General features: G+C 43.9%; 2 protein-coding genes across 2 annotated transcripts; one reads left to right on the top strand and one right to left on the bottom strand.

Moving 5' to 3' along the window:
- The first annotated feature begins 453 nt into the window (after positions 1-453).
- LOC135501305 (serine/threonine-protein phosphatase 6 regulatory ankyrin repeat subunit B-like) lies at positions 454-11,267 on the top strand. Its single transcript, XM_064793351.1, has 4 exons — positions 454-610; positions 3,445-4,522; positions 5,699-5,885; positions 9,095-11,267. Exons 2-4 carry the CDS (start codon positions 3,451-3,453, stop codon positions 9,429-9,431), a joined length of 1,596 nt encoding a protein of 531 aa, XP_064649421.1. The 5' UTR covers positions 454-610; positions 3,445-3,450; the 3' UTR covers positions 9,432-11,267.
- A 15,210-nt stretch (positions 11,268-26,477) lies between these two features.
- Positions 26,478-28,361, bottom strand: LOC135500975 (piggyBac transposable element-derived protein 4-like). The gene has a single exon (XM_064792695.1). It carries the CDS (start codon positions 28,359-28,361, stop codon positions 26,478-26,480), a length of 1,884 nt encoding a protein of 627 aa, XP_064648765.1.
- Positions 28,362-51,808: the final 23,447 nt, after the last annotated feature.

Consider the following 51,808-nt stretch of genomic DNA (forward strand, 5'->3'; position numbering starts at 1 on the left):
GAGCGCTCGAGATATAAGTCGAGCGCTCGAGTTATAAGTCGAGCGCTCGAGTTATAAAAAATAAATTCGGGCATTCTAAAAAAAAGATTTTGCGTGGCCTTTTACAGCCACCGTACATGACAAACGGTTGGACACGGATGTATAGCGGCTTAATAATAGCCCTGCTGTTTGCGAATGCCATTAACAAGTCATAAATACTTGTAAATCCCGTCAGGCAACAACGCAGTATACCAACATGCCATCTATAATTGGTAGGTGTAACCACAACTCTCAAGTGTCTGTGGTCTGATGGTCTGTTTTGATATCGTGGCCCAATTGGCAATATTGCGACGCATATGATTTATTTAAAGAAATAAAATGCCCGATTTAACATCCTGCAGAATCAGGGGAATCGGGCGTTTCCAGTGATATACGACACAAATGGGTTGTCCTCATGCATTCACTTTGGAAACGCATTTTAAAATAGATGTTACGTCATCATCGCGTACATTTGGGAAAAACTCCCTAACGAGACCTAAGGTTGATACGGTACTTCTAACATGGCCGCACCCGTCATTAATTTCGTCTTTGTTTACCTTCTACATTTCATCGAATTACGCAACAAGCAAGGGTAACAGGCTTATGATTTGTTAATTTTATGTTAAAGTGAATAAACATGAACATAACACAGTGTTTATCAGTAGTAAATAGTAATATTCCTAATGAAATTTTGGTAGAAAAATGCCGGCGTGGCATTCGTGGGTAGGCCTATAGGCTACATACATACATATGGCACATGAGATACTCGGAGGCTAGTACACTAAGTATGGCCCTATGCTATTCATGTATCCAGGTAAACCTAGGCCTAGTTGGTAAAACCTTAGTAGTCAAATGAACCATTGACATATATTGGTTGAGACAATCGAATTTACGCCATTTAACGTCGATGTACGGATATCAGCAGAGCAGTACCGCGTAGATGAAAGCACGTGGAAGTGTTGCATATCAAAGAACCTGGAAAAAACTCTACGACTGTGCAAATCTTATAAAAAGTGAACATGTACCTACAGAATCTACCAAATTAATGTATATTCTTTATGTAGCTGTACAGTGTTTATATGTGTTCCGCGCATTTTACCGTTCTGCGCTATCTTAAGATTGCGCTGCGCATTCTTAGGATCCTATAATTGCGCGGCAATCTCGAGATCGCGCAAGGGAGTTGGGGTCTTGTGTGTGTTGCATGAGCCAATGTGAGATGTTGTCCTGCAAATAATATAACTGAGTTTATGTTCTCTCCGAGAATTTGCAACATCAAACTGCATAAATTATGATGAAATATATGAAATATGGGTAGCCATTCCAACAATAATCTTCTGCACGGATCATGGGCTTGAATTCTGAAAAGTAAAATCAACTTCTGCAATGTTTTATTGTATAAGGGACAGAATGAAAGAAAATGAGGACGGGAAACTTGGTGTGAAAGAAAATGGTGTCCCCTACGTATTACAAGTAGTAGAATTCGTTCTACCATATTGTTCAATGATTGTTCAGGGATTTATTGTTGGATTTGAGATGATGGTCAGTAAATATTGGTCAAAGTGTCATAGTGAGATCTGTTCACATTATCAAAGGCATGGCCGCCTTAATTAGCACTGCTAATTAGGCTTCTGAGATGATGGTCAGTGAATATTGGTCAAATTGTGGAGGTGTTCATTTAGCTTGATTCAATTCTTATTCCTGATAATTTCTTATATCTTAGTTATGTAATCTTTATTCATTAAGTAAATCCGGATGCAAGATTACAACCAAATGTACTTGATCAATCAAAAGCATTGCTATCAGGTTGGATGTCCGTCAGCAAGCTGTGGGGGGATAACCCAGGGATAACCTGAAATATAAAACAGTTGACATTATTATCATTCATAATGAGAAGATAACATAAAACCTTACATGTAGGTCTACGTGTCTCCCTTCTCAAACGAATTCCTCTTGCATGTCTTTCAAGTACAAGGTGCAGGGCCTGGCACTTCATCACGATACAACTTTTATGTAAAGTGCTTCGGAGCATGCAATGCATGATCGAAGCACTATAATATCTGGTATTTTATTATTTTATTAACTGAGGAACCAAATACCATTAGACAGTCAACTTTGGCCGGGATTGAATTAATTTACTTTCAGCATCCCATAGACAGTCACATGACAGTAATGTGACTGTTGGTGTAGCAAAAACTTAGGTGAAAAATAAAGCTACCAATGCAAAGCCAAACATCATGAACATGTAAAAGTATCACCATCCTTAAAATGCGCAATCGGCAAAAAGCGCACGCTCACCCTTGCGCGATCTTGAGATTGCCGCGCAATTATAGGATCCTAAGAATGCGCAGCGCAATCTTAAGATAGCGCAGATCGGTAAAATGCGCGGAACACATGCATTAAATTCGAAATCAACTAAGAAATAAGACTGTGGCTATTAATACGGCAGTCTCTAATGCATTTTACATGCGAACAACTGGCTATTCTTACGGCGGTCATTTTCACTTTTGAGCCTTAATCCTACTCCAAACCTAACCTAGACCCTGTCCCTTACTCCTAGCAACACTAACCCCTCCTAACCCATCCCTAACACTAACCTTGTCCCCTAATCTTCAGTTTAATCCCTAAAATCGCTGAAATTTTTATTGTTATGGTACCGTAAGAATAGCCACTTTGAAGAAATAAAGTCATATTTGCACATTATTGACGAGAAAATCGCAAAGCTGGCATCTTCCACCATTGTCACGTGCAGTAATCAATCTCCTCACCAGAGAATAAACCTCTGCTCTGGACTGGATACTTTTCAAGTTTTTCATCCAAAATCGAAAGTTTTTGAAAGCAAAATATCGGCTTTGCAAAAATTGCTATGAAGTTGGCATGAATAGAACAAGGTATTCCCCAGGATGTCGGGAATCCCCTCCGAGCAGTTAAAAAATGCAGATTGGCATTAGAAATGACTGGAAAACCAATGAGGTGAAAAGATCGTCGATCTCGCATTTCTGCGAGACTCGTCCAGAATGGAGGTATTGCGGTGCTCGCTATTTTGCGAGATTGGTCCTGAAAGGGTTAAAAGCAATTCATGTTATGGTTGAAGCGCATGCACTGTGTTTATTTCGTACTCGATACGGATACGTTTTTTCTGAGTAATGGCCGCTGATGAGAGAGTCAAGAGAGTAGCTTCTTTGAAGTATTTTGAACGATTTTGGACTCTGGACACTGGATGGTGGACGCCGGGTTTTACATCATTGGATTGCACTGCCTGCATTCCATCAACCTTGCCTCCAGTTGAAGATGAATTGTTTATCTGGTTTGGTAACCTTCACGTGACCAAAGAATCAACCAAGGTTCATAGCGTTGACCTCAATACTTGCACAGTACATGTCATGATGTGTGTGTCTTTCTAAACTACTTCACTTTTCTAAATTGCAGGGAGCCATGGATTTGATCGAAACACAGGACGAGTTTGAAATTCATTTTTCGCTTATGATCAGGGACCACAACCTTGATGCTGTACGAATATGCGTCTACAAGTATCGCTGTGGCTCATTCCCAGAGACTGACATCAACCATTTCGTGTGCGAGGCCATCCAGACTGGTCACGTGGAAACCGTCAAAATTATCATAATTGCCCCCGGTGTAGATCTTAATTACACTGACTCGACTGGAAAACGCATGTTGCATTACGCATCCGAGATTGGAGTCCCGGATATCGTGTCCTTGATGATCCGCTGTGGGACCGCTGTAAATGCTTCGGACGCCCAAGGATACTCTGCCCTACACCATGCCTGCAAATACGGCCAGACAGAGACTGTGAAGGTTTTAGTCAAAGAGGGTGCGCAGGTGAATCGTGTACACTCGGTGTTGCAGGGAGAATCGGCGCTGCACATAGCTTGTGGTGGTGGTTTCTATGACACCGTTGAAACTCTGATAAGGTTTGGCGCACGGGTGGATATCATATCGGCTGATGACAAGAGACAAACGCCGCTGCATAAAGCCATCAGCGGAAAAAAGTATGATGTGATTCAACTCCTGTGCAAGAACGGTGCCGATCTGTCTGTAACGGATGCCAGAGGTCGATCGCCGCTCCATCTTGCAGCAGAGACGGGAGATATTGGCACGCTCTGTGCCATTCTCCAGCACGGTCATGTTGCTGCTCCATCGGATGCTGAGGGCCGAAAGCCGCTCCATGTTGCTGTCAAGACCAACCAGCAACTGGTCATTGAAGCGCTCATCACTGCCACTCCCGCCGATGTGAATGCTCAGGACAGATTAGGATTGACGCCGCTTCACGTGGCCGTCCTGAACAGCCAGAGGTATACTGTTGAGCTGCTCATCAATGCCAATGCTGATGTGGATCTTCCGACAATTTCAGGTGAAACAGCTCTCATCATTGCAGTCAGCTTCGGCCTGTTGGACATCGTCGAGGTGTTACTTGCTGCTGGTAGTTGTCCTAACATTCCAGACAAAAATGGTGTTACTGCACTTCACAAGGCACAAGTATTGAAAGGTGAGGTTTAAGCCAAGGGATACCCGGTACCCCGTTTGTATTTAATCATAGGTCAGGAAAAAAGATGGGGGATCAGTGGCAGAGTGGTTAGAGCGCTGGCCTTATAACCAGGAGGTCGTAGGTTTAATACTCGGACGGATCGACAGTGTTTTGTCTTTGTGTCCGTGGGCAAGACACTTAACCCTACTTGCTTCAATCCACCCAGGAGTAAATGGGTGGCTTGCCTGGGAAATTACCTGCGATAGATCAGCATCCTATCCAGGGGGAGTAATACTCCTGGTCGCTTAATGCTATGGAAACTGGGATAAGCTCCGGTCAGATGAGCCGTTCACGGTTCAGGCAGTAGCCCAGCTGACTTGACTAGGAAAAAAGAAAAGCAGTTAAATACAAAATGCCATAGTGCAGTCAGCATGCATGCAACTTACTTTGCTGAAACTTGTGGATCATGTGTATAGAGTATTTGTATAGAGTATGTGTATCTAGAGTATTTGTATAGAGTATTTCTATAGAGTACCCGGTATGTGTATCTGTCTACACAACAGTAATGATCTCAGTTCAGTGCATATTTATTCAATTGGAATTTTTGTTATTCAATTGGAATTTTTGTTATTCAATTAAAGATTTCAAATCTTTACCAAACGGTGTATGCGCTGTATAAACTGTCATGGGGGAGGGGGGGGGAGAGCTATGGGATCTAGCTTACGGGTGCCAGGGTAAAAGGGCAGGTGGAGGGGGAGACGGTTGTGAAATAAAACTTGTGCATACTTACGAAATGTGACCCATCACAGCAAAGCTAGGCGCATGTCGCACAGAAGATGAGCCTAAATGACACCAGGAGATAATGGAAGAAATTGATATGCTCATATTTCACAAAAGGCAGACAATAGAGAAATGAATGAACAGTCCATCTCAACCTGCCAAGCTCAGCGACATGGTTTTGCTGTGATGGGTCACAAATGAACAGCTGTAGTGGTTTTTCTGTGAAGCAATGTTAGATCACCATGACCAAAGGTTGAGGACTTAAACCTTCAGGAGGAAACAAGGAAAAATTACCACGATATGATCTATCTTGTGTCTAAACGACAATTGGGTCTAAACACTTCTTAATATTTCCCCTAGGTTCTTTTGGAATTGTCTTGGAAACATTTTTCTGATGCAATTTAACATTCGCTGCAGCCCCAGTCCGTCTTCAGATGATAGAGACTTTGATCAGGAATGGGACGAAGATGAACCAGACAGATATCAATGGCTACACCCCCCTCGATCGATGCGTGTTTCAATCTGTGATATCCAACTTTGACCGGGAAACACTAAAACTGATGATTGTAGCTGGTGCACACTTACAGCCGAGGTTTGCCGAGAGGTAGGTTCAGATACAGATGCAGGTCTCGTTGAAATGCCAGTGGTTTTCAAGAATCTGTTTTAAAAAATGAAACAAGAGATGTAGGTACCTGTAGTTGTTCAGTCATGTTATTCATTGTTTTTATCAGGTGGGGAATAATTTTCCGAGCTGATTATGTAGCCCATGCTTTGGGGCCATTTCCAGTGTTTCAATTCAGTTGAAAACACGATAGTTTCTGATGGTATAACAATTTCTGTTTATTCACATAACACGCTCTCTTGAATCACAGATAACACACAAACATCTTTCCGACCACCTTACAGCATGTGCAGGGTGTTGCATAAGAGAGGGTCACATTTGATTGGTATTTTCTAAATTTCTGGTGACATGAACTTTTTCAAACCCATCCAAAGTTCCAATGCAGACATATTTCTTTGTGGATGAAAAAAAAAAGATAGGATTCTTATATAGCGCTTTATAATGGATATGATTCTTATATAGCGCTTTATAATGGATATGATTCTTATATAGCGCTTTATAATGGATATGATTCTTATATAGCGCTTTATAATGGATATGATTCTTATATAGCGCTTAATAATGGATATGATTTTTATATAGCGCTTTATAATGTACGACATTCTCAGTACAGAGTGCACTTTACATTTATAGCCTTGTATATATATGCTGTATTCTTTCACACCATGCTGAATCAGAATCCTGAACTCCACACATCAGGTGGCAGGTCCAGGTTACGAATCATCTTGTGTTCCTGAATTCCTAGTCTCTCAATCGTGTGTCTCGGAAAACAGCACTCCCTTGCTTTAAGGAAAAATAAACTTCTAATGTTATGTAAAGTGTATCAGTTAGATACTATACCATATTTAGGTATACCACGGGAGCTTCAATTTTCAGGTTTTTTTTAGAAAAGTATCGGGGCAATACAAAATGACTGATAACCTCAATTTGGCCCGCAATGCCTGGAGTTCAGGATCAGCATTCTCAATGGTGTTTCAGTAGAACTCCAAGCTCAATCTACGCCACATCCTGAGGATTACTTACACATTAGTGCAGCTGGGTAAAATTAGGCCAAGTGACCTTCCAAGAGTCTCACGCCAATTACAGTGGGAATCAATGCAGGGACATCGGGATCAGTAGTCAGAGGTCCTTGCCACTACACCATCGCTGCTCAATAATTTGCAGGTGAGCAGAAAAGTGCTCACCTTGATTTTCTCTTGGCTGAAACGCAACGAAAAAAACGTGCCGTCTCTGATTATGTCAACAAAAGCACATGGCATTGGCAAGCTACGGCGCTCTCCGCCAATCACAATAAACTAACTCACGGGTCTCCAGCCATTTTGCATGCGAATAACCTGTTCTATCAACAGAAAACCACACAATCAATAGTAATTTATGCAGCAACATTTAGCGAGGTGTTTTTGTCATCTCTCCCATTGAAGCCCCACCTGTAATCTGCCGTTGGTGAAATTTGGAACTAAATGCTGGACCATGTGCGTAGTATCATTTGGCGTGCGAAAATTGAATGATGTTTATTGCTAGATGCGCATTTTTTTTGCACCCCTCGTTCTGAATTTAGGCGCGTTATGACTTAAAAGACAAGGCCTGCTGCTCCTTAAAGGGGTACGCCGTTCGTAATTACTGGTGGCCCAGTTAAAATAGAAGTCCAATTAACTTATACACAATGCCGTAGTGCAGTTATTATGAATACGAAGTTAAATATGTTGACATTTTGTATTGTATACATATCTGTCTACAGGAAGGCAATGTTGAAATTTGTATTTAAATGTAGTATGCATTTACGCAATTGAAAATTTTCCAAATTCAGTTACAAATTCAAAATTTTTAGCGAACGGTGTAGGCCTTTAAGTGCCACGCAAATGAGTGATTGAAATCGCAGCCACCTAAAATTGTTGCTGTGTGTGACAAAATGATGTTTCGCATTAGCGGGGTTAATCCGATAATCACTGGGTTTGATAGCGACTCGAGTCGCAGGTCGCTGAAACCTGTGATGGACCTTCCATAACCTCAGTAAACCAGCAATTATTGTTGCGTGCAATTTTTTAAATTGCTCTTTTGCGAGGCGCTTCAAGCGAACAATCTTGATGACACGTGCCTTGGTTTGCTGGTGTACCGAGTACACGCTGGTCAACCATCCAATTTATGACTGCGCTCAGTGCTGCTTAACTCTTTCAGTGCCTAGGATTTGGGGCATTTTCACCACCCAAAAACCCACAAAATAATTGAGATACACTCATCAAAATTCTTCAAAACCTTTGTCTTTACCCCTTGTTCAATGAAACAGCAGTAATAAGTGGAGGCATATCAGGATTATTTTCTAATTTTTTTTAAGGGAGTGGTATTTTTGGCCGATTTTCACCATTTTGCACCTAAAATGGGGGGTGGCAGACCACACCCCACCCTCTTAGTCGAAAACATTATTCAGTTTTGACACCTCAGGTCAGAGAAACCATAATTATGAACACGTTAGAGTAGCTGGGGACATCTGGTGTCATCTGAAGGAACTAAAATACCTTAAAATTTAGGGCGTACATGTGCGATCTTGGGCACTGAAATGGTTAACTTGCAGTCTTCCAGCACTGTGGCCAACGGGTCGACCACTAGCCCTTAACCATTAAGTGTTTTGACGGAATATCCCGAGTCATTTGTAAGTGGCGAGGCTGTGCAGTGTAGGCACGGTGCACTACAAAATTGAAATGCACAATGTTTGTAGAGCTTAGACTAATTACCATTGACAGATTACTATAAATTATGCAAATTATTTCTAGTCTAATTATGCTAAATTGGCAATTAGTATGCATCTCATGATTGTACACAATTGAAAGTTAGCATTATTATTTGCAACTGATCCTGATTATACATGTATGCCCTAAAAGTATGAATTAGTCCAAATATTCGCTTCTTGATTTGCACAAATTTTTGGCTCACCGTAGGGGAGACTATACAACACCGCTGTGTCAGTTGTCCGTCATCGTCGTCATCTGTATCCTGTTTCAAAAACAGTAGCACAACGCTAGAGATATAAACTTGAAACTTTGTACACAGGATCCCCCCCCCCCAGGTCAGGAGACCTCTGACAGTGATCTTCGGTCCAATCTAATTCTTGACTTGGTCACCAGGGGGCCAGAAGTGGGCCAGGTAAAAAGAAGTCTCACATTCTAATACATGTATTGTGTCATTCGTTATTACAGCCGTAAACATCGTAACTCGCCGCTGTGTTGGTTGGTGTGGAGAGGCGACTTGGAATCGGCACGTTTCTTGGTTTATGCCGGCTGGGATCTCCGTGGCGAGAACTGGTTGGATCTGCCCGGAAAATACCAGGAACAGATCAAACTGTTGCAGTGGTTACAGAAGTCCGCACGGGAGCCACGGAGTCTCATGCACCACTGTCGCCAGACTGTACGAGAGACATTGCTGTCTGCGAGACACGATGGAGAAATTCTCTCTTCTATAAAGGAGCTGCCTCTACCCGGATTGTTGAAACTCTTCATGGAGTTTGAGGGTGAGAAGGAACTCTTAGAAAAGTAAAACAACATCTGTGCTACTGTTGCCGATACATGTGCTAGGTGAGGAGGGATAAAGTGTCAGGAGGTCCACATGTTGAATTTTGTGGTCCTTGTGCTGCTGTAGGCCTACTGTACTCAAATCATCTTATTTACAAGTGTATTTATGAGGTATTATTTGTTTCATTGCTTTTTAAGACTAAATATTTTCTGTTTTATAGGTTTTAGTTAGAGCAAGTACTTTATTGTAAGTACTATAAACTGTTAACAGTTGTGTTTCAACTATGGTATAAAAATGTTGATTTACTTGTTATAAAATTTCTGGCGTAAAAATGGCAATACGCGAAAGGACACAGTTGAGCAAACTTTGTACACATGTTTTCCCAAGTGACCTCATCTGACCTCAACTGATAACTGAAGTTTGATCTGATCAAATCAAAAAACTTTATATAGATTACTGAATATTTTTGTGTTCATAGCACTGTATAAACCAAGCCCAGCCTTATACAAGCTATGCAAAAAATCTAATGATTAGGGCATAGAGGGATGAAGTTTATCAACTTCATTATCCTCACAATATCGTTCCCATTTTGCCAGTGAAGACTTGTATTGAGCCCTGGTAGAGTCTCTCCACGAAGTGAAGATGACGCTAGCAACCTCCACCTGAGGTCCATCTACCGAGAGGCCCTGCCTGATAAGGCGCAGGCCAATAGTGTCATTTTTCCCCGAGGCGGATGCAACTTCAGCCGCCCTCCGGGCAACCAAAAAAAGACATTGCCCACGTGGTAATATCCTTGGGTTGTCGAATTGTAGTTTGAGTATTGTAGGGAACCAGGATTGCACTGGCCAGTTGGGTACGATTAGAATCATGGTGGCTTCTTCTGACATTGCCTTCTGTAGCACGGTTGGAATCATGCACATAATCTCCTAAGTGACCTATCTGAACTCAACTGAAACTGAAGTTCCATCTGATCCAATTTAAAAACCTTATATAGATTACTAAATATTTTGGAAACCTGTAGCTGTAGCGAAACGCTTTTAAGAATGGGGAGTTTTGAACAGTCCAGTGAAAACCTAAGGCGGGAATAAGCGTCCATTGATAAATATTAGCAGTTTTGAGTTCCCCAGATAGTTGATTATGTGAGCTGGGCATCTGGGTAACATTGCATAACGTTGCATAACATTACTGACACCAGTCAATGAACTGCATAAGAGGTAATCACCAGTTTAGTTGATTAGCTCACCTGTCAGGTGAGCCTATACGATACCGTGGCGTCCGTCGTTCGTCTTCGTCGTCAGATAAGGTCACTGAAGTTCGATCTGATCCAATCTGAATGCCTTATTTTGATTACTGAATTTTTTGCTTAATGATATCATTATATTGGTGCGACTCATGACGATATATCATAACCAATTCTTTTTGCTAGAAACTGAGCATCAGAAAATTTATGCAAAAATCATTAAAAGATATTATATAATTTCAGCTTTCACCTGTAGCTACAATGGAGTAGTGGCACTGTCCCTTCCCCTCTATTTGTTGCCTCAACGTCCATTGGCTCAGCACTCCTCGCTCCTCTAGTTTTGAAGTTCCCTGTCAATACCTCTCTCACTTATGGCTCACCTCTATTTGTTGCCTCAACGTCCATTGGCTGAGCACTCCTCGCTTCTCTAGTTTTGAAGTTCCCTGTCAATACCTCTCTCACTCATGGCTCGCCAATCTTATGTCCACAGGTCACATGTCTCGCCACAGACTAAAGCTCATCCTGCCACTCAAGCAGTAATTGTATTTGCTGAAACTACAATTCTGCGAGAACATAATGTCAGTATGAGGCCCTCGAATAGTTCCGCACTCCAAGCAAGTTTTTCGGCTCTTTCATTGAATGTTATGCCTGTGGGCCAGTTTGTAAGTCATCATGGCAACTGTTGGCAGCTACCAAGGCACCTCCATCCACCTATTATTATTATTATTATTATTAAAACAATTTATATAGCGCTTTTTGTAAGGCACTTCAAGGCGCTTTACATTTAATTTAAAAAAAAAAAAATTCAATGCATACAATAATTTTGCTGTAAAACAATAATAGATATAACTGAGACTATAAGACATTAGGTAAGACAATTAGAGACAGATGACTATAAAACATTCTAGAGTGCATTGTCACCGAAAAAGTGCTTCCTAAAAAGATATGCTTCTAAGTGTGACTTAAAAGTTTTGATGTTAGCTATGGATTTTAAAACATCTGGTAATTGGTTCCAAAGATTTGGCCCCGCCACAGAGGAGCTTGAAGATCCAATCGCCCTGCGAGTGCGGACCTCCCGGCATAGACTTTTATTACTTGATCTGAGAGTGCGGGCCGGAGCATAAGCCGATACACAGTCTGCGAGGTTCTGCAGAGCAGTTCCTGAAAGACATTTAAAGACCATGACGTTGATCTTATACTCCGTGCGCGCCCTCAGAGGCAGCCAGTGGAGGTCACGAAGCACAGGGGTGATATGGTCTCTTCTAGCCACTCTCATGACGAGACGTGCAGCTGAATTTTGTACTATTTGTAGTTTCCTCAAATTTGACTCCGATGCATTGTATAGTATACTATTGCAATAGTCCAAACGTGATAGCACCAAAGTTCTGACTGCACTCACTGTAGCCGACTGACTGATGAAATGTTTTATTTTTCCAAGACGGTAGAGCTGGAAATTGGCTGCTCGACACAAGTTGGTGATATGCTTGCTCATTGTCATTTCATGGTCGAAAGTCACTCCTAGAAGTTTGATAGAGTCACTGAGTACGATTTCTGTATCACAGAAATTCAGTCTCAGATTGGCAAGAAGTTTCTGGTGAGGTTTGGCACTAGCAACAAAGAATTCCGTCTTGTCATTGTTCAGTTTAAGCTTATTGATAGTCATCCAGTTTTGAATCTCAGTGATGCACTTTGAGAGCCTCGCTAAGATAGAGTTCACCTCCGACGGATTTTTTGGGTCAAACGCAACGTAAAGGTTGCTGTCATCGGCATACAGAATGTATGGCAACAAGTAAGATCTTATTATATCTCCTAGAGGACTACTGTACACCGTGAACAGCAGAGGGCCTAGAACAGAGCCCTGCGGCACACCAAAGCGGAGTGGAGAAGCATCTGACACTGCGTCATTGACCGTCACCTCCTGTGTTCGTCCGGACAGGTACGAGTGGAACCAATCCAGGGCAGTACCGTGAATTTCACATCTCCGGTCTAGGCGACTTAAAAGTATCTCGTGATCTATACTGTCAAACGCGGCGGACAGGTCCAGTGCCACTATGAAGACCGCTTTCCCTGTATCCAGTGCACGTGTGATGTCGTTGTGTACTATCAACAGGACCGTATCAGTGCTGTGACGAGGGCAGTAAGCTGACTGCATGGGATCAAACAACTGGTTGGAATCGAGGTGTTCTGAGAGACGTCTTGAGACTACTTTCTCAATGACTTTTGATAGAAATGGAATGTTTGAGACCGGACGATAGTTAGATAGTATTTCCGGATCGAGTGATGGTTTCTTCAGTAATGGGCGTACTCGAGCACACTTGAGGTCGTCCGGAAAAACACCGCTTAACAATGATTCATTAACAACTTGGGTAATAACAGGAAAAAGTTCGGGAAGTGTTTTTTCAGAAGCCATGTGGGCACCGCGTCGAGCTCACATGACTTAGTTGGCATGTTCGACACAGTTTTTCTGATTTCATCGTCTGTTACTGGATTGAAAGTGACAAGTGGTGTACCTTCAAAGGCCTGGTCAACGGGAGTCATTGATGACACATCGTCGAGCTTCGCCCGGATTTTTCTGATTTTATCACTGAAAAAAGCTGAAAAACTGTTTACGACAATAACGGGGTCGCCTGAAGGCATCGGACTACTCAACACTTTGCATTTCTCTGTCTCATCCCCAGTCTTGGGGAGTCTGAAAGGATTGCAGTTATATCCTCAGGTGTTTCTTATTGAGGCTCCTACGCCGAGCTTGAGACGTGGCCTCGCAAATAAAGTTGGAAAACCGCGAATCTTTATGAAATTGAATCAAAAGACCGACACTCATTTTATTCTCAAAGTTCTCCACATAGGTGGTGGCACCTCACGGCAAGGCCCACACAATATAAGGTCAAGTGTTTTCCTTCATCCACACTTGGCCATCTTTGAAGGCCTAATATTCTGAGCAATAGCTGGAAGATCTCCCTTGCCTTGTAGTTATCGTAGTGGAAGGCTTGCCCCTTTCTAGGTCTATGTGGGGTTGAGTGGTATTACGAGATGTAAGAACTAAGATCCACAGCTGAAATTGTGTGTTGATGATGATTCTAATATAATCTCTTTGTCTTATTTCGTGGATGATGGTGGATGTCTTTTCACGGCCAAGCCAGCTCTCTCTCTGTCCCTTTTTCACAACAAGAAAACCCACCCTTGGTAACCAACTATACATCATCCCCTCTTTCCCAGAATACCCAATCAGGACTTGGCTCTGACCAAACATATAATATGGCGTGATACGACCAGACGTACTCCTTTTATAACCCCTGTGGCAAGATGCCACAAACCAAATTTAGTAATACTCCCTTACTTATTTATAAACTGAATGGTCAAATAGGTCCACTACCTAACACGTCCCCCTTTGAATAATTTTCGCTCCCGAAAATATTTCAGTACATCTGATCAGCCATGGGACGCTGAATGAAATGAGGTACAAGCTTTGATGAAACAATTTTTCCTCCTCTTTGTTTTTGTTTTTGTTTTTAAAGTCCACTCATCGTAGCTGTCCTTGGCACGGGGTAATCCAGGTCACCATGAAGGCATTCTGAAGTATATAATATAGTGAAAAGTTAAGCAAATTTCATGAGATTAATGTCTATACGATGCAAGTCAAAATGTGACCAAAAAAGTATCTATAATTCCATGATCTGTGATGACTGTTCCAAGCGGTAACTCCAGACAACTTCCTTTGACATTGGATATAGCTTATGCCAATCGAAGTGATAATGTCATGGACTTGTATAAACTTCCTCCTGAGATAACTGAGATGTGCGATGTGTTCGACTCCAGTGCAGCAGCTGCGCATCACTGCGGTACCAGAGTGTGCACAACGTGCATATCATCATAATAAACGATGTAATGTCAGGACAATCCTGGCCAAGCCATGTGTGCTTACAGCCACAGCATGCCTTTTTGGGATTCTTGAATAATAATTTTTGCGTTAGCGATGCGGAAGGATTGGGATGAAATAATCTGGACTGCAAAGAATTTGTGGTACCAGTATGACTTAACATAAGAGGGGGAGATGTGCAGACTGAATTCAATCGATTGCAATCATGTGGGAGTCTAGTTCCCAAGAAATGTAATATAATAATCCGTGAGCCTGTGAAATAATTCTTTCTAGAATATGATAGTGTCTTCCTTGAAAATATCCTTTAGTCATAATCACTGTTCGCAATCACTGTTGAGCATCAATCGCAATCCTACCTCCGGGCAATGTTTAAGGTACCACCCACTAATGAGAATACATATATTGTTTTTGTTATATAGATTGCCCAATGCTTGAAGGCTATAAGGTGCATAGACTAGGAAAGAAAAATCATCTTAACTGGTAATTCTTCATACACTCTCCACCCCCATTTTTATGGTGAAGATAAATCCAAAACCATACAGCTAGTGCCTTAACAGTGTTAAAGAGGGCACCCCTTGTGCATGTGTGGATGATGATAATTCAGTGGAGAGTTCAGAAAACTACAATCCAAACACTATATACAATATTCATGGTTACAAACCCATTCTCAAATTTGGAAACTATATATGACTAATTTATGTTGAGTAGTTTTGATTCAGATGAGGCATCTAAATCATTTAATAAGTTGTCCGTCCCAACAACGGACAATGATGTCATTAAGCCGCCATAGGCCTTATACATTAATGCTGAATAGGGGGTTTTCGGCATCCTTGTGGTCCTGGCCAGGAGAAGCGGAGACAGTGATACTGTATCAGGAATGCACGCTGCCCACCCCGCAGCATCGTGCCTTACACATAGCCTGGGCCCCTCCAAAGCAATCTTTGGCCATGGAAAATATGCCTTGATGGCAATCTTGTGGAAACGGGGATTGTCCACAAGAAAATATGGCTCTGGGCACCTAGGTAAAGACATGATAATGATATCCAGACAGTCCCTATAATTGAAAAGCCGAAGAATAATTCTCGTTCTGGGCTGTCCTACCAATGCGGGAAAAAACAGGCCGATATGGCGTGAACAACAAATCATGAAGCGATATAAGGTCAGAGCTGCCAACATAATAACCACTATAGTTAACAGGATCATTTCCATAGACAGGGACTCTGATGGGACAATGGTCAACAGGGGTCGCTGTGACCGGCCTGGCAATGGAATAAATACAGATTCATTTGAAGCCAATATGGTACTTGAGACAGTGGGTACGGGGGCATGGGAAGCTGCGGGCAAGATACCAAACAACAATTGGTATGAACAAACATGTAGCGCTCAGAATTATTGCGAGAACGCTCAGTATGCCCGGAATAGATATAAAGGAGGACGGGTCAAAATCAAACGTTAAGATCAGGCAATTTTGATTGAAGAGTATCAACCTTCGAGGCATAGAGTTTCTCATTTTTCTTTGCCTTCTGTATCAATTTCTTAAAATCCATGGTGAGCCTCTTATCCTTACTACTAATACTCTCCCAATTGTCTGAGTTGGGAAAGGTTATATTGGGTAGAACGAGTTTGGGCATGTGTTCATATGTCTGGCGGCCGGGAATATAGATGTTTTCATCCGGGTGCAGGGCATAACGCACCGCCAAATTCATTGGATGTAAATATGTCACATCCTGCTCACCGGAAGTGCACCCGGTAACTTTGTAGCTATTTGGAAGGTGGGGCTTCTCAGCGAACAACCACACCGCAATTTCAGAAGACAAAAGACACAAGTGACGGACGGGTTATCTAAACACGAGATTTCCCAGGTCGTCTGCTTGCCTGAAGCCAGATATAAGTCAGGGGTCAAATCAACAGCACCCTCCAGTAACCCATCATGCCGATACTGGATGTCACAAAATTTCATGATATCTGCTGGGATATCAAAAAAGAGCGCACTAGCACATGAGGGATTGCTCCTTGGCTTCATTGATTTAGTACCGTCACAGATCTTGAATTCTTTGCCATGACAGGCAGCGAGGAATGCAAAATCCAATTCTAGATAGTATTGTTTGTCACGCGATATGCCGATGAAATCAGCCCCTGGTTGAATTGTCGTTTTATCAGTACGAGAGCCATTTAGGGGCACAAGAACAGTAACAATATTGAACATTTCAAAATAGGTCTCCATTGACCGAAGCGGAGTTTTGACTGACACATACAAGTATTTATCGGACACGGTATAAACAATATCTCTATTCTGGTAAACAAAGGCTGCATCCGTGTAAGTCAGTTCAAACCCTGCATACTTGACAGGCAACATAATTTGAATCTGTTGGAGAACTGTCTCCACCTGATCTGGGGATATGAGGGACACCGGCATGTAACCCTCCACAATACTCTGGCTGGCCAACATAAAATTCTGTGAAGGGCGTTCCACCGCCAAGAGATTGTTCAGATCAGACATCAATATCTGGAACAAGGAGGAGAAAAGATTCACTCGGTTAAGCACATCCTCCTCCACTTCATACACCTTGTCATACGTATCCTCCAGGGCATCGACCTCAGTTTCCAAAGCTGTAATGTCTTGGTGGTTGAGCTTCATGTCATCGATGGCGTTGGAAACCTGTTTCCCAGATGTTGTAGTGGGTTACATTGAGGTATAACAGGTTCGTGAGAAACAACTCTTAAACTTTTTTTTTTCTTTTTTTTCTTTATAATTTAAAATTTATTTACACGATATACATTGTACTTGGCTTTACTGGTATTTCGCTATTGAGAGTGGTGGTCATTTATACATTGAATTGTAGATTCCTTTCTTCCTTTGTAACGAACAGGTCGTTCGAGCACCAATATTTGTTGAAGTGAGATAATGAGAGACGTTTGAAATCACATAGAATACGGACCTTGATCCCGTTAACAAAGTACATGAATAATGAATTGGATGTGATTGGCTTATGGTCGAACTTTTTAAAATTTCTATTGACCCAAATCGTTTTAACATAGCTGGAGCAAAGGAACAGGATGAGGGCTTTCGTATACTTGTTTTGATGATGAATGTTTAACAAATAGATTTTATCAAAAGTCAGGCGTGTGTCAAATTTTAACAAATAATTTTCTAATAGGCCCCTTAGTGATCGGACGACCGAACAGTAATAGAAGAGGTGTTCATATCCTTCGTTTGGATGATTACAAAGGGGACACACATTAGCTATTACAGGAATACATTTAAACACATATGTCAGCTTGTACATGACTGGGAGGATCTGCATAATTAGATGGTAACATATATTTCTTGAAGAAGGATCAATGAAGCTGTTGTGCACGTTATTGAAAACAGTTTTAAAATCTAAAGAAGGGAATAATTGTATACATCTTGGTTCGGTTGTTTTAGGCTGCAAGAGAATGGAATATATCGTTTTGACAGTAGCCCCTTCCTGTTTGAAATCGGGGTTTAATTCTTTTACTTTTGAAATAGCGTGCAAAGCCTGTCTATAAAAATGTGATGGTACCGTTGTATGTGGAGCAAGATTTGACCACAGATCGACATTGAATTTTCTTAAACTAAACGCACACCAGAAATTTGCAAAATAAACCCAATATTGATGCGGTTGTGAGATGCAGGAGGCTAACTGTTTTACATGGAGAGCCTGAAGTTTTGCCTCAATATTAGGAACGTTCAGTCCGCCTTTTGCAAATGTTAAAAACTGTACCTTTCGACTCAATGGCTCATAGTTTTCTTTAGGCCACATGAATTTGAAAATCGCTCTCTGAAAGAGGCTTATGTAGTCTTGTGACATGGGATTAAAGGAACCAGCATACCACAGTTTTGAGCATGCAGAAGAATTGATTATAATTGATTTTTGTTTGAGAGTCAAAAAGCGAGTTTTCCAATAGTTTAGAACACGTTGAAATTTTACAAATATTGGGTTCCAAATCTCATCCATATTGACCTGGGGTCCAAAACGGGACCCTAAAAGTTTTACAGCGTCCGGCCATGATATGCCGAAGGGGTGGTCACTTCTTGTACGCCATTTTCCTTGGAAGAACCCGTTAGTTTTACTCATATTGAGAGACGAACCAGAAGCCCGGCAAAAAAGTTTTACAATGAGAACAAAAGTTTTCATACCAAGGTTTGTTGTCAAAACACCTGTATAATCATCTGCATAAATGGTTTGCTTAACTGACCGCGTCTGTCCTGGGATTGACAAACCAAGAATGGATTTTTCCGCCCGGACTTTAACCGCCAATGGCTCGAGACAAAGGACAAATAGAAGTGGAGAAATTGCGCAGCCTTGGCGTACGCCTCTGGACAGGGCAAAAGGTGTCGAAATGTGGTTATTTACTATAATTGAAGACATGGGTTGATTGTATAGAATTTTTATCCAAGCAATGAAGGACGGTTTAAACCCGAAGCAGCTTAAAGTGTTCAACATATATTTGTATGAGATACGGCCGAATGCTTTTAAGAAATCGAGATTGATCCATGAACATGGGATTTGTTTTTTGGTTACATAGTCATAAATATTCCGTAAGAGATGACAGTTCATATACTCTAATCTCCCACTTACCTGTCCCATTTCCAAACCCTATCGCAAGTGACTAAGTCCGAATATTGCTAATTTTGGTTGGGGCAGAGCTCAATTTATGGAACAGCCTGGAGTAGTGACATGACAATGGACACTGTAAGGCTTTACGACAATCTTGCCTAGTCACGTAGTCGTTTACGTGTACTGCGGCTGGGCGACCGGGGCAATTAGGGTCACGGTTTCGTAACAGCTCAAGATCACTGTGGCGATTCGTTCACCATTTAACACACTGTATTTACACAATGGGAGCTACTACAACCGATCAATTGCCCAATGGAATAAGGGTGATTATAGAAGAGTCCTGGCTATTCTGCAGTTAAGCAGTGAAGTGGTCTAGGAACACCCACAAGGAGTCTTTAAACTGTGATCGGGCCTGATTGTTGATTTCATCACCTGTAGTTAAAAAGAGTGGCCTCGTCTTTGACATGGAAGGGTAAAGTCACTAGATTGGAACTGGGACGAAAGAACAGGGTGATCTACTGCCTGATAATGGGCATTAAAGAAAAAATTGAACAGAAGATTAACATTCTGATAAGGTTTTATTCATCATGAAAGTCAACATCAGCGTCATCAGGGTCAAACTCAAGCTCATCATTAACCTCTTCAAGTTCCCCATCTGCTGGATGCGGGATCACTGGGTCGTCATTCCCGTCCGGATGAAGTCCACTTAGTCTCCACCCACTGACTATCACTTGGAATGCCACTGTTTCCCAGGCGAGACTGATCATACGTACTACTTCCTGGCGGGAAATCTGATCACAGTGTCCATCATCTTCGGTATGTCCAATCTTCCAGGCTTTCCACACCAATCTGAGATGACATTTAAAACTGCGATTTACAGTTAAGTCCAAAGGTTGCAAAATTGAAGTGCATCGTCCAGGAATGAACGAATCCTGTCCATTTTGCCGCGGAATTTCCTCCGTAAACAGATGATGTCTATGGGCAGGGTAGCGATCCAAGATGAGGAGAAAGGTTGCTCCGGCAATAAATGGCACAACAATGGCTTGCAACCATTCGATCAATGACTGATGTCTTGCCCAGCCATTCGGAGTACCTGTAACCTAAGATTAAAACGTTTCGTTTAGAAATAAAGAATAAATCGGTGCAATTCATGAAAATGTATGACTCATTCTCCGATTGTATTGTTGCTCAGCCAGCTGATAGCTTTGGGAAATGGTTTCAAAGATCAACGTACTGCAATGATTCTAAAAATAGAACAGGATTCGTAAAAAGACCATTAAACACGAGGAGCAGGCAGATCATAGAGCTAGCTCCATTGGCAGTTGAAGATGATATGGTCATCTAACAGCTAATAAACCAGGATTAGTTAATGAAATAGTTTACTTACTCGCACGTTCTGGGGAGCATGGGCTCGCAGTTCTGCAATAACTTCGCCTTCAGCATCCAAGCCCCTAAAGTTGACCTCAGCTGGTAGTTTTCGTCCATCGCTGGAGACGGCCAAGGTTACCGTGCATCCAATCTTCCCGTTCCCTCTTGAGGATCTGATGTCGATCGAATGTGATCCTGTTGTAGCCATTGTGGTTTTCGGCACCATGTCAAAGTTGACAAATGTTTCATCCATGTTGATGATCACATGGAAATTTCCATTTTGGATGATTTGAGACGTTTCCCTACGATAGACGGCCGCTATTTCCATAGCGTTGTCGGGGAGGGTTCGCGTGTCCTTATTCTTTCTTCGATGGCTTATTCTTTTTCTGAAAGGAAAAGGAGACCACTTTTAGCTTTGAAAAACGTAGCTTACTCCCCCATTACTGTCCATTTCTTGGTCATTGGGCCCATTATTCCATTATGGCAGAACAAAAGTTGTGAGAGAACCCAACCCAAGTGAGATACCAATTTACGAAATTGCTTCGTTGTTTTTACCTTTCTTTGAATCGGGTCAGCCAGTGATCTGACGCTCGGAAATCCTGATTGCGAGGCCTTTGCGCTCTCGTCTGCTGCCTTTGTTCCTCCGTCAGATTAGTCCACCATTGTCTGTATTCTCTGGCTGCTTGTGACTGGAGATCGATCCCGGATACTGGAATTCCATGCTGGCGGCGTTGAATAAACCAGTCGTTGAGCTGATTTTCCATGTCTGCCCAAAACGCTGAAAAGGACAAACGGTAGGCCTATCAAGCAGACGGTGAAGGGATGAATCGGAGGGGGAGAAGAGTAGAGTATGCCTGAAATCTAAGAAGAGTCCCTGAATAATGTCGAACTATGGATAAAACCTCATTTCACAGTGAAAGCCTGAACTCACTGTCGCGCTTTTGCGCCGCGTTTTCATCGAGGCGCGGAAATCAATTGTTATTCATTAGGTGAACAAAGGATTCCCCGCCCGGCGGTAAAAATGCGGCGGAAAATCGCGTCAGTGAGTACAGGCCTTAATCTTATGGGCCTACTTCACTTAAAATTGTACATCTTTCGTAAATTCCTGACAAAAATGCGTTACCTTGTTCATCATTGCCATGCTGCCGAATCCTCCGCCGTCTCCTCTCAATTTGGGTGCACCTGTCGCGGCGTTCCGACATCTCTTCATACTGGTCTAGCCATCTTGAGAATGTCCTTGGATGGATGCGGTGATGTACGGCAAAAGAACGACAAGACCGGGCATGCGCAATGCCCATCGCATGGTGCAGCCTAAAAGTATCCACGTAGTCCAAACGCTGATTCAAGCTGTAGCCATGAAGATGTCTCCTTTCTTGGCCTTCGTTAGCCGCACCATTATTACCTCCGTCGTCACCACCATCACCATGCCCACCATTACCGCCACCATCACCGTCATCACCGTTATCCATCGAATTCACGACCCAAAATCCAATGGCAAAGCAAAAAATCCAAAACAAACGCATCTCGTCGATTAATAAATCGAACCTCTGACAAAAACATCAATGAGTACACAAGAACTGTCCAACTTCTCTTATACTGTTTTGGAGAATACGTAATTGTTATGTCACTGAGGTCATCCGTAACCTCACCCGATTAGGCCTAGTGTAATTCTTTGCCAGGCTCTGGGGTGTGACAAGGAAGTCGACAGAACAATTATAATATTGATCCAGGGCATTCTGTTTCCGACCATACCCCACCCCATTTTATTGGACTTAGGATTTTCTGATGATTTTCCGGGTTCAGGAATGGGACAGGTAAGTGGGAGATTAGAGTAATTTTACAAGTTGAGGTGAGATTAGGTCATAAAATACAAGATAAAATTCTTTGGTCAAACCATCGGACCCAGGGGACTTATTATTTTGCATACTTTTTAGTGCTACTAGAATTTTTTCAGCGGTAATCGGACCTTCACAAAAATTGGCTTCATTGGAAGATAATTCTGGAATGTCAGACAGAAAATCATTCATAAGGTCGTCATCAATTTCTTCTTTTGTAAATAGTTTGGCATAGAAGTTGCGGAAAGCATTAATGATAGAATAATTATCCCGTAAATCTTTGCCATCAGAAACGATATGTTTTATAATTTTTTTTCATTGCGATGCCTTTCTCTGATAGCAAAGAATTTTGAAGGTTTTTCCGAGAAGTCTAATGAATTACATTTTGAACGAATGAAAGCGCCTTTTTGTTGTTGGGCTTGTAATTAAATTTGTGTGCGAATAGAGACAATTTGGTCAATGAAATCAGAAGCCAGAGTCGCAGGCATTTTATGTAGGTTTGAATATTTTTTCGTAAGAGAATTGATGACGTTACGAGTGACGTTTGTCTTCTTCTTACAATAGTTAATGACATAGGTATTAATGTCACTTTTTAAAACATCCCAGTTGTTAAGTGTTAATATAAAGGACGTCATTTTAGACTTTCAAAATTCAGTGAACCTTGTTGTAAAATTGTGATCCTTAAGAATAGAATTATTTAATTTCCAGTAGCCTGGGCCTAACGGGATAGGCTCAGATGGGGATAATGAAAACAATACAAGATCGTGGTCCGTGTCGGACTTGGCTGAGGGGCTGACCGACGTATCTTGAACATTATTGAGCAGTGATTTTGAAATATAAAAACGATCTAATCTACAATGCACTGAGTTATCGCTTGAATGCCAGGTCACACTAACTGAATTTGGGTTAAGGTGACGGAAGGGATCAATGAGATCAAAATCTTTACATAGGGTAGTGCATTCTTTGGACCCAACCGTGCCTTTACTTGGGTTTCCACCGACTTTGTCAACTTTAATATTCATGACACAATTCCAATCCCCTCCTAAAATAATCTGCCTGCTTGTACTTAAATACAAATAATGTAAAAACTCCACCCTGGCTTTAGAATCGCAAGGGGTGTAAACATTAACTAGGCGTAGTTTTTTGCTACCAATTGTAGTATCTAAATATATAAGTCGGCCATCAATGTCCAAATCAAATTTGTCAATTTTAAAAGCACTTGAAAATATTAAAATAGCTGTACCTGTGCTTTTGTGAGAGGAAAACGACCAAAATGCTTTGCAGTGAAATATGTGTTCAATTTTCTTGGCGGCAGACAAGGAATGAATATTAGTTTCTTGTAAAAAAAGGATATCTACACCTTGTTGGAGGGTAAAGTTAGATATAGATATTTGTTTTTGAGTGGAGCTTAAACCACGACAATTTAGGGTGCCAATGATTAGTTCAGACATTATGAAATATAAATTTATAAAGAGAAAGGGAAAAACGTTCAAACTCCCGAAGGAGACAAATGGATACCGTAGTCCATTTTCGTTCCATGTCGTATTCCGTAGATTGTGTACCGCAGTCGTAGTCCATTAGAAAAGATAGTGTTCTAAACAGGGTAATCCATTTTCATAGTCCGTCAATATTCGTTTCACAACTATCGTCTTGGTTCAACATGCCGATCATACACCTCAGGGCGGCGATTTCTTCTTCTGGAACCACACACTCTTGCGGAGAGGCGCACTCGATGGTTTCTGGTATCTGTAGTTCTAGGGAATCGGCCATTTGCATTGGTGTTGCACGCTGCTTCTTGTTTGATATTACGGGGGGGGGGGGGGGTTCCTCTGGAGCATTCCTTTTCTCGTTTTGTGGGCCGTTAAACAGATCTTGCGACGGGTTGTATATTTGTGATGTTATCGTTACGGCTTATTTGGTGACATGTCGATGTCTTCTTCTTCACTATCTTCAATGTCTGGGTCGTATAGTGGGAGAGGGGGTTTCGGTCTTAGGACCTCTCTCACGGCATTCGCGTAGCTCCAATTTTGTCTTTTAAGTTCTGTTTTGCACTCTTGTCTAGTATGTCCGATAGTGTCGCACTTTAAACAAAGGGGTAGTCTACCTTTACATGTGATAAACATTGCATAATCGTCTTCGGTTCTTACTTTATGAGGTATTCTGGCCTTCGAGCGGTCGCTTACTATCATTGTCACAGTGCGGAGACCTGAGCGGATTCTCAAATCCTCAACACATACTTCTTCGTTAAAGACTGATAACACCTTTCCAAAGTCTTCAAATAATTCCCATAAAAAGTCATTGCTAATGAACAAGGGTAGCCAATGAACTCGAAGGTGGGAACCTGGGTGGTTCAATTCTTAGCAAGAGGAAACACATGTATAAATCCACAAATGTGATACCGTATTGGCAAGTATTGGCTAGAAACTATTACTACACACTAGATCATAAATGCATTAAGTTAGTCCACAAGTGACTAAATGATAAACACACTGAAATATATTGCAATCTCAAGCTTTTGAGCATATCATCATGGCGATGTATCTGCTCAGTGGCCAAATGTTCCTACTTTTCACGTCACGTCAGTTTGACGTCACCAGTGGAAGCTGTCCCAAATAAACTTTTGCTAGTTTGCCCGATAAATGAAAATAAATCCCTGCGTTGGCTGATCGCCGGCTTGATCGTAGTAGGTTCAGTGATATTGTTGACTAGCATTGCCTTAAACAATTTGGTATGGTTCGGTACCCGGTAAATAATGTCATGGCGCTGATTATCCAATGACATTAGTAGTTTTGTGAGTCGGGCACATTCCTCATGGTGTCTTTCACACTGTGGGAGAAGGCTAATGATCTCCGAATCAAGCCAAGCGATTGCAAATGAATGCATCCAGTATGAGGCCCCGTTACCCAAGGCTCCGACATGATATAGGCCAGCGCCATAACCAGCTAGGGCGTAATATAGGTGTTCTTCGTGTTAAGCCGCTAACGAATGGTAGAATCAGCACCATGAGGGCAACCAGGAGAAGTTGCCTGACTCCGCCCATCGTCCCAGCCATCTGGAAAGAGAAGAGGACATTGGTATACTAGGCGCAGAGGGAATCTTTGTATTCACCAACCTTTGCCTTATCAAAAATATCATCTGTATTGACCCAAGTACAACAGCTCATTGGATATCCACCTCCACTTTCCTCTACACTGTGTCGCATTCTTATGTTGCCTTTGGCCAACCAATTTCTCTATTTCATGGACTTTGCCTCGTCTGGTCGGCTTCAGAGGAACAGGTTCTGTGGTGGTGGGAGCATCAACTACTGACTTGTCATCACCAGCAACCGAGAGAGGCCTGTCCCCCATGGCAATTTGGTCATTGGGAACAGTGACAACGTCATCTGCTGGTGGCACAGGTGAGTTATCCGGAAGGACATCGCGCACATTAGGCTGGGCAAGGGGATCAGTCCATACTTTAAGGCGATCTGAGTGAACAGGTGCCTTTAAGCCTTTTGCCTTGCATGGTCCGCAATTGGTATGAGCTATTTGTGTTACCCACTAATTTGTCAATCAGGTATGGTCCATGCCATAGATGTTGGAGTTTCCTACTCAAGTGTCGTTTGTGGGCTGGGTGATATAACCAAATTTTGTCATTAATCTTGAACACAGGAACCTTCGCTCGTTTGTCATATTGCTGTTTTTGCTGAGCTTGAGCATTGGTTAGGTTTTCAATTGCCTTTGGTTGGGCTATACGAAGCCTTTCGATCATTCTGTCCAGGTGCTGCTGCGGTTTCTCAATTGCATCCCTAGACTCAAACAATGCAACATCTGAAGGAAGCCTTGACATCCTGCCGTACAAGAGATAGAAGGGGCTTAACCTGTGGAGAGGCATGGAGTTGACCTAGAGGTAAATAGGATTGGGTCAATATACTCATCCCAGGTGAGTTGGTGAGCATCCACATACATGGATATGCCTTGGATCAATGTGCCATTAACCCTTTGAACCCCGGGGCCCAAGCCGCGACCCCCCAGCCACACCCTGGGCCCCCAGCCGAAAAATGCTGTAAAAAGAAAACATTCATTTTTCACTGTAAAAAATGGTTTTATGAGCCATTATACTGTAGAAAATGGTGAATAAACTGTCCTACCTTACTTATCTTGTCTTTTTCTCACTTTACCTCCAGTATTACACCTTTGAGTGCCAGTCTTTCCAACAGTTCTGATTTCCAGTTCCGATGCACAAGAATTTTTCACAGTATGAACACCAAAAGACAGTCTTTCTCCTTGGAGGCAAGTCCTTGTATGCCCTATTTGGACTTTGGAGTCTAGCCCTTCTGTGCTTCTCACTACACACAACACACCTATTATCCTGAGTAGCATGGGCAGGTCTCTCTACCACATGAAGTCCAACGTTTTGAAAACGCCTTTCCTCGTTCCCTCGTGCTGGCCGAACAGGGACGGGACGAACAAAGTCTCCCACAAGAAGGTTGCATAACTTCTCAACAAACTGCAGAAATGTTTGTGTCCTCATGCCATCCCTTTGATGTGGTCTATAGAATCCAATGAGAACATAAGTATTGTAGGTGGCCCACATGAAAAACTTTATCATTAGGCGGCGAGGCCACTTGTAGTGGCGACGGCTTTTATGAAGTCTCGTCATCTGATCATTTTTGTCCGTCCCACCCATATACTTATTGTACATAACAACAGCTTTGGGGCTTGGCACTGCAACTCTCCTATGCTCTCTTGCATCATACCTTTGAACATGCTCAGGAGGGTCACTAATGAACTGTGATGTTAGAAAGTAAATGGGCCTGCTATCCCGCCATGTGATGCAAGCAACCTCACCATTGTTCTTCATGATTGATTCTCCTCGGGCCATTTGATTTTTTTTCTTGATAATATCCTTTGGAAAGCCTGCCCTGTTTGTTTGTATGGTTCCCACATACCCTATCCCACACTGCCTTTTCAAGTATTGAGCAAGTTCTATCCCTGAATAGTACCTGTCACAATAAACCCTGTAGTTCTGGTCAGTGAATGGCCGAAGGAGACGGACAACAAGATTTCCTGTAACCCCCAAATTGTCAATAGCATTTGCATCATCACGGGCTCCAGTGTAGATTTCATCATTACAAATGTATCCATTCTCACTGTCACAGACCAAGAATGACTTTATTCCCCACCTGACTGGCTTATCTTTTATGTACTGTCTAATCGACAAAGAATTCTTGGTGGGAATCATCCCTTCATCCAGCGAAAGATCCTGCTCTGGTTTGTAGTAGTGTTGGAACTTTTCAAGCACTATATTGAAGATAGGCCTTGTCTTATAAATCTTGTCAGTCTTATCTAATTCAGGATCATCCTCATTTACACAGTGAAGGAATGACCAAATTGCAAGAAATCGATCACGTGTGAAGATCCTGTTGAAACCTGGGGTGATTGTTAGATCATTGTCCTTCTGCCGCCAATAATGTTCATACCTTGTCTTATGCACCAACATCTCAATAACAACCCTGCAACCAAAGAAAGCCTTCATTTCTTCCAGGGTGACAGGGTAATATGACTTTGCATAGTAATGGTCAGGCTTTGTTGCCTTCACACGGTTAGCCTGACGATTAGTTTCATCCACCAAAAGTTGCCACAGTTCTGGGGGCCAAAGTAATGAAAACCAGTCCAGAAAAGAACCTTGATCATCAGTGACATTATCAGGAATGTTCTTAGGCCCACAAGCTTCATTTGGACTAAAATCATCATCAACAAACCCTGTATTATCATCAATCCACAAATAACGAGGAGCTGCAGCACGGTTCCCCCTATTGGCAGCACCTCTGGGACGACCCCCACCTCGACGACCTCTGAGACGGCCCCTATTTTGAGCAGGCTGTGGAGGCTGTGCATTATGTACTACAGGATCGTCAGAATCACTACTACCTGCATTGGCAGCTAAATCTGGCTCAGATTCACTTTCAAAGTCACTTTCATGACGATAGTCAGAGTCAATATCGTCCTCATCATCATCTAAATCTATCATGTCCCTTACCTCCTCTGCAGTCAGCCTCCTACGCATCATTTTTGGTCAAATTCCACGGAAAAACTTGCAAAATAATCGGAAGATATCACTTGCCGAAGAGCATATGAAAGCTGATCGCGGATTGGCCGAAATCACCGCTTAAAATAGCTTTGTTTACATGATACACGTGGTGGCCGGGAAACCGGCCTGGCGGGATATAGTAGAATAAAGTCATGGCCGGGAAACAGGCCCCGCGGGTTCAAAGGGTTAAACTTCTCCGTGAGACCATTGCACTGAGGCCGAGAGGAAGATGTCAGGTGATGTTCAACATCCAATATCCTACACAATGATTGTACTAATTCGGACAAGAAGTTTGTGCCCCGATCGCTAAGTAAGACCTTCATGGCCCCATGACGGCAGATGATAAGGCGAAAGAGGACATCTGCTACAACTGGGGCCTCAATCGTCTTACAGGGCACTGCCTCTACCCATCGGGTCATGTGATCAGTCAGGACAATTATGAATCTATTGCCTTTCTTTGTCCTTGTGATTGGTCCCACACAGTCAATCGCCACCCTATCAAATGGGGCCTCAGCCGGGGGTAATGGCTGAAGTGGTGCCCGCCTATTTGTCTTGGGTGTCTTCCTGGTGCAACAGGACGCACATGTGCGGACGTAATGATCGATGTCAGCCAACATCCCCACCCAGTAGAACCTAGCCCTAATTTTCTGGTATGTTTTCTTAGTAGAGAAATGGCTGGACAATATGTGGTCATGGGAGGCCCAGAAAGGGCCTATGGAGATTCAGATGGCCCTGGATGCTGGGGCTTTTGAGCTTGTGCCAGAACGACCACGACACTACACAATCGATCTTTTATTCCAAGCTATTGTTGTCATGAAAAGTGGCGACAACATTTTCTGAAGCAGTGGCCGCTGCTTGCGGTTCTTCGGGGTACAAGGAATCACCCAACTGAGCAGCCTGGATAGTACTATCTAAAGTTGCCACGTTTTGTGACATAACAAAATTCTTCAGGGCTGGACGCAGGTGTAACGTTTTGGGCTGGCTACTCAGCCGGTGAGTCCTTGCCCTCCCTCAGCCCGATAGAAGAACTGAGGTGGACTTTGTGTGGGAAATGATTGAATTGTGATAAAGCCTCGTAGTCTGAAGATGAAAATGACTTGAACACTGGATGATGTGCAGATGATACTTTTAATATTTTGAGTAGGAGCTCATCCAAACAGGGGTTCCTCTGTTGGTGGCTATTCCTGAACTGAGAAACCTTGCACAACCAACAGCTGGCTAGCAACGCCAAAACACATTCAAATTAAATCGTGTAGGATATGTACATGATGTAAGAGTTCGATTAGGCCTATGATTACGTCTTACAAATAGTAGGCCACATGTATGAAAACGTGCATTAATTGTGGTAATACTTTACATTGACAAATGCTTATAAAAGAACATCAGAGAATCAAGGCCAGGCAACATGCCACCCCTCAACGAACAAGACCTTGTCCTCAAGGTCAAACAAAGTCCATTTGGCAACAACGTAAGCTACTATGGTAGGGAGTGTCACTGGGTTATTCTACCTTTTTGGACAAGAAGAATAAATATAGTACACCTGATCTTAGATATAAAAAAAATGCCAATCGTCCGGTAGATGGAATGAGGGCATTTTTGGAATGGTTGAAATTTCTATAGTCACCAGTTGGCTTTAATTACCACTCAAAGAACAACTTCTTCATTAGTGGTGTACATCAACAACCTTCGTAGTCCAATCATTGATAAAAAATTCCACGTCGTCATGGGAAAAATTGTGCGGGGACAGCACATGACCATATACAGAAATCTCCCACGCAAAAGATGCATCTCCAAAAATGTGGGAACAATACTCCCGGACACAGTCATAAATGGTTGAATTCCTTCGTATGTTTAATGTCCCTCCGAGCTTAACTTTGTCGGAATGCTTATATGTCCCATCATGAGATATTGGCACAATGCAAACGTCCAATCTGGAATGGTTTTCCTCGTCTAGAGCACTCAAATCTCTTGAACTTTGAGAGCTGATGTCTGAGATTGTTCGATCACTTTCACGTGATAAAGATTCTGAATATCCAATTGGTTGAGATGGTTTTCGGTGTTTGGAAATTGGTTGGCTGGGGGATGGTATGGGAAATACTTCTTGATGATCAAAATGATAATATTGAATGTTGCTCAGTAGGAAACAAGTGAAAAATCTTACGGTATGTGCTAGGTTTTCTGACTGGACGAACTGAGTGACCTCCCTTCTTCACCTTGGGAAACAGTACCTTCCATCTTTCCTGGCCATCCTTGGTAACTGCCTGGTCCTTATTTCCGTTTTCATTGCAGTGCAAGGCTGCTACACGGAGCCTGAAATGAACCGGGCTGAATATTCACATCATTCTGCAGATGATAAAGTATGATCTATCCTGGTTAACATTGCAGTTATCATATGAACAATGACTTACCTACTCTCCATGCCCTCATCACTGAAATGAATCTGTTTCGGTGCAAAATGGTTGATCCCGCTATGGAAGGCCTCCAGTCCAGATGTCTGTTGACCACACGAAATCTTCCTCACGTCTTTGACAAACCTTGGGTGCGGTGATTAACTTTGTCAGCTGTGTTGGGACCTTTGTCCCTGAAAATACAGATGATACAGTAATACACTATATCTCAGTAGCATCATGCTCAACCTACTTTTCTCAGGGAAAATGAAGGAAATCCAAGAACCCTAAAAAAGCAAACACACTTTACATGATTTAGGGTGAAGTAACTTAATTACCTGCAGTCAGCCACTTGTTCTTCCTTCCCACTCTCCCATGACCACACCTGGGGAACAATTCTCCATGTCCTCTGTGAACATTGTGCACATGGTTGTCCAGGGAATGCCACTTGGCAATGATCAGGTCTGACTGGCCCTCTGGAGTGTTGGAGGCAACGGAGTAGAGGTGGTTTATGATTACCTTGCACCACTCTGCCGCCAATTCACACCCCTTCTCCCGTGATAATTTCAGCAACTTCTTCTTCAAATCTGAAATATATACAACATGTGTCACCTACATTTTACAAAACTTGGGGGGGGGGGGGGCTACATTGCAACTAAACTATGCCCTCGGTACTCAGCCACTCACAATGCCTCATTCAACCTCAATCCAGATGTCTTAGCATCTCATCATAACATGGTCTTGTTTATTTACAATACAAAATTGACAAAAATACTCACTTTTGGCTAGGTGCCAGGCATCAAAGAAGTGTGCTGTACCCTGCAGATTTTTTTTTGGAGCCATTTCTGAATCATAACATGGCGATCGGTGATGATTTTATCAATTGAAATGGCCCACTCCTCCAGGAACTTGATACACCAGATCAGCCCTTTCTTTTCCATATGGACTGAAGATTTGACCTCTGTGCTCTGAAGAATTATAAAAAAGGCCGGGTCTATTTGGCAAGCCGCTCGCCGAACAGGCATCTTTTTTTGTCCTGTTTGGAGAGCCGCTTGCCAAACAGCACTAAAAAGCCACCCTGTTCGGCCAGCCGGGCTTGCCAAACAGAGCAAAATTTCTTTCCTGTTTGGCAAGCCGATGAATAAACCACGCCTACTCATGAATATGCATAATGGCATATTGATCTGAAAATGGTCTGTTACTGCGGTTTTTCCTTTAGAGGAACCAAATTCCTCTGAAGCGAAATGACGGCAATGGCACTCGATTGCCGAGTGCGTACGTTCGATCATTGAAGTTTTGTACATAATCTGAAAACCCTTTTGTGCGTAATTTGAAAATACTGACAGATGCACAAGGTCTCAGATAACCGAATCATGGCCCCGGTGTCAGCAACCTTGTCCCCAGGGATTCTCGTGTCATTTTACATTGGGATTTCTGCTCATGTGTTACACTGGGTACGAGGTTACAGTGTAATTTCGAAATTTTAAAGGGGGTACTATAGGCAGCAGCAAGGAAGGCAAGTTACACCACAGCACGCATCTCCTGTCTCATATTATGCACTGCTGCAGTCATCGGTTCATCCTTTTTGAAGACAGGCTTATGTCAACTTCAATCATGAAGTTTAAAGTTGGCACACATTTCATTATGAGGAAGCCATGCACATTTTATGATGCATTCATTGACACTGGACTTGAAAGTGGGCTTCATCTTCAAAAGGCATCTTTCCGTCAATCAGCACAGCAAGGCAAAGTGTCTGATAGAGATTTTCCGAGTGAAGGAAGACATTTCCATTGTAATGGTGGGAATAGGTCGGCTTTAGAAGAAGTGAAGAGTTGGGCGAGTCATAAACGAAACAAGATTAGATTCAAATAAAAGGAATAAACTCTTTATTTATAAAGCTAAACAGCAAATTTCTATGATAAACATATTATTCCAAAAAATTGTATGAAAAGTGATATACTGGATCCTCTTGCCGGAGAGGTCCGCCTGTCAAATTGTTTAGTGTACATTCTGGGGACCACGATGGACATAAAGGCCTACCGTGGGTAGGCGTCATTTTTGAAGTAGCGATTATTTACATGTCAATACCTTTCTATTCCTATTGTTGGACTTCACCCAACATACTGGCAGTCTAGGCCTTGTGGTCACTGACCTAGTCGTATTCTGTTGTATAGCCAGACGTCGCTGGACACTATGGTGATGGGTGAATCGGCATGCATGCAGGGCTCATGCTGGTTTGTTGTGGATGATTTTACAAAGGTTGATACAAAAAAACGAAGACGACTTTATAGCAAGAATACTGATAGTGTATTTTTTATTCCACCAATGACATTTAGTCTTCTTCCTCTTGTTCCATTACAGGAATGAAATGAAGTCCATCATTCTCTTCGGCGTCTTCTCCGGCGTCTGCAAGAGCCCCCCCCCCCCTCTGCTGCATCGTCCTGCACAAGACCGGCCGCTCGAAATCCATTGAAAATCACGTGTTGTGGAACTTCTTCCCATGACCTCCCAATCAGATTGGCAACCTCAAGTAGGGTAATTTGGGGGCAGGCACCGTCCGCCAGTGTGTGGGCCATCTTCCATGCTTTCCATGCATGTCGAAGTTTTGACTTGAAGCTGCCCATCACTGTGAGGTCTAGAGGCTGTAACAATGGCGTAGACTTAGCTGGGATCAGTTGAATTAGTGCCCTAAGCTGGATGATTCGGATAGCAACTTCCTCATTGAGATGGACCCTGGCACGGTCCCAGAGGTGGAGATAGGTTGTGTCCTCGCCGACGAATGGCTCGAGTACCTGGTCGATGTATTCTATCATTGTAGCGACCCTTAACCATCCTGTTGGTGACTGGGCAATCTGCAAGATAATCATATTGGCTGAAAAGCTATGCCACCTTTCAGTGCATGAGCAAAATCTTGTCAGTCATCTCAACATTCCATTGGAGCCTGTGAAATGATTTTGGGTGCAGGTTATCATTGACAACTGATATACTTGCGTTTATGACGTTTTCCGAAAACATCTTTTCACAGGCCGCACGACGTGCATGGTTATCAGACCTCTGCTGTATGATTTGCTACCTCAGGAATGTGGTTATCACAGTAGGGGGGGAGGATCACATCTCGTGAGAAGGGTAGCGAGAAGTATGAGCAAAGAGAAACGAGGGGCAGTTGATAGAGAAGTTTTTACATGCCTGCCAATACTTGAGAAAATCTTGACAGAATCATCCCACTTACGTGAACATTCTCAGGGGGGTTTGCCTCTATCTCTGCCATTGCAGCTCTCGTGGGGGTTTTGAATGTAATGTGAACCGCCATTTTCCTTCCATCGCTAGTAATGCCGAGTGTCACTGAAAAGCTGAGACGTGGATTTCCTCGCGAAGATGTGATGTTCACTTGCCTATTTCCTCTGTCGTCTAAGGTGTAGTTTGGAATTGCATCAAACAAGGCAAATGTTTTGTCGATATTCAGGATGAATTCGGGCCGGAAAGCCAACAAAACAGCAATATCAGCGTGAAAAGTGTCGATTACCTCTTGTTGATTATCCGGAATCTGGCGATCATCCTTGGTTTTCCGTCTCCTAGAAATGCCATACCTGAAACAAACGTGAGACACAAAGTTTTAGAGCAGAGAAACTGCAAAATGATGTCCCAGAAAAATCCCTCCATTAGCTAGAACTGGTAATTTGTAAACTTGGTGTGTGTGTGTCTTGTTTTTGGTCCCAAATGGAGACACTCCCCTGTAATAGAGCATGCAAATGCAACAGTTTCTTTTTTGATACTGGAACCATCATGGATACTTGTGTAACACGGGAGAACTGCATAACGGTCCTCTCGTCGGGGGGTACGAGGCACGTAAGTTGCGTCTGGGGAATAGGGCCTCGGACAACTATTGGCATGCGACTAGTATACTACAAGAACCGAACAACGGAATGAATTGGAACTATCATCAGATCTACTAGTAAAGTTACCCGTGGTATGGCTTAAGCCACAACCACATTAACAATTTTTCTTCAGCAAGATATGATAACACCAGATGTCGGGTTGAGCTACTTGGAGAACTAAACTTGCTGTGTCGTCCAGACTAAACATGAATTCTCCACAACACTTCCTGAAGATTCACTCAGTGGGAAAGAGAGTCCAGATCAAAATTACTTGTTTACTGGCCTCTCTTTAGCAAGGAGGGTGCTAAAGGTTGGGTTACAGCATATTTCACAATTCGAGTGCCTGTTTTATACACCAAACCTAAAATGCAAACGCCATAAACATTTCCAACTTGTACAAAAATACGCCCCAAATTAATTTACAATATAGACCTAGGTCAAGTTTTCACATTACAACCCACCCAGAATGTAGAAATGCTTGTTTTCCCCTCAATGCTGTTGAAAACACTGGTCAGAAAGTGGATGGTGCTGCACCTGGAGTGACAACATGTTGCTTGAAAATAGAACAGGCAGCTCAGACAACAACACTGGTGGAAAGTATCAAATTACTTGAATAAGAAAAGTTGTTGAGTTGACCAAAAACAGGTGCAAAACTCGCCGGACAACATGGACAACTCGCCATTGACACTTTGCAAATTGACTGTTCTTCACTGGTCTGTCACTTTGTTCGCTGATGACGTCATCAACACATTTTGGTTCCCGAAGTCTCCAACAGATGGCAGGGCGAAAGTTGCAAATTGACTGCTCTTCACTGGTCTGTCACTTTGTTCGCTACTGATGACGTCATCAACACGAATGGTCAACTTCGGCAATTATCGGTTATCGCTTTGGAATCCTTGGATGGTTTTCTCTCACAGGCAGGGATGCACCAGTCAAGGATGCCACTGCATCGAAAAGCTGGGAAAGGTTGGCCACTGCACTCTGTTGCCGCAAGGATGGGGCTCCCAGTCTGTCGTAGACAAAGTTTCGAGCAGGCCGTCTCTCGCGGGCAGAGCGTCTTGCAGGAACTGCGGCTTCCTCACTAGCATCGTCAGATGCGCTGCTTTGATCTATATTATGATGATTGAATTCTTCGTCTCCTTCCGACTCGACAGGGGGTCCGGGCATTCCTGCCTGATGATGGTTCCCGTCACTCTCGGATTCAGAATCAGAGAAGTCCCATCTCGGGCGCTCGGCCTCGTCTACATTGCTGTGGGATGAATCTATTTCGCTCACAGGGGTATCCTTGGGTGGCGGTCTTTTCCTCGGCTTTGGTATTGGTTTTGGTTTTGGTTTTGCCGTGGCAGGGAGCTCAGTGGGCAAGGGCAGAAATCCACATGGCAACAGAAGATTTCTGTGGAGGGTACGGGGGTTGCCCTTTCCGTCTTCCCGTCGCACTGTATAAACAGGGGAGTCTTCGCTGCCGTTCTGGCTGACTATAAGGTGAACCTCCTCACCCCATGTGTCCGCTAACTTCCTTTTCCCTCGTGCAGACTATTCTTCCTGACCTTAGCGTCATAACGCCCCTTGTTCGCATCATGGCGTTTCTGTGCTGCGGCTGAGGCCTTGTCATATGCATCTTTGAGTGATTGTTTTAGATCTTCAACATAAGTGTCGTACGACTTTCTGTCCTCCTCAGGTTCCCTAAGGCCGAAAAACCAGTCAATCGGCAGTCTTGGCTGCCGGCCAAACATCAATTCAAAAGGCGAGAACTTGGTAGAATCGTTTGCAGTACAGTTGTACGCATGAACCAAGAACTTGATATGCTTCGACCAGTGCGACTTCCTCTCTTTATCCAGGCACCCGAGCATGTCAATCAGGGTCCGATTAAACCGTTCGCACTGGCCATGTCCTTGAGGGTGGTAGGGGGTGGTAAGTGAGCTCTTCACTCCAGTGATCTCTTTAAGCTGGGAGATGACCTTCCCGGTGAATGATGCACCACGATCAGAGTGAAGTCGTGCTGGCAAACCAAAATCTAAGAAAAAGTTTTTCCACAACACCTCGGCGACTTGCTTGGCTGTCTGGTTCTTCGTGACGAAGGCCTTCGAGAATCTTGTAAAGTGGTCTGTCAGCACCAGGATGTTCTCTTTTCCTGTCTGATCCGGGTCCACACTTAAAAAGTCAATACAAACCAGATCCATGGGGCCGGATGATTGGAGCGCCCGCAAACACGCAGAGGGTCTCTGTGTCGCCTTCCTCAAGGTGCACCGGCGACATTTCTTACAGTGGTTTGTGACGTCTCTGTCCATCCCTTCCCAATAAAATCTCTTTCTTGCTAACGCTAATACACGGTCGATACCCAGGTGCCCCATCTCGTCATGCAGCCCGTTAAGAGCGTGGGCACGCAAGGACGGAGGGGTGACAAGCCTCTTGTAAAGGTTGGTTGATCTGTACTAAGAAATTTGGGTAATCCTGAGCACAAGTCATCGCCAACTGTCATGTATTCATCAACAACCGTTGGTGTAACTGGGAGACACTGGACAAGGGGTAGATCAGGCGCCGGCCAGGAGTCTAGGACTTGTCCAACTTGCTGTACTTGGCACTGGGGCTGAATCCGATTCAGGAGGTCCTTAGTTGCAACTGGTTCAGGGGGCTGGGGCATCCGAGAGAGGCCATCTGCATCAATGTTCTTCTTAACCAGCGATATAGTGGATAGAGAAATCGTACAAAGCCAAGGCTGCAACCCACCGCTGTCCTGTGGCATCCAGTTTGGCTGTGGTCATGACGTACGTGAGTGGATTATTGTCGGTAAGAACTAAGAACTTTGAATTTGGCTCCATAGAGGTAGTCACCTAGTTTGTCAACTACGGCCCACTTTAAGGCAAGAAACTCCAATTTGTGGGCGGGGTAGTTGCGTTCACTATTACTAAGCCCACGGCTAGCAAAGGCCACCGGCCGGAGGACACCATCCTGTCGTTGATAAAGGGCCGCACCTAATCCCAGACGGCTTGCATCGGTATGAAGTTCATAGGGCAAATTAGGATCGGCAATAGCTAGCACAGGGGCAGTCGTCAGGGCAGTCTTCAAGGAAAGAAACGCTTCTTCACATTGGGGGGTCCATTGATCACCAAAGGGCTGCTTGATCTTTGAATAATCCACGGCAATCTTCGCTCCCTTTCTGCTGGGCTTGGAGCAGACATATCCCTTCAATAGGTCATTGAGTGGCTTAGCAATTTGAGGGAAGCCTTTGACAAATCGCCGGTAGTATCCAAGGAATCCCAATAAAGACCGCAAGTCCTTCATATTCTCAGGGCGTGGCCAACTGCGGACGGCCGCAACTTTCTTGGTGTCAGTCTCAACTCCACGCTCAGAGACAACATGGCCCAAATAGCTGACAGTCCATTGGAAAAAGTGGCACTTTTCCGGGCTTAGTTTGAGGCCGAAGGCCCTAAGACTGGTAAGAGCATGACGCAAACGCTGTTCATGCTCCTCCAGGGTTATTGAGAAGATAATAAGGTCATCCAAGAATGCTAGGGCCCAGTCAAGGTTCATTGTGCCGAGACATTTCTCCATGAGCCGCTGAAATGTGGCCGGAGCATTGGTGACTCCCTGGGGCATTCGATTAAACTCATAGAAGCCTAGCGGACAAGTGAAAGCTGTCTTAGGCTTGTCCGCCTCGTTGACTATGACGTTGTAGTAGCCGGATTTCAAGTCCATGGTGGAGAACCAGCGGCAACCTGACAGCTTGGTGAATGCGTCCTCGATGCGTGGCAAGGCGTAGGCATCGCGTACCGTCCGCCGGTTCAACTTACGGTAGTCTACAGTCAGGCGTATGTCTCCATTTCGCTTGCGCTCAAGGACGATAGGGCTGGCATAGGGGCTTTTGGACTCACGAATGATGCCTTGGTCCAAAAGTTGCTGTATGTGGCGTCTGGCGTCTTCAAGGTCTCTCGGCCGAATAGGTCTTGGCCTCTCCTTGAACGGGGTGTTATCGGTCAGTTCGATCTTGTGCTCCACCACGTCCGTGCAACCGATGTCCATATCGTGGCGGGAAAAGACGTCTGCATGCTCACGCAAGAGTGCCTTGGTCCTGACGTCCCATTCGGCGGGGAGGCTTGCATCGAATTTGAAATTGTCAACCACACGTGGTGCGTCATCACCGTTCTTAACAGTCTGTGGTGCTGAAATGACGTCATCGTCCGTCTTGATGCTAGTATTTCCCACATTCCTCGTCCAATTTGGGAGGAACAGATCAGCTAGCGTGGAACGGGGGGCGCAAGGTTTATTTCTTTCTGAGAGAGGTTGGCAACTTGGATGTTGAGTCGGACCTTGGTGGTGGTCGGCATCGTCACCAACATATTCTGAATCATGAGGCCGGCTGGGAACGAGGTCCTTGTTGAGGTTTCCTGGACAGCTGCGGGATACTCAACCTTTGCCCCAAGAGTACGGGCCTGGCAGGGAACAGTGACGGTCTCCCCAGGTTGGATCACAACAGCACGATGACTCAATACTTTGGCTGACCCCAGTTTACCAGTCTTTTCATCACAAAATTGCTTGATGTGTAACCTCAAGGCGTGTGTTCGTCTCACCTCAGGGGAGGCCCACAGCGGAACGGAATCAGGCCAAAGTCCGGTTAAAACATTGGTCCCAAGTAGGATCGGGACTTTAGAGGAGAAGGCTGTATCAGGACATACGAGAAAAAAACTATCGCGGCCATGCCCACGGGGATCCGGATCTCCAGGGAAGCTAACCACTGCTGAGGTGTACCCAATATAAGGAAGTAAATGGCCACCAGCGCCCTCTACAGTAAGCAATCCATCGAGTGGTTCAAGAGGTCTCGTCCTGGCCAGGTGGTCCCGGTAAAAAGACTCTGACACTGTGCTAACCTGCGACCCAGAGTCCAGCAAACACACAGTGTCGGTCCCACCAACGATGACACCGGCTTCGCACCTGTCACCAACTATTTTTGACAGGAGGCTCTGCTGATCAACCTTGGTTGTTGATCTCTCAGCAGATCTCGTACAGGTCACTGTGGGGCCTCTCCCACGTGTTGCCTGTGTCTGGCCCTCGACACAGACACCACTTAGTTTCCCTGGTCTTCCAGGGGGTGTCCTCCTCCCATGAGGGTTGCGCATACACGGTGGGGGTTATGGGGCTTTCCACAATCACGATAGAAGTGGCCCTCTTCTCCACAGTTATAGAAGATTGCCCGTCGGGTGCGTGGCACTGGGGCCATTGACCGCTGTCGACCAGAGTTCTCACGGCTGTGCCCTCGTCCTCGGCCACGACCTCGTCCTGGTTCAACCTGATCTCTGGGAGGCTGCTGATATTGAGGCTGATCTCTGGGAGGCTGCTGATATTGAGGCTGATCTCTGGGAGGCTGCTGATATCGAGATTTCTTCAAGCCTTCTACCGAGATGCTAAGAGCTTTCACTGTCTCCATCAGCTGGGCCATCTGAGCGCTTTCTGGCTGCACGGCTGGTTGCGACCCAACGTCCTGTACAGCCTGGGACTTTACGACGGCCTTCTTTCGGTCCTTGACATCCTTGCCCTCCGTGGCGTGGAACCTAGCCTTTTTTTCACGAATCCTGACTTCTTCCTGCTTGAGGGCGATAAAGAGAGAGGGAAAGTCTGCATAGTCCACATCCTCAGCATCTCCCCACAAGTCGAGGGTCGATAGGAGTGTGTCCTCTCGGCTTCCACGGCGGAACTGCTTCAAAAGCGTCTCAAACTCGCCAACAACATCCACGGTCCCTCTATCAACGGCTTTACGCAACACATCCTGGAGGCGCTGCAGATACGTGCTGGGTTGTTCGTCTTCCCTCTGAAACGTGTCGTAAAAGAGCATGAGGATCTCATGGCCGTCATCAGATTGGCCATAAGCAGCCCGAAAAACCTTCACGATGCTATCGTGGGTAGCTGTCTTTCCAAGACTGCGGCCAAGGGTAGACGCTGGGGGAACAAGGCTGCCCATGACCAGCCGATGCTTGACTCTGTCATCGAGTTCTGTTCCCGGTTTGAGTTGGAGCTGGTTGACCTCATTTTCCCAGCCGTCAAAGTCCAGTTCAGAGCTAGGGGATGTCTTTTTCCTGAAAAAGATTTTAAGCGTCTGGTCCACACACGCTCGGACTGTGCAGATTTACCCCCTGTGGCGGTAGCTGGGGGTGCCCCTGCTGGCTCCTTGGGCTCGTCGTCATCACTCGCCATAGTGAGCCTGAAATTAAAAAACAAAGGTGTAAGCAAGGGGTTAAAAGGTATTATAAAAGTGCCTGGGGCACAAAGGCAATACCTGTATACACAGCTTAAACTCAGTTACGCAGGGAAATCAGAACAATGAGGGGCATATTTAAAATTTACCCTAATTTACCTTAGGTCGACTTGTAGGCCTACAAGTACATCAGGTTACTGTACAACATAGCACCTACAGCCACTACACGACATACGTCATCGTATGCATCCTACATGTATTTCTAGCTCACCAGCTTCCAAGAGAAATGCATATCTCTGAGCCAATACAATGTACGCACACAATGTACAGGAGATGTACAGATCATGTACACCAAAATGCACTACACTCTACAGCCTGCATTTTCATTACAATAAACTAGGCCTATGCATACATAGAAAAGATAAGGCCTACTGACCCAACAGGCCCCACGTTGGGCGCCAAATATGTAACACGGGAGAACTGCATAATGGTCCTCTCGTCGGGGGGTACGGGGCACGTAAGTTGCGTCTGGGGAATAGGGCCTCGGACAACTATTGGCATGCGACAAGTATACTACAAGAACCGAACAACGGAAGGAATTGGAACTATCATCAGATCTATATTTTGCCACTATACGTGCACAAAACCACAACATACATGTAATACATACTACATTTGGCCTCGGAGCCAAACAAAGAACCTCACAACTCACATGTGAAATGTTTTAGGAGCAAATCTCCCCAAAAGTATGATCAACCAGAAGAAAATGATGCCGTGCCAGTGATGCCCAGTGCTTAGAGAAGGGGATGAACCATTGTCAAACGGAAGATGTATATTGTATAAGGTTGATTTTGAGGATTTAATACGGAATGATAAATAGGAAATCTGGTCTCTTGAGGGTCCACCTAACATACAAATCTCCCCCAGCAGGAGAGCTCAGAGATGAACTTTCAGTTAGTTCCCCTTCTCTCAGAGGGCACCGCTGATCAATACATATATAACTTGACAGGGCTACACTTGCCTTTGATAAAAGCCAGATCGCCATCCTGGGGAAGCAGTAAAGACGGAAAGCTGGGGATGTTCTCTAACTATCACACCCTGACGTTCCACCCCGAGGTCATTCCACCACACGAGGTACATCTGTCGTGCTGTTTCGGATACGTCCTTTGCCAAAACTGGAACACCAAGTCCGCGCTTCTCCGAAAACCAGTCGTAGAGGTTTGCTTCGACATCGGGGAAGAGTCCTGAAATTTGTTACATTCTTAAGTAAACTCATTCTATTGAGAAAAGAGGTAAATCGCCCTGTGAATACCCCCTCCCCCTCTCCGCTGCAGTGGCGTAAAGATGCAAGTTCCAAGGGGGACAGGTCCCATAGATCGTCTCTAGGACATCCTGCCCAAAGAAAGACCTGAGCTCTGGTCAAGCTGAGGTGACAGAAACAATGATTCCTTGACCTTGTAAAAATATCCATTTCTATTGTGCAATGAAGGAAACTGCAATGAGGTGGTAACAGATGACACTCTTTTCTTTCATACCTGCAAACGGAGCCTTGATGACAACACTCGGCCAAACATTTTGTTGTGTTTTAAAGGATCAAGATCAACACGCGACCTGTACTGCAACTTCAATTGTTTACCGTACATTTTAATAAATATGGTGTAGTGATACTGACTGAAATTCAAAACACCACACCAGCTGCAAACAGACTGTACATGTAAGCTTGCCTCCAACCAGACAAGAATATCTCGACACGGCTGCCAGGCCAATGAATTGAATTCAAAATTCCAATTGATGACTGCTGAAGGTTAGCCACTAGCACGATCCAGTGGTTATTGGTACAAACTGGAACGAATACCCAGGTGAACTTTTCCACATCAACCTGCAAAAGAACAATGTGCAATACTGTAACACTTAACTGATACCTGCTCGATATCGACAAAATAATATCTTTGAAAGATGGCCACCAAGAGCTTGAAAGGCAGAAAGTAATAGTAGGTCAAAGTGCAATGATTTTTTGCATGTTAGGTCATGTTGTCATAAGAAGACATACACAACAAGTTTAAAGCTGCCTGACTCAACGCTGAGCAAATGTGCAACCATTGTTGACCGATGGAGGACAGATAGCGGACAAGATGTGATCATGTTCGAAATGCAGAGCTCTAGGTTCACACTAAACGTACACATACATTAAAATGTACATTAATAATGTAAAATAATAAAATGTACATTAATTTTTGAAAATCCACGTGTTGTCATTCTTCTCCCATTTTGATGCCAGGAAGGATGGCAAGACAAGTGCAGTGTTTTGGATCTTTGAATTTGCCTGTCTCGACAGCACAGCAAGGAAAGCTCTCACAACCTGAAATTCAAACAATACTATTTGATTATACCAGCCACTTATAGCATAAAATCAAAAAAAGGTTTTCCTGTTATTGTGCAATGCAATTTTGGACAAAAATGATCTCATGCTCCTCGCCTCGCATACATCATCTAATGTTCAACTCTAGAGCAGCACAGTCTGGGATATACATGTATGCCCTAGTTAACACTTCGCTTTTTAGCATCTTTTTAAAAACAATTTTACTTAGAGACTTTTACTTTTGCAGACATCATTTTTTCATTCATGTCATCCATTGAGTACTTTTAGTAGTTCATGCTTTTGATTGTATCAGCTGTAACAAAAGTCTGTTCCCTGTTTTTCTCGCCAAACTCTCTCTAGAGAGAAGCTGTATAACCTCAGAACAAATTTTTAAAAAGCATACTATAACATGTCTTACATTATCATTTAACATCCCGTCAGGTTGAAGCAGAGTCTTGAATTCTGTGTCTCTTAACGTATTGTTACCAATGGCCAGCTTCACTGTTTCATCAACACCCTCCTCTGCCCTTTTAACATACTGTTCGCCGTCTTTCAGGTGGTGAGGTATACCATGTAGTGTTGAAATAATAGCTGACGGCAACACTTGCAGCGAATATGCCTTGGCTAACACACTACACACAAGCATGAGGTAATCTCCACTTCCCTGCTTAAAAGAAACAAATCTCGACTTCCATTTATCCGATAGGCAAAGATAATTTGTGATGTCTTCCCTTTCTGTTTTGAAGATATGTGATGACTCCAAAAAGAAAGAGTGCACTGGGTCATTAAGACATAGCACAAATCTGTCCATACTGTCGCGGGCTCTTTTCATATTAAAATATTCTTCCTTTAATGTTTCAAAGCAGTGCTCAAGTTCTCCATCTGGAAGGTCATCCAAATAACCATGCAGAGCGGACTTGATCACCTCTCTCAAATCTTCCTCAGGTCCCATGTCATCTTCCAAATCATCAAAAGTTGACAAGTCTATCAGCACATCAGTCTCGATCTTGTCATCTACATGTATCTTCTTGGGTCCCTTCTTCTTGGTCGAATCTGTCTTGTCCTTGATCTTGTCAGCTCTCTTGGCTTTCTTATTCTGGCTTTGCGCTTGACTTTGTTTTCGTTTATTCTCGATTTTCTTTGGAATTCCTGTTACTGATTGTGTTTTCCCTTTAGGCCGCCCACGAACCTTTGGTTTTTCAACTAGGTGACTATTTGCTCTAACAAGCACTTAAATTCAGCCACTGAAACTGAGGGTGAAAATGTCTGTTCTGCAAGCCTTGGAGTAGAAGCCAGATCAGGAAGCAGTTTTTCACCTAAAATGTCCTTCATGGAGTCCAAATGGGCATTCACGGGCAGATTACTGGTAACCTGGGTACTTGATGCTGATCCTAAACACGGTGAAAAACAAGCGTTTCCCCTGTTTCTCACTTGAGGCACGACTCCGTACATTCGTATCAATATCTAACTGTGAATCACTGTAACATTCTCTGTAATACGACAGATCATCTGGCATACTAGTATCTCTCAGGCTCTCATCTGGCTGCGCAGAAGACTTGCTTGGATCGACATGGTTGTTGTTAAGATCTTGATGACATGTTAAATCCTCATGGCAAAGCGTGTCTCCTTCAGAATTCTCAGGCACACAAGACATACCAGTACGAACTTCAGCAACATACATGAATGAGTTTGTGAGCTGTGGATCACAAGACGGACCTGCATTAACATCGAGAATGTCAACTTCCTTCCCACCTGAAACACAAGCTTTGGAGTCTTTGAGGTTTGAAATGTATCCATTGAAGACATCTTGTCCATGTTCACACATTACTGAAGCGATTTCTTTGCAAACACCTAAGGCTTCCCTGTACTTTTGACACCTGTTTAACGTTGTGGCGGCCACGCCAAATCGTATCGTGGATCGTAAGAATTCAATTAACTGCTTTGTTTGGCGCCACCTCAAATCCTTTATTCATAATTGTCCACAGAGCTTGTAAAGACTGTAAAAAGAATACAGTGTCCCAAGTAAACCATCAAAATATCCATATTGGCTATTACAATTATCATATACCTCATTCTACAGTTACAGCAGATCAGGGCGCAGTGAAACTTTAGGGTAAATCTGTATAAAACACAATGTTCCCGAATGTTAAGTTCAAAGGTTGTCCAAGTCAACCCAGTTTACGGAAATCAGCAATAAAGATCATCTCAATTCGCGGTCTTACAAAGTTGTTCATTACAGTTACTTTCTAGTCACAAAACTCATCTATTTAGACGTAAACATCATTCTAAAACAGCGCTGCATTATCATTTCCTGGTTTACATCCGGGCAGCATGGACAGTGGCGCCATCATGGCGGGACCGGCCATTTACAAACTAGCTGCAGAGTCCTGACTGCGTGTTGAATAACTTCACTTTGAAACTAAATAAGGCAATATTCAGGCCTCGTTATTTATCAAATAAGCATTCTGCACGATCTATACATATTCTATCATAATTACCTCTGTTGCCACAGACCACTGCCTGTTAGACAGCCCGAAACAGACGAAAAACAAAGAGGAGGCGAACCTCACAAAGTTCTCTCACAACTTAGAAAATGGCAAAAGCATGGACTAGCCTCGTTTTGAACCCACGCTAACAAATTCGGACGGGAAAAACACAAGGGTGGTCTGGTCTTCCCTTTTCACACCTGATCTTGAATCATGCAACTTCAACATAGGTGGCAGCACCACCTTATCGACGGAGGTCTTCACCGAGTTGAACTGGTCCTGAATAGAGTTCAACTCCTCCGTAAATTCAGCTGTGGCCCCCCTATTAGGGCCAGGACTGAACGCACTACTGTAAGTGCCTGTACCCTGGGTTGGGTCACTGTTTGCCTGATATGGCAATCGTCCGAAGACACCAAAAGTCTGTTCGTGTGTGGCCGTTGCACGTGGTTGTGTACTGATGCCGTCACCACTACTGGCACTACATGCTGCATGCAACTGAGAGTCCGGCGAGCGGCCACTTCGGCCCGCAAAATCCCTCTCAATTCGTTCGAGACGACCAGTGAGGCCGCCTATAGATAAACCTAACGAGTCTAATTTGTAATTCAACCTCTCGATGGGGTCGCTACTCTTCGGGAAACCACCAAATTCTGTATTTTTATCTTCATCCGACATGATCTGGACCCTCTTGTGAAAGTGCACAATAGAAAGACGGATAACGCAATGCGGAATCCTTCCGCATTGCTAACCAAAAAATAGATCGTATAACTGCGGATCGAGTTTTCCCTATCAACAAACCTATCTGAATTTCTGGGAGGTATGGGCTTATTTGATTGGCAATAGTCAAATGAGACCATTGTCTCGCCGTCTCAGGACGTGGGATTTGACAGGAGGTCGCCGGAACTTCTGCACGAGTGTAGGCCAGCTGCAAAGGCATCTCTGTAGGTTCCATCATGCCTCTGATTGAAAGGCCTTCTACCTGCTGACAATCAACCGTCTCTTCACCAAGCATGGTGGTCAAATTCAATTTAGTGTTCACCCCTGTCAACTGTAGTTTATCTAGTGTGGTATCAGTAATGAAACTGGTGTTGCTTTGGTCGTCAAGCAGGGCATATACCAACACACTCTCATCTGGGTTGCTGTGATGGCGTAAAAATACAGGCATTATCAATGAGTGACAATACTGATGAACACTTACCATGCGATCAGACTTGTGGTTCACCTCAGCATGCTCCGTGCGTCTAGAGGTGGCAGACTTTACCTGAGACCCAGAACTGGCAGATCTATCATAATCATGCAATATCGTAGGATGTGTAGCATTACACACCGAACATTTCAGCTTGTGATTACACTCCCTCTTTCTATGACCCCACTTTAGGCACCCACAGCACAAACCCTTGCCTTTTATGAACTCAGACCTTTCCACTGAGACTTGCCCTTAAAATCAGGGCACGAATCCAGTGTATGATACTGGTGACACAAAATACAATTGCTACCTGGACCCTTTCCCTTGGGCCTAGGATCACTAGAACTGGAGGCAAAAAAGGTTGACCTTTCGTGGCTAACAGAGTTAACCTTCTCATGCGTAGCATTTTTATCAACACCCTTGGTACCTTGGCGCTCAAACAGAGGGTTGGTTAACACGCGTGCCTCACGATCAACAAATGCGCACAATTCTAAGAAAGGGGGATTTCCCTCCCTCACTGTCCCTTTACTGACATTAGTGTTAGTGTTCACTGAAATGTCGGACTCCTGTCCAGAATCTGCCTTCAATCCGTGCTGCCATCTATCGACGAACGAATACCATCTCACTTGCATGTTTCGTGGAAGTTTCTCAATGATCTTCTCCTGCTCCAGTGGATCCTCTAGAATGTTCAGTTGCGCCAATGTTGACATCGCGCCTGCACACTGCTTGAGGAAGTCTGACAATTCCTGAATCTCGGTACCACCTTTGACTGGTCCCCACTCCTGTAATTTCTTGCGGAAACTAACAGCCAACTTAGCTTTGTTACCGAAGCGTTCTTTCAATACTAGAATTGCCTTTTCGTAGGCGTCTTTAGTGTCTAACATCAGTAGTCCCTTGATGGGCTCCTTGGCCTTTCCCTCAGTATAGTGGCCGAGGTAGTATAAACGGTCAACAGGTTCTTCATACCTGTCTTCAACGAGTACTTTGAAGGACTGGAGCCACGTGTAAAACAAGAATGGTTCACCTCGAAATATCTGAGGTTCTTGTTTAGGTAATCCACGGCTTCGAGATGAGCAAGCTTCAGCAAGTGACTTCAAAGCTGAAGCGAGGGAATCCGTATTCTGCCTGGAAAGTTCCACCGGAGGGATGTCTGGTTGTGGTTCACTCTGAGGGGCCTTGCCCTTGACAACACCAGGTGTGCTAGAGAAACGAGGCCATTTCCCTAGCTATTTCCCTCTCGATGTCCTTAATTTCAACTTCAATCCTAATACTTTCGAGTTCGATAAGAAGTTCAGTGTCTCTTACCGCTGCTGCCTTCAACAAGGCATCTATCTCTTCCATGCTACTGTTTCTTTGGGCCATCTCTGTGGTCTAATGGCAGAGTCTTTACTATGGCGGCCACGCCAAATCGTATCGTAGATCTTGAGAATTCAATTAACTGCTTTGTTTGGCGTCACCTCAAATCCTTTATTCATAATTGTCCACAGAGCTTGTAAAGACTCTGTTGCCACAGACCACTGCTTGTTAGACAGCCCGAAACACACGAAAAACAAAGAGGAGGTGAACCTCACGAAGTTATCTCACAACTTAGAAAATGGCAAAAGCATGGACCAGCCTCGTTTTGAACCCACGCTAACAAATTCAGACGGGAAAAACACAAGATTTGGCGGCAAATTTAAACACCACTAAAAATGAGATTTTAATTACTTACGGCTTTCACAATAGTCATCTTCAACTACGTTGTTGTCCTCGATGGTTATGGCATTGGCGTTATGGGCACTCTGCTTAGATTGGTTCTTGCTGCGGCAAACTCTTCCAAAATGGTTCAATTTGTTGCAAACATAACATTCTTTTCCATTGGCAGGGCATCTGTCTTGGTCTCTGTGTGGTTTTCCACCACATCGTTTGCCTTGATGTTGACTTTGAGGGACCTTGGCTTGGCGGAAATCACGATTGGCGGTGACCCTGAACTCTTGAGTATCATGCTGTCTGCGATCATTGGGTCTTGACTTTGAATGAAATCTTCTGCTGGGAAACTTTCCCTGGTTTGATGATCTTCCTCGGCGTGATTGGGAATCCGTCTCAACTTTGTGGATTTGGTCCTTAGTACCGGTTCCTGATTCTAAAGTCGATGCTTGTGCCTCGCTGATTTCAAATGCACGCCCGGTTTCTAACATTTTCTTTAAATTGAGGTCCTCTTTGAGTGCTTTTCGGCGGAGTTGGTTATTCTCAGTTCCTGTGATGATCTGAGCGGCAATTTCTTTGTCGATATCGTTGAAGTCGCAGGTTTTTGCCAACTGTCACAATCTGGTTTGGTATGCATCAATATTTTAATCAGCAGCTTGGGTAGCTTGTCTGAACTTGAAAACTTCAAACGCAACATTACGCTTAGGCTGAAAGTAGGCTGTTAGCTTAGCCTTCGCTGTCCCGTAGTCTTCATCGCCTCCGGTCTCCGGGCGAGTGTCAAAAATCTCATCAGTATCTGGGCCTGCGAAATGTAGGAGAAGTGCTCTTTTCCTAGTTGGGTTGGCGATTCCAATACCGGTAGTTAGCCGTTCAAACCTCTTTAACCATTTGTCCCATCTCTGGCCAACGTTGTTGTCAGGTTGCAGCTCAAATGTGGGAAAATTTGGCAGTGTCAGTACTTGTTCTACTACAGGGGCTGCAGCAGCAGGTGCAGGTGCGTGATCGGGATCGGGCATCTTTGCGGTTCGATTTTAGCACCGTATCTCAATATTTCGAGGCATCTACGCGCTTTATGGGTTCTCTAGACTCTTTTGTTACTAGTTTTCATTGCTTTTGTTAGCAGTTTGTGCTCCTCGTCGCCAAAATGTCATATTTATGGCCCCATATATTAGTAGAAACGCAGATCTGTCAAAATCGGTTTATTAACATACGACAACAACAACGGATATACCGGGTGTTACAGAAACAATGCTACATGAACATTACAGTATCCAACTTAACAAGATTCCCATGATTCTGGTTCAATCCCTTCATGACGTTCTCAATACGGTTGCCCGCTGAAGTCATAAAACTTGAATTGGTCGTTGTTTTGCTTAAATTTGTTGTTTTCGAGATCAGTGGCCCTCTCCAATTTCTGTATATGTGTTGACAAAAGGGCAGTTCCGAAGATGGACTTGGAAATCTGGCCAATGAAAGAAAGGGGAGCCGACCTCCGATCACGTATTGTAGGTTTAGACAAGAGACCTGAAGTGGTTTTGTTTAGAAGCAAGTGAAACATTTCCGTATTATTACCAATTTGATATACTAAGGCCTTGCGTTGGGTGGCCAACTCATCAAGGAAACGGCCGAGTTTCTGACAATCCATTGACGTGTGGGTACAGTCTGGTCCCAACATCTCTTTGTACGTAGGTCTTACCCATGGGATTGCGAAGGTGTGCATCCATAGAGAGGCACCATTATCTATAGCTCCGACATGGTACATTCCGGCACCATAGTTTTGCCTTAGGATTGGTGTCCGTTTCATCTCGACTGTGGTTGCCAACATCACCATACCGATGGCCACTAGGATGGTCCGTACCAACGGGGATCCCTGGAAAAAGTTAGGGACAGATTAAGACATGGTAGACCTTTCAAAGTCCTCAATTTTAACTTTGTCTAATATCCTCTGTGGACCCAACCAGCAACACCGACTCATTGGATATCCTGCCCACTTGACCTTGTACTGAATCCGACCCTTGGATGTACGCTTACCGACAATGTGCTCGATAGCAAACACCCACTGTTTCTTGATCTTAGAGATCACCGGCGGTGGTGGAGGTGCATCTGGTACCACACCAACATTTTGTAAGGGCGCAGCCTCAGTTGGAGGATCCTGGATGATCTGTTCATCAGCAGGCATCTCATCCGGAGTTGGCGGTTCTTTACGACCTATAGGCCTACTAGCAGAGTCTGTGTAAGGTTTCAGCCTACTAGCATGTACCGGAGCCAGAATCTCATTACCTTGTAAGGATTTTAGCCGAAAGGTACCATTTGTCAGCGGAACTTGCTGATGAATAGTGTACGGGCCCTTCCACAGATGCTGCAGTTTCCTAGTCAGATGCTTCTTATGTGCAGGCATATACAACAAGACCTTATCTTATCAACTACGTGAAATTGGTGCGAACGCAACCTTTTGTCGTGCTGAGTTTTCATTTTTGCCTGCGCGCCCAAGAGATTGTTGACACTTTTTGGTTGAATGATTTTCGACCATTATGCCCTTTTCACTAACTTTATAACCCAAGAACTTTAGTTCCTTCATGAAGAAGAAGCACTTAGATGGTTTTAAGGTCAAGTTAGCATCGCCTAATGCCTTGAAAACTAACTCTAGGTGCTCAAGATGTTGCTCATAACTGTTTGAAAATATTATGACATCATCCAAATAACAGAGACAGATCTTCCAGTTCAACCCTCTTAGTACAGTTTCCATAAGAAGCTGAAATGTACTTGGAGCTGATTTTAAGCCAAAGGGCATGACATTGAAATGATATAACCCAGAATAAGTAATAAAGCTCGCCCTGTCGCGCGAATCCTGTCCATCTAACTCCACCTGCCAATAGTCTGAATGGAGATCTAGAGTACTGAAGTACTTAGGTTGATTCATGCCTAAGGAGTCCAAAGTATCATCTATGCGTGGTAATGCCGTATAATCTACGGTGCGAGAAATTTTGTTAATTTCTCTAAAATCAACACAAAATCTATGACTGCCATCTTGCTTATTCACAAGGACAACTGGGGAAGCCCATTCACTATTGGCCTGGGAGGCAATTCCTCTCTTTACCATATCTTGAACCTGTTCATCAGTGATATCTCTCTGGACTGGACCTACTCTATAAGGCTAGACCTGATAGGTGGATGATCACCTGTATCAATGCGATGTTTTATCAGAGAAGTTAGACCTAACTCACTATCATTGTTGGCAAAGGCATGTCGATATTTCATAAGAA

This window comes from Lineus longissimus, chromosome 17, assembly GCF_910592395.1.
Source record: "Lineus longissimus chromosome 17, tnLinLong1.2, whole genome shotgun sequence".
Taxonomy (NCBI): domain Eukaryota; kingdom Metazoa; phylum Nemertea; class Pilidiophora; order Heteronemertea; family Lineidae; genus Lineus; species Lineus longissimus.

Excerpts from the sequence above, each read along its gene's own strand:
- LOC135501305 (XM_064793351.1), top strand. The coding sequence starts at position 3,451 with ATGGATTTGATCGAAACACAGGACGAGTTTGAAATTCATTTTTCGCTT. Across the intron at positions 4,523-5,698 it reads CAAGGCACAAGTATTGAAAG|CCCCAGTCCGTCTTCAGATG; the intron begins GTGAGGTTTAAG and ends CATTCGCTGCAG. Across the intron at positions 5,886-9,094 it reads CAGCCGAGGTTTGCCGAGAG|CCGTAAACATCGTAACTCGC; the intron begins GTAGGTTCAGAT and ends TCGTTATTACAG.
- LOC135500975 (XM_064792695.1), bottom strand. The coding sequence starts at position 28,361 with ATGATGCGTAGGAGGCTGACTGCAGAGGAGGTAAGGGACATGATAGAT.